General features: G+C 33.5%; 3 protein-coding genes and 3 long non-coding RNA genes across 21 annotated transcripts; 3 read left to right on the forward strand and 3 right to left on the reverse strand.

Annotated features, from left to right (window-relative positions):
• Positions 1-4,206: 4,206 nt before the first annotated feature.
• Positions 4,207-50,024, forward strand: LOC118483878. The gene is made up of 3 exons (XR_004872012.1): positions 4,207-4,385; positions 49,815-49,894; positions 49,969-50,024. It is a non-coding gene; the product is annotated as an uncharacterized LOC118483878 (long non-coding RNA).
• Positions 22,978-25,471, reverse strand: LOC110890935 (probable carbohydrate esterase At4g34215). The gene is made up of 2 exons (XM_022138578.2): positions 24,858-25,471; positions 22,978-23,310 (listed from the first exon to the last, which is right to left on the reverse strand). The coding sequence occupies exons 1-2, from the start codon at positions 25,434-25,436 to the stop codon at positions 23,083-23,085; spliced, it is 807 nt and encodes a 268-aa protein (XP_021994270.2). The 5' UTR covers positions 25,437-25,471; the 3' UTR covers positions 22,978-23,082.
• Positions 31,748-34,162, reverse strand: LOC110890936 (probable isoaspartyl peptidase/L-asparaginase 2). The gene is made up of 4 exons (XM_022138579.2): positions 33,909-34,162; positions 33,258-33,491; positions 33,087-33,173; positions 31,748-32,436 (listed from the first exon to the last, which is right to left on the reverse strand). The coding sequence occupies exons 1-4, from the start codon at positions 34,068-34,070 to the stop codon at positions 31,939-31,941; spliced, it is 981 nt and encodes a 326-aa protein (XP_021994271.1). The 5' UTR covers positions 34,071-34,162; the 3' UTR covers positions 31,748-31,938.
• On the forward strand, positions 41,315-44,539 carry LOC110889602. Of its 16 annotated transcripts, none has more exons than XR_004872011.1 (8): positions 41,315-41,874; positions 41,991-42,080; positions 42,157-42,215; positions 42,519-42,571; positions 43,619-43,678; positions 43,761-43,822; positions 43,994-44,049; positions 44,242-44,539. It is a non-coding gene; the product is annotated as an uncharacterized LOC110889602 (long non-coding RNA). The 16 variants fall into 16 exon arrangements; XR_002563722.2 differs by adding an exon at positions 43,389-43,454 and having other exon boundaries at positions 41,315-41,615; positions 41,991-42,215; positions 43,584-43,678; XR_002563728.2 differs by adding an exon at positions 43,389-43,454 and having other exon boundaries at positions 41,315-41,615; positions 41,991-42,215; positions 43,584-43,678; positions 43,764-43,822.
• Positions 50,025-56,865: 6,841 nt separating the features above from the next.
• Positions 56,866-58,857, reverse strand: LOC110891768. Its single transcript, XR_002565545.1, has 3 exons — positions 58,772-58,857; positions 57,187-57,357; positions 56,866-57,058 (listed from the first exon to the last, which is right to left on the reverse strand). It is a non-coding gene; the product is annotated as an uncharacterized LOC110891768 (long non-coding RNA).
• Positions 58,858-70,904: 12,047 nt separating this feature from the next.
• On the forward strand, positions 70,905-71,853 carry LOC110887765. The gene is made up of 3 exons (XM_022135337.1): positions 70,905-71,138; positions 71,455-71,556; positions 71,602-71,853. Exons 1-3 carry the CDS (start codon positions 70,905-70,907, stop codon positions 71,851-71,853), a joined length of 588 nt encoding a protein of 195 aa, XP_021991029.1.
• Positions 71,854-72,089: the final 236 nt, after the last annotated feature.

Here is a 72,089-nt window from a genome sequence, read left to right on the forward strand (position 1 = left end):
TGTCAAAATAGTGTCTAAGTTTAGCTCACTTTTCTCACTACAGTTTAAAAATAAAACTTTTTGTATTAGGGTTACTGAGTTTCATTTTTGTTGCAATTTCTATCCAAATCACTAACTCAGTTAAAATGTATTGTTAAGTCATAGACAATTTTGGCAATTCCCAAACCTTATGGACGATTTTGGTAATTTACCCATTTATTATTTTGTTTTTCCAATTTTCTTTTTTATCTTTAAATAAAAAACAAAAAAAATAATTCTAAATATAATATATATACGTACACACATTTGTATGTCTTTTCTGTATCTGTTGTGAGATTTTGTTCGGTTTTGTTTGTTTGACGGTAATTTTTGCTAGGCTTTCGAATAGTGCAAGGTTATAGCATCTGCAGATGCTGACCTAGAGCGACAACTTAATAAAATTTGGAAATCATTGGTAAATAAGTAATATTTTTAAAGTTGTTATTTTATTGAGAAGTAATTTTGTTTATTTTGGAAATTCGTTATTGTTTAACCGATTATTTATGCCTTATTTAAAAAAAATACGTCATATCTATTTACTATAAACACGACACAATATAAATGTTAGGTTTTATTATCAACATAAATCTATTTACATATTTGTATAAAAATATTAAAAGTAATATCACCAATAAACGCATAACCCAAATTATTGTGTTTTAATATTTAAAATTTAAAATATATATAACCGAATATTCAATAGAAATGAGTTTCGTATAATGTAAAATATATTTTTAAAATCAAAAGTTAGTAAAATAATAACTTAATTGGTCTTAAAGTTGCTAAGTTAGGATGTTAATAAATGATAATTCAAACTAAAAAATGATTGAAATTGGTTAAGAAATCTGCCAAAAATAAACACATTTCGAATTTCAAAAATACACATCTACTACTTCTAATAAAGCAAAACAAGCTTAAGCCACATGTCATTAGCTTAAGCCATTACTTGCCACGTGGCATTTGCTTAGACCATTTTTTTTGCTTTTTCCGCCAAAACCATCCTCCTTAGCTTCTTTAATACGCTTCACTTCACTCCAAAACTCTAATACCCATCTCCTGCATCCGGTTCTTCCTTCTTCATCGATTGATCTTCGAAAAACATAGGTATGTTATTTTTCTTTTCCCTCTTTGATTTTTCTTTGTCATTGTTAAACACTATCTATTTCTTCCTTAAACCCTAGATATCATCTATCGATCTTTAATATGTTATTTGCAATATCCTGAACCTTAGATTTCTTCATCTTCAATCGCGAGTGGAAGCAACCGTCCTTATTATGCGGCGTATAAGGTATGTATCCGTGTTTTCAATTTTCCTTTTGCGGCGTTGTTGGTGTCTGGAAGACCTAGCCGCCGCCTCTTCTTAGGGTTCAGTGATTTCTAACTTATGCATTCATCAATATCTATATTCATTTCTTGAGTGCTTCTGTGATATTTTTCAAGATTTGGTGCTTTTTGAAAGATGGGATCCATCACTGTCTTCTCCAAACGATTCAATAAATAGGTAACAATTCTTCAAATATCGATTCATGTTTGATAATGTCGCTTCCTGTTTGATGTTCTCTATCATATGTTCATCTTTAGGTTTTCCGATTAAATTCACGTATTGAAGTAGATTTTGAGCAATTGTCAGAGGTGACGTTGTTTGCTTACACTATTACAGTTCAACAATTGGGAGTGATGATTTGGCATACCAGAAAGGTTATAGTACAGATTACTGTTTAAGTTTAAGCAATGTTTCATCCATCATTCTCTATTTAAATCCTTAAAATTGTGATGTCTTTCTTGACAACAGGTCCTTTAGAGAGCTGATCATTCTTCCAATCAATTGCAAGCAGGTTCGTTTTCCATAGATTTGGTGTTATTTTGAGTCTTCTTTATCGTTTTTTAGGTAAATTGTTTTGACTGATTATTTCAAAATTTGAATTTTTGAAATTTATATCAATTATGGATACTTATCAAAGTTGTCTAAATTGTAACGTATTTCCAAATTTATCATGATAACTTATATTAAAGTTTTAATTGCTTCCAAATTTTGTGTTAATTTCCATAATTTTCGACAATCACATTAATTTTCAAGTTTCTCAGAATTTGTTCTTTTTCTTTTTTTGTAGATCATTTCACTTATTCTGCAGGTATGTGAACTAGATTAGATTGTTATGTATTTTAAATGTTTAATCGCACTTTTTTTAATCATTTTTCTGTATTTTTTGTGATTGATTTTTTTTTTCACAATCATTTAGATATTGATTATATTATGAATATATTAACCCCATTGGTTTTGAATTTAAGTTTGAATAATATTTAACTATTTAGGTAAATTGTTTTGACTGATTATTTCAAAATTTGAATTTTTGAAATTTATATCAATTATGGATACTTATTAAAGTTGTCTAAATTGTAACATATTTCCAAATTTATCAAGGTAACTTATATTAAAGTTTTAATTGCTTCCAAATTTTGTGTTAGTTTCCATAATTTTCGACAATCACATTAATTTTCAAGTTTCTCAGAATTTGTTCTTCTTCTTTTTTTGTAGATCATTCCACTTATTCTGCAGGTATGTAAACTAGATTAGATTGTTATGTATTTTAAATGCTTAATCGCACTTTTTTTTAATCATTCTTCTGTATTTTTGTGTTGCTGGTGATGATTTAAATTTTTCGAATCTAATCTTATTAATGGATCTCTTCTTGATGTCTTTGAAAGAGTGATGCTCTTACTGATTTTTTTATTTTATTTTTTGTTTTTTCATGATAAACCCAATTTTTTATGCAATTGCAGCAGTGTGAATCTTCTTCGAACACAAGAGGTAAGTTTAATGTTATCGTTTTTTTGGTGTTTTTTGATCCGATATAATGATAGTTTTCATCATTTATGCTAATCTCTATAATTTTTAAGTTATTATTATTATTATTTTTTTTGGCAAATCAAACTATGATATTTTTTGAAATTTGAAAATCTTTGTTTTTTTACTAATAAATTTTATATTGTATTAATATGTATTAATGATTCTTTTGCTTTGTTTTTTTTTTATTTTTTCATGGTTAACCCTAAATTTTATGCCATTGTCGGATTATTAAACTTCGTCGGACATGTTAATCAAAAATTTTAGTTTTATTGTTTTTTTCCCTATTTTTTATCTGGTATAATGTTTGGTTTCATACTTTATGCTCATTTAATTTTGGCTGTATTTTTTAGTTACTAATAAATTTGGTATTGTATTATTTTTTGGAAAATTTGTAGTGTTTATATATATAAATTCATTTACGTCTTTTGAAACCCCTCCTTTTGTTTGTTTTATATTTTTTCCCTCTCTTATGAGTTTGTTTCTATGTCCGTTGGTTTTGCTTGGCAAGGTTAGACTTTCCTAATAAGTTTGCTTGATTTACGGGATTGGATATTAGTGATTTGATTTTCAGATTTTAAATTTTAAATTTTGAAGTCAATCATTATTTTAGATTTAAATTTTGAAGTAAACCATTATTGTGTTTGATTTTAAATTTTCAATTTCGAAGTCAATTATTATTTTAAAATTAAATTTGAAAGTTTGCCATTAATGTGTTTGATTTTAAATTTCGAATCTGTAAATTGAATTTAAATTTGAAAAGTTAGACTTTCCTAATAAGTTTGCTTTATTTACGGGATTGGATATTAGTGACTTGATTTTCAGATTTTAAATTTTAAATTTTGAAGTCAATCATTATTTTAAATTTAAATTTTGAAGTAAACCATTGTTGTGTTTGATTTTAAATTTTGAACTCTTTGAAACCTTGATTTTTTTATGAGATGCTTTGACTATATTATTTGTAATTTTAGGGATGCTTCGAGTCTTCTTCGATTATTGTTTTTGTACTCGAGTTGCATATCTAATTCAAATTGTGTTTTGTAATTTTAGGTGATAAACTTCTTTCAGACTCCTTCCCCTACAAGGAACTTTTGAATGGGATCCTATGAGAAGTTGAAGGAAAGGTATATCTTGCACCGTTCTTTATCTATATCTATATATCTTAAATGGGATCCTATGTGAAATTGATCTCTATTCGATTCACTGATGTATATTCTTCTCCTCACCATTTTGTTCCATTAATCAACTCATGTGTGCTCTTATGTTTGATACCCAATCGTATTCCAATGATTAATATCCGTTTGAGTAACCCAATCTGAGTCTGATTTTTTTCGTTAACGATTCAGGTAAACTTTCCCGATTTGGGTTTTCTGCAAGGCTAATCATCTAAATTAATTTGTTATTTTTATGGTTTACATCCTAAACCCCAGTTTTACAGTATCTCATGATAATCTTTCTTCGTTTTTTAGAATCTGATCAAATTGGGCCATAATCTGAAGAAATGTGTTTAAGCTACGACAAGGTGTGTATAGCATTATGATTGATATTTTAAAAAAAATAACTATAACAGTTTCTCTTCCTGTAATTTTGTATAGCATTATTTATAAAATGATTACAGGTATGATAAAAAAATATAAAAGCTGCTCTTCCTGTCTTTTGTTTGCTTCACATATCTTCGCTAAATCAATATGTTGGAAGGTTTGTGTATGTAGAATTAGTCTGGATACACCCACGAAAAAAAATGCCGATTTATATTGTATTTCTCATGACAGTATGAAAGCTATGGTTAAGGATAAATGATAAGATCTTCAAAGGGATCGATGCTTTTCAAACTAAAGTAGTGCAAGACATTAAGGAGGCTACTCTCTGGTGGATGATTAACAGATCGATAGGCGTCAATCTCTCAATCTGGTCCACTTTCTCTGGTTTAGACTTTGGTTAGTGTATGTGTATAGATAATTTTTCTAAAGTGATTGGATGTGTAATGGGGTAAGAGTATTTTGGATGTATCTTAGTGTGTTTTTTTGAAGCTTAATTGTTGTTTGTATGCCTCTTTTGGTGATTAATAAAGTTTGGTTTACTGAAAAAAAAAAACGCAATTTCAACCGTTTTTACCAAACGGGTGATTTGCTTTATATTTATCTCTAATTGCTCAAGTAGGTAAACTTTGAAAAATTGTTTAAAGACGGACTTATGATTAGTTTGTTTGTATTTATTTTATGTATAGATGTCAAAAGATATTTAGAGGATAACCTGTGATTAATTCGATTAAAACAGGTTGTGATGAAATGAGTCTTTTTTTTTAAAATGGGTCTTTTCAAAATTGGTGAGGCTGTGGTATAAATGAAGATTTTCAAAATCATATTAGATATTACACACTCAGAATAATAATATTGAGGGTTGAATGTATGTGACCCTATAAATATAGAGGTGTACTTTACTTTAATTTTTTTCTATTATAGAAATTCCAATATGATGGTATTTTTGTTGTTTCCTCTATTATTTTCTCTATATAATATAGAATAGAGGTTCCAATGTAAATGCTCTAAATATAGACGTTTACTTTACATTCTTGCTTTTGTAAGTTTTTATGGCTCTTTATAACAAGAAAAAGTTTAAGAAACCAATTAAAAATTTATGATGGAGAAAAGGAAAAGATGATACTTTAGATGTTAAAGTGTTATTTTTATACTTTTATTTGTTATAAATTAAATTTTCCTACCCGGAAAATTTCTGGGTTATAACCTTATTTTTTTCTATAACAGTAAAAGGGATTTATAGCAAATCAAGTGTTGGAGGGTAGCCAACCAGTTGATATCTCTAAGAACCAGTTTGAGTTGTTCTTACACTTAAAATTAATTTCATGTATATAAAACAGTAATTAACTCTTTTGAGTTAATTACTGTTTCGTCCTGTGGTTTGTAAAAAATCACTATTTCAGTCCATTAATTTAAAAATTGCGATTTCAGTCCGTGTGGTTTCACTTTCGTGACCATTTTCAGTCCCTGTGGTTTCACTTTCGTAACCATTTCAATCCATTTATTCTGTAAGTACATGGAGTGAAATGGTTACGAGGTGGACTGAAATGGTTACGAAAGTGAAACCATAAGGACTGAAATCGCAATTTTTAAACTAATGGACTGAAATAGTGATTTTTGACAAACCACAGGGACAAAAACAGTAATTAACTCTTTTTAATAATCTAGCAATAGAGCTTTAAATTCTAAGTCGTCCTGATTGGAATTGATAATGTCAGAGGATGAATGTGATAGTGGAGTTAAAGAAGACATCATGAAAACATCATGAAGGTTTAGTTGACAAAAACTTAATTTGTAACGAACATTATGTAGATGTACTATTGGGACGTGCTCAACTGTCTCAAAATATTAGGCTTAACAAATCACACTTTAACGCTTCTACGTTTAAATTATTTTATGTGTTTAGTTGGTGTTTAGCCACCCGCGAAGCTCGCGGGGTCTTAGGCTAGTAACTTAATATTTAATAACAAATGAGTTTCATATAATATAGCATGTATGCTACAAAAATAAAAGTTAGTAAAATAATAACTTGATTGATCTTAATTTTCTCCATAATTATATTACCAAAATAATAAAATCTTTTAAGAAGTTAATAAATGATAATTAGGCTGCACGGTATGGAAGGTGAGGACGGTCCGTCCTCCAGCGGCGCCGGCGTCGACCCCATCCCCCCCATCCCGTCTTCAACGTCGAAGATCGGACGTTCACGAGGATCCTCCAGGTGGGCCCCCTTTGTTTCTTTCTTTGTTTGTTTGTGTTATTTGACTTGTACATTAGGCTTCAATACTTGTACATAGGCATAGAAATTTAAAAAATAAAAAAAAAGTGGTGGGGTAGGATCATCCTCCCATACCCTCTAGTGACCATCCTTGGGAGGACTATGACGCGGCGCCTACGTGGCGGATCATCCTCCAAGGATGGACCATCACCATACCGCATAGCCTTACAAATTAAAAAATAATTAAAATTGGTTTAGATATCTGCCATTAATAAACAAATTTCAAATTCAAATTTTCAAAAATATAACAACTGAATATACAATAAAAATGAGTTTCATATAATTATACATCTATGATGTAAAATAAAATTTTAGTAAAATACTAAATTGATTGGTCTTAATTTGCTCCATAATCATATTACCACCATAATAAAATATTTTATATTGGAGAATAAACAAATAAAATAACTTTAAATTATAAGGTTGTTAAGTTAGGAAGTTAATAGATGATAATTACAAATTAAAGAATGATTGAAATTGATTTAGAAATCGGCCGTAAATAAACATATTTCAAATTTTCAAAAATATACATAACTGAATATGATTATTATTTAGACAATACATTTAATATAGTCAAAAAAGAATTATTAACATTTACTCAATATAAATATTTAAACATGTAGAACTAACAAAATTCAGTTTATAAAGTTTCAAATATTTTTGGATCTGTCTAAACGTAACATAAGAACATTGAAAAAAATTCATTGAAAATCTAAAATCTAAAACATCTCATTAGTTAGAAAACTAAGGTTGATGAACTCGCTAGTCGTTAGTCGACCGGTGAGGTGGGGACTAGCGACTACTCGGGATTAATCGGGATTAACCAGATCGGGTTTTTTATATGTAATTTTCAGTTTTATGTATACATATACATATTTTTATAGGTAAATATTTTAAGTAGCTAGGTTTTAACTCTTACTCGACTCATTTTTTAAGTATACATGATTAATTGTTGGAATTCACATGGTTGATTGAAAAGTGGCCGAAATTTAGAGGTTTTGGCCTGAATATACAGGTTTTTTGCCAGAATCTAGCCGGGATTGCCGATTTTTGGCTGGCCGACTAGGTCCGACTAGGACCGACTAGGCCCGATTAGGTCCGACTAGCAATTAATGGACTGATCAACGAAAAATTACTCAGTTACTGGCAGACCAGCGATTAATCGTCGCCTAGTCGCGATTTGTACAACACTGAGAAAAACTATTTATTTACATACAGTTAACAAACTATTTAAAAATATAATAAAATGCTAGGTTATAGATATTATAAGAATAATCAAGTTTAATAAAAATCAATATAAAAAAGAATAATATAACATACCAAGTATAATGATTTGGATCATCGATAAATTTAAAGAATCTGTGATTCATCTTCTTTGGATTCATATTTGCAGAAAATTTGTTGTCATAAGTAAAAAAATGCATTATATAATAATAATAATAATAATAATAATAATAATAATAGTAATAATAATAATAACAATAATAATAATAATAATAATTTACTAACAATATTAAATACAAATCATGAAAAATGTAATTAGTGTCAATAAAGTGTATTTAGTGCAAAATCTCTAATTGAAACTATTTTCATACTTTAAAAAAAGCAATAATTGAAATGCAAAAACAATTTAATATAATTGCATATCATTTAGCAAAAATAACCGCACATTTATTGCATTTCAAAACATATATTTAAAAATCTAAAAAACTAAAAAACTAAAAATTGCAAAATTAACTTAAACTAATCTTTAAAAACCAAAGATGCAAATATGAAAGATCTAAAACATCAATGTTATAATTATTCTAAAAATACATGAATGTAAGTAATCATGAATGTCACACCCTGATTTCCTGATGGGCCCAGACTTGAGGTTTATGTGTGGCGATTGATATAAATATTCATATATAGCACAGCGGAAGTCTTGGGATTATAAAGTAATATTACAAGTACAAGTTTTCGAAATGTTCAAAATAATTATACAGACGGAAAGTGTACTAAAAGATCCACAGGAGGATTGAAAATGAACAAAATGAATCTTAAGACTACTAGGCTTTGCGTGGAGTCGTAAATTCCAATACGTATATACCGAGCAGCTCCATCCTATTCCGTACTTGCTAACCTGCGCTTAGTCTTTTGAAAATACGTCAGCTTTCACTGATAAATACAATTAACCAACACATTTTGAAAATCTTTTCAAAATCTTTTTTTTACCATTTGGTATATCATTTTCATAAATAACTTGGGACAAAGTGATATCTCTTGTTACCAGTATTACATGCATGTCGATACATATGGGGCCCAGAACTAATCTCCGATACATGATTAATCGACACGCCACATTTTCAATAAAAAATATGATATAGCATGATAGCGTCTGTCAGGTGTATGCCTGCACCCCGCGCTTAGGTCGTGGCCACTTGCAATTAAGTGATCCGAGGATATCCAGGACACAGTCGCATTAACCCCCAATGTTCAAATTCAAGAAAAAACGGATTAAAACGGGTTATTTAAATTTTAAGCATCATTCGCCCATGATTTAATACCCGACCAAGCGGCTAATGCCGTATTCCAAGCCCGTATAGCGAAAACAGGGTAAGAGTATTTACCTGAGCTTATCTTTACAAATCAAAGATGTTTAAGTGTAAGGACTCTCAAAAATGTCCCTAAACAACCCATAAATGTGAACCCGGACCCTAAAGCCCTACTGTGCATGAAAAATCAAGAAAATCAAGAAAACTGGGTTTCAGGCGGGCCGCGTAAGGATTAGCTTAGCCTTACGCGGGCCGCGTCAACTTATGTTTGACCGGATAAGTGTTCCGGATCCACGTGTCACCCACCTGGCACACCTACACGTGACCAATCAGACCTACGCGTAGACTGGGCGGCCACGCGGGCCGCGTAAGGGTCAAGCTAAGGTTCACGCGGGCCGCGTGAACCCCATTTTTCACCTATAAATAGATTCGACCATTGCCTGTTCACTGGTGTCGAAAATAACTTTCAAAAACGAATTCCCACTACATAAAATCGAAATTTACTTTCAAGGTAGCTAGGCGCTGCTACGATACCGGGTATTAACTCGATCGTTGCTACGATTCAATGTCCGATCGATTGAAACTATCCGATGAATGTTTAAGTGCTGCTCAAATTAGGGTTTATACTTTGTCATTCGTCGTGAATTCGATGGATGTTTAAGTATTGCACTTTGTCATTCGTCGTGAGAGTTTAATCTCGTGAGTTATCGTAAATGTTGTATTAGTTACTGACCTAGTTCGTGTGCATTGTTATTTAAATTAGGTTATCAGGCTAATCAGTAGGCTAAACTCTGCCCTTATAAATATGCAATGTGAGTCATTCTCTTTTTATCAACTATTTTACAATACCTCAAATTATTTTCATAGATTATAATTACAGGGATTAAGTCGTGGTTATCTTAATCACTGGCTAGTGGGGTACTGTGCACATTACTAATTTCTCACGGGTTAGGCTAATAAATCCTCACCGTGATAAACGTCACTACTTGGGGAAAGACCCAATAGTGGTATGACCATCGTCAGCAAGTGACAAAGTGCCAGATAAAAATAAGATAGAAGCCATTGTAATCGCTCTTATGCTGTAATTTATAACTACGTGTCATTTTATCAAAATGAATGATTCACTCAGTATTTCCCTGCTGACAAAAATATTTTTTAAAACATGTTTCAGGCGACCTGCTGTAAATCAAGGAAAACGTGCTATGGAGCACTAACAAGCTTGAAGAGGTGGCTCAGTTAAAATGAATAAACATGTTTTAAATAAATCAGGGAATTTCCTAGTAAAATTCCTCTATTGTAGATTACGGGGTTTATCCCGAATTATGAAATAAAATAATCGGGCATTTCAAGTTTTTAAAAGATCCTATTAAAATCTTCTGCTGTCGCATTAATTAAATACCATGGGTTCCTGTCCCGCGGCTCCTGACCGGGGCTGGGGCCGTGACAGGAAAAGGTGGTATCAGAGCCAAGTATTTAAGAAAATACTTAATTTTACTGATTGCCATTTTGTGATTACATGTTTTATTATTTGAATATTTATTTACAGTATGGTTAAGCAAAGACTTTCAGACATCTATCGTCAATTAGATAGTGCACCAAAAGATAAGGGATCTTCATCCTCAAAACACTCAGTAGATACTGAGGAAGGAATATTTGTCCGTAAGGCACAGTTTGAGAAGCCACTTTCTCCTAATAAAAGAAGTTTGATTATTAGGAAAAGTCAGGAGAAAAGAAAGAAATCACCACCAAAAGAAGTGAGGGTTAATCAGGAAACCCAGGAAATAGGCAATAACCCACCATGGGAAGACGAATTAGATGAAAAATGGGCAGATCTCTATATGTTAGCCACTGTGGCAGTAAATGCTAACCTTTAAACTGCCAATACCCTGACCCAGTATTAGCACCCATATAATCTACAATCCAGAAACTCTAAAGAAAATTTTACCAGTAAATAAATAAACCCTAGTATGTTTTAATTTTCAGTTGTCCTTTGTAGTCACACGGTATGCAATAATACTTGAATATTTATCTGTGAAATTTTATTATAAAATTTTAACTTAGCATTTTGTGTGCATTTTTGCATATATACTAAACAGCATGAATGAGTTATCTGAAGCCCTTCAGAATCTCAATCTCCATCCTGTAAAGGTGGAAGTTTCCAGCGACTTTACTGGTTACATCGTCGATGTGGAGGAACCTATGGAATTTCAAGCTCCACCTCCGGAGAAATCAAAGCCTAAGAAAAGGAGAAGATTTGTAGGATGGAGGCGAGTACGTAGGAGGAAACCAGCGACTAGGAAAGTTCCCAAAATAGAGAATCTCATGGATAAAGGAAAAAGGGATCGAGATGGGGGAAGGTTCTAGACTAACAGAAATAGAAATTGGGGAAAGTTCTAAGCAAACTGAAGAATTACCATTACAGGAAAAATTAGATCGCCTACTGGCAAGTTGTGATATCATTAGGCCTACCAACAATAACCTCTACCCTTATTCTGCTGAAACCCAACTTCCAATAAATTTTGAACCAACCATCCCAGAACCTTTGATCCACACTCAACCTTTAGGAGAAATGGACGAGTGGTGGACTAACGACTGGCAGTTTCAAAACCTCCTTAATAACCCTTATACATTTTCCCTCAGTTCGACCCAGAATCTATACCAAACCCACCGATGAGTAATGAAAACTTAGCTGAACTCTGCCATTTTGGCGAGGAGCTGGTGACTGCAGGGAATAGGATCCTTGAGGTGGGAGAACAAATCTCCTGGAAGTACGACGAGAGGGAACGTCGCTTCTAAAAAGCCAGCTGACAAGGGATAGTGTGGTTGGGAGGTTGTGTTTATATAATAACAATAGTAATAAAAATATAACTCTGTAAAATAACTAAAAAATAAAACTTTTGTAAAATAACAGTGTGTACGGATGCCTAATATAATCTATAAAAATGGAAGTCGAAAAATCGACAATTTTGGCTATACGTGTGTTGTAAAATTTTTGTGATTATGTGCAATTGTTTTGTTATATTTGGTTATTAATTATTGTATACTAATTATTTATATAAATTAATTATCAGATGGCAAATGCTAATAATGAACCAGTTAATGAAGTGAACCAATCCGAGCAAAATCAGGAAAATCAATTCATGACTAGGCAAGATATCGAAAATATCGTTGCTCAAGGAATAGCCAATGCTATTCCAGCAATCCTGGCTGCTGCCCAGAAACCTGTTGAACCTCAACAAATTATTCCTAGTAAACGTACTCAAGAAGATAACTTCAGTAATAGTGTAAACGGAGGCGGCAACCATACTAATCACGATAATGATCCACGGCAGGCCCCACTCCTTAAGAAAATGAAAGCTGCAACGCCTGGTTGCACTTACAAAGAATTTCTTGCTTGTAAACCAGCTGAATTTGCAGGCAATGAAGGGGCGACTGCGGCACTGCATTGGTTGGAGAAAACCGAAGCAGTAATTATGATAAGTAAATGTGCTGAAGAAGACAAGGTTATGTATGTGTCGCATCTTTTTAAAGAAGGGGCGCTAGAATGGTGGAATACGGTACTTCAAGCCAAAGGAAGAAATATGGTCTATGCCATGAATTGGGAAGAATTTAAGCAGCTAATGGAAAGAAAATTCTGTCCAGAATATGAAAAGGAACAAATGTCAAATAAATTCCTGAACCATCGGATGATAGGTGTAGACTGTCGAGGATATACTTCGACATTCTTCGAGTATGCGAGAGTGGTACCAACCTGGCTTCGCCAGAACCGGTGCTTATTTCCCGCTATATTTGGGGATTGATTGGTGAAATCCGTAATATCGTTAAAGCTGCGAGACCTCGCACTATTGACGATGCGGTAGAGTTAGCTAACACCTTAACTGACGAACTGGTACACACAAGTGAAGAAAATCGGAAAAAGGAAGTAGCCCAAAAGATTACCCAAGGATTCCGTGTGGGTAACCGTAATAATTTTCGGAAAAAGGGAATTTGGCAATCTTCCACTGTTCCATTTTGCAATGCCTGTAAAAGGAAGCATTTTGGAAGATGCAAGGGATATTGCAATTTCTGTAAAATTCCAGGGTATCAAGAAGAAGATTGCAGGAAGAAGAAAGCCATGGTCTGCTATAATTGTGGAGAGGCTGGACATCTTAGGCCAGACTGCCCAAAATTGGTCAAACCAGCAGACAACAAAGCCAAGACGGCCGACGGAGCTACTAAGAAGAATGCCAGAGCATTCCAGCTGACCACCCAAGAAGCAAAACTCATTCCAGATGTGATAGCTGGTACGTTCCTGGTGCACAACGTGTATGCAAAAGTATTATTTGACTCTGGTGCAAACCAAAGTTTTATCAATACTTCATTCTGCCAAGCTCTTAATTTACCTTTGACCAACCTTAGGCAGATTTTTACAGTAGAAACGGCAGATGGAAATTCTGTTAACATAGATAAGGTTTTGCGAGAAGGAAAGATAGAACTCTTAGGCCATAAATTTTCTGCAAACTTGTTACCTATGACTTTAGCCAGATTAGATGTAGTATTAGGAATGGATTGGTTAGTAGCCAACCATGCTCGAATTCTCTGTGATAAAAATTCCATAGAAATCCATACACCCACAGGAAAGGCAATTTCAATTACAGGAGATAAACCACGAAAGCCACTGAAATTCATTTCAGTAATGAAGTTGGCCAGTTATTCAAGAAAACAAGAAGTAGTGTATATGATTTCGGTAATCATTAACACGAAAGTAAGGAACTTAAAGAAATCCCAGTAGTCTCAGAATACCCCGATGTATTCCCAGAAGAACTACCTGGATTACCACCCGACAGGGAAGTAGAATTTAGGATTCATCTAATTCCTGGAACTACACCGATAGCTAAAGCACCTTACCGGTTAGCACCCACTGAAATGCTAGAATTGAAAAAGCAGTTAGATGAATTGCTAAGTAAAAGATTCATACAACCTAGTTCATCCCCGTGGGGAGCTCCAGTATTGTTTGTGAAAAAAAAAGATGGGTCAATGAGAATGTGTATTGATTATAGGGAATTGAATAAGGTTACAAGTAAGAATCGATACCCATTACCTAGGATTGATGATCTTTTTTATCAACTCCAAGGAGCTAGGTATTTTTCTAAGATAGACTTACGCTCCGGATACCATCAGTTGAAAGTACAAGAGGAAGACATACCTAAAACTGCTTTCAGAACTAGGTATGGTCATTATGAGTTTACAGTCATGCCCTTCGGATTAACAAATGCACCTGCAACATTCATGGACATGATGAATCGGATATGTAAACCGTATTTGGATAAATTTGTAATTGTCTTCATCGACGATATACTTATTTATTCCAAAAGTCAGGATGAACACTGTCAGCACTTGCATGCACTCTTAACTTTGTTAAGAAGGGAAAAGCTTTACGCCAAGTTCTCGAAGTGTGAATTTTGGCTACAGGAGGTGCAATTTTTGGGGCATATGGTAAATCCCGAAGGTGTTCACGTAGATCCCTAAAAAATAGAAGCAATTACCAAATGGAAGGTCCCGCAATCAGCTACGGAAATTAGAAGTTTTCTAGGGTTAGCCGGATATTATAGGCGATTCATTAAGTATTTTTCTAAGATAGTCGTGCCATTAACTAAGCTAACCTGTAAAGCAGTTAAGTTTGAATGGGGACCTAAGCAAGAAGAGGCTTTTAGAATTTTAAAGCAAAAGTTAACAAATGCTCCAGTTCTCGCCTTGCTAGAAAGGACTGAAGATTTTGAAGTATACTGTTATGCTTCAAAGCTAGGATTAGGATGTGTGCTAATGCAACGCAAGAAGGTAATTGCGTATGCCTCAAGGCAATTGAAAAAGCACGAGGAAAACTATACGACTCATGACTTAGAATTAGGAGCCATAATTTTTGCCTTTAAGATTTGGAGACATTATCTGTATGGAAGTAAGTTTACTGTCTATACGGATCATAAAAGTTTAAGGTACATATTTGGGCAACAAAAATTAAACATGAGACAAAGGAGATGGATGGAAATCCTAAGTGACTACGACTGTGATATTCAATATCACGAAGGAAAAGCAAATGTAGTTGCAGATGCTTTAAGTCGTAAGTATCATGAAAAGCAAAAGCGAGTTCGTGCTCTTAGATTAAATCTGCAGTTAGATTTAATGGAACAACTAAAGAAAGTTCAAGAAACAGCAATCGAAGACGATGCTGAAGGAATGAAAGGACGAATAAAAGAGTTAGGGCAAGGAAATGATGGAATTTGGAGATTCCATAAGAAAAGAATTTGGGTACCTAAGCAAGGAGAATTAAGAAATAAGATTTTAGAGGAAGCTCATAAATCTAGGTATACCATACATCCAGGAAACAATAAAATGTACCAAGATTTAAGAAATAATTTCTGGTGGATAGGAATGAAAAAGGACATAGCTAGATATGTATCTAAGTGTCTTACTTGTTCACAAGTAAAGGCAGAACATCAGAAACCTTCAGGTTTACTACAACAATTAGAAATGCCTGTATGGAAATGGGAACTCATAACAATGGATTTTGTTACTAAGTTACCCAAAACCAGAAAAGGTAATGATGCGATTTGGGTAATTGTGGATCGATTAACCAAATCAGCTCGTTTTCTACTCATAAAGGAAACCTTTAGCATGGAAAGGTTAGCCAAGTTGTATGTAGACGAAGTAGTATCCTTACATGGAGTTCCACTCTCCATTGTATCGGATAGGGATAGTCGTTTCACTTCCCATTTCTTGATAAGCTTCCAGAAAGCAATGGGAACCCGACTAAATTTAAGTACTGCATATCATCCTCAAACAGATGGACAAAGTGAAAGAACGATACAAACCCTGGAAGACATGCTTCGAGCATGTGTGATCGATTTCGGTGGAAACTGGGACGATCACCTACCTTTGATCGAATTCTCCTATAATAATAGTTATCATGCAAGCATCGAAGCTGCCCCATTCGAAGCACTATACGGACGCAAGTGCAGAACTCTAGTTTGTTGGGCAGAAATAGGAGAAAGTCAATTATCAGGTCCTGAAATTATGCAAGAGACTACCGACAAGATAACTCAAATCAAGGAAAGATTAAAGACAGCTCGAGATCGTCAAAAGAGCTATGCCGACAATCGACGTAAGCCACTAAAATTTCGAGTCGGAGATAGAATACTCTTGAAAGTTTCTCCTTGGAAAGGAATAGTAAGGTTCGGTAAGAAAGGAAAGCTGTGTCCAAGGTACGTAGGACCATTTCCTGTAATTCAACGAATAGGACCAGTTGCCTATCTGGACACGGGGCCGTGCCCGCTGAACACGGGGTCGTGTCCAGCCCGCTGTTTGCAGTTTCTTTAAAAATCTCATTGTTTCGTGCTAACTTTTGGTGTATTCTTTCAGATGGCAAAGTTCACAAGGTTCAATGCAAGTGAGCTCGATGCTAGGGCAAGATACGAAATACTTCAAACAAGACCCGAGGAGTACCCCAGGTGAGCATGCACGGACCTGTTAACCTTGGTAAACCAGCTGGACCGATTCAACAACATCGTTACGGGACCACTAGCAGTTGCATTGAACACTCGGCTTCGGTCGGTGCATCAATGCACCATGGAGTTCTACAGTACTTTCACCTTCACTTCAAGGTGTGACCCGTTCAACAATGAAGGGGTTGCATTTCGGTGTGGCGGGGCAAAGTACTCGATCTACTCTCTTAACCAACGTCACGACAGTAGTGGCGTTGTAGGGTTGAAAGATTTGGTTGTCCTTCACTGTATCCACAACCGGAAGCCTCTCGATGTTCCATATCTCCTGTTACGAAACATGCATCTCAACCGCCTTGCTCGCGCTCCAACACCTATCTTCTTCGGAGGGTGGGTGTACCGTCTTTTCAAGCATTTCACGCGAATTCCGAGGTCCTTTGAAAGAAACCCATGGTCGGGACGAGTTGACTACCACATTTGCCGAGCCATGAACTTACTTTATGAGGCGGAAGACGGGTCGGTGAGCTTCCAAAGGACGCAAGGCTATGCATGGAACCCGCAGGAGGCCCTAGTTCTTCACGCACCACCTCCCCACTACCAGTATCAACCCCATGGTGATCTGGGTCAATCCTCCTCACAAGGAGGCGGTTTTCCGAACTTTCAAAGCTTACATGATCTTTTGCAGGAAAACCTCATGTGTACCAGGAACGCCTACAACCTCGCCAATAACACATACCACCGGGTCGGAGCTATTGAACGCAACATCAACGATATATAAGATGATATCGGCAGCATCCGGGAGTATATGGCGGGGCATGGGGATGGAGGTGATGACAGCGATGAAGAGATGGAGTAGGGGGTTTGAAGGAGCAGGAGCGGGTTGATGGCGAGCCCACAGGTTTAAGTCCCTTTATCTATCGAACATTTTGTGGCCTGCGTGCCAAGTGTTGAACAATTTACTTTCCTTGACTACTTTTATTTTCCGTTTTATTTTTCTTTTACGTTATGCTTAGGACAATTAACTATGGTAATGTAGGATGTTTGTGATGCTTGGTGTGGTACTAAGTGATGAAACAGGTACAAACCGAGGCTTGGAGTGCTAAGCCTTAGCACTTATAGGGCCAGGATGGAAAAACCGGGGGAAGAAACCTGTTTTTCAGGCTTACAGACTGTCCACACGGGGACGTGTCCAGCCGACACGCCCCCGTGCTCACCTCCCAGACCTGCTATTTGGTTACTGTCCTGAAGATTTTTGTCAGACACGGGGCCGTGCCTAACCAACACACCACCGTGTTTGCCTTCTGTAAGTTTTCGTTACTGGCAGTTCGCCACGGGGTCGTGTCCAGCGGACACGGGGCCGTGTCCAGACTACCAGTAACATAAATCTTTGCTTTTAACACCATATTACACATCTAATCAACCTAAAATTTAATTTTGGGACACATTGAGGACAATGTGTAATTTAAGTGTGGGGGGGAAGCTAAAACCTTGAAATTTTTGCAAAGTCCTAATAACAAGCCTTACACAAAACTCTATTGGAACCGCTAAACACCCCAAATTTTTTTTCAAAAAAAAAAATTCTCATTTTTTTTTACTTGTCTAAAGTTTAAGTTAGAAATCCTAAGATTAATAAGGTTATATTTTTACAAATTTACAACCAAGAGCCTCGTGATAACAAGAACCAACATAAGAAAATTATGAAACGGCATGACAAGCTTAGTTAAAATTTGATTATATATACTTGATCACATAGAAAAACCCATTGCCACAAAAAGTGAGTTTTTGAGCCTTTATTGAGCATACAAATTTACATCTTTAGACTAAATGCTCATTTTTCGTTTCTTGTGTGAATAGCCGCTTGGTTCTTACGACTCTAGAACTTGCCACGACAATTCATTCCTGGTCCTTACCAACTTAAACCCAAGTAAGTAAATGATGGAGGCATTAGGACTAACCATTTTTCTTTGTACACCATTATTTTTCATTTTTTTACCACCTACCCAAAATCCTCCTAGTTAACCCCTTTGAACCTAAACCTTTCATTTCTTTACCCTAAAACCTTTTTACCCACCAAAAACCCTTTTTATTTTTACCCTTTATTTTAGTAACAAGCTCGGTTTTCGTGTGACTAAAAAAATGATGATGAAGTTAGAAATAAACAAACAAAGCTCTTAAAACAAAAGCTTGTTTGGAGAAATACTTCGAAATAAAAAGTCACTAAAACAAAGTGTTTTACGAAAACCGACGCTTTTTACGCTTTTCGCCCTTTTCTACTAACTCATTCACCCACCTTTAGCCCAAGCCTTTACCCAAAAAAGTCCTCTTGATATTTACAAAGGTAACAAGTTAAAAAGGAGGAGGATTGATTGCTTGGCAAGCTTATGGTAGGAATAAGTTTCATGCCGCTCTCGAGTGATTCACTAAAATACACCTTCGGCCGAGTGTGAGTGATTTCTCCCGTGAGGTATGTGAACTTGTATATAAATAGAATTTTAAAAAAAGGCATGTTATGCCCAAATAAGTAATTTCTCCTATGAAACGTTCTAAACAAATCATAACGAATAGGAATAAGTTTCATGCCGCTCTTGAGTGATTCACTAAAATACACCTTCGGCCGAGTGTGAGTGATTTCTCCCGTGAGGTATGTGAACTTGTATATAAATAGAATTTTAAAAAAAGGCATGTTATGCCCAAATAAGTAATTTCTCCTATGAAACGTTCTAAACAAATCATAACGAATAGGATTGTAAATAAATAAAAATAAAACCCAAAAAGATCTTGGATTCTCAACACTCTATGACAAGCCAAAACCTTCTCTTCTACCTATTCCATTTGGGAGTGTAAGCCACATGTTAAAGAGTTTTGCTTGAGGACAAGCAAAAGTTCAAGTGTGGGGGTATTTGATGTGTGTAAAATGCAACATATAAATTACATCAAATGAGGCATAAAACTAACCCTTTTTAAGTACTAATGTTGGAAAAATAATGTTTTTGTCTTCCTTTTGTATTTTCAGGATTAAATGAGCTCAAATTCATAAAAGAAGCAAAAAGACAACTAAATCTAACATAAATACAAGAAAAGGGATAAAAGAAGACTGCCCGAACCCTCAATGGCATCCTCCCAAGCAAAATAGAGAAAACAGAAGACTGAACACGCCCCGTGCTCAGCCAGCACGGGGCCGTGCCCAAGAAGCAGCAGAAAAGACAAACCTGTAGAAGCTTCTATTGCCCACCACGGGGCCGTGTCCAGTGAGCACGGGGGCGTGGCGAAAGTACAGCAGGCGCATTCATTGTAATTGCGAATTACAATTAATGAAGAGAGAGAGTGTCAGACAGGCACGGGGGCGTGTCCAGCGGACACGGGGCCGTGCCCAGCCTTCTGTTCAGCCTATAAATAGGAGTGCTTGGTTTCATTTCAACTCATCCCTTGGCACACCACCTCTCTCACACTTCATCCACCACCCACCACCATCACAACACCATCATCCACCACCATCATCCATTGTCCATCATAGAGTGTGTGAGTCGTCTCGGGATCTAAGATTGATCGTAAGAGTTCTTGACAATCAAGGCCATGTTTGCCTAAGTCTCTTACATCACTTGGTGAAGACAAGTGTTTAGTATAATACTTTTTATTTTTAATCTTTTGCACTTTTTATTTGGTTTTGTATTAATGACTTTAATAACTAGTTGCTTATGTTGAAGGTGATCTTTCCTTATCGTTTGTCCGTGGTGTCTTGGCATTATTTTACTGTCTATATAAAATAAAAGATTTTCACCATTCATATCTCCACGGTCTATATGGAGGTATGTTGGCTACCTGGTCGGGGTTTAAGGGAACGGTTTGGTAAGGGTCTTGCCCTTGTTCAGCGTTTAGAGGTCTTGCAAGGGACCTGGGTCAAATTTAGTAGGATCTCCTTCAATGCCCATAGGTATTGGATGGCGGGGATCCAAACTCTTTGACCCCCTCATAAGTTAACTACTATTAATACTATAACCCGGCTATTTAGGACTGTATCCCTGCTGACTCAGACTACTTAGCCAAGGGTAACGTCACCGCCAAAAGCGGGGCCTACCATAATTTGCATTAATAACTTAATTCATTATCTTCCAATAATCCAACCCTTTAGAATTGTATCCTTGCTGACTCAAACTACTGGGTTGAGGGTAACGTCGCCTTTAAAAGAGGGGCCTACTACAATAACTAAGATAATCTCTTAAACAAGTGCAAAAGTGCGAAAATAATCAAAGGTTATACTAATACACGAGTCGGATCCAAGTGATTCATCTTGTCTATCTGTTTTTATTTTTATTTTATTTTTCAGCATTTAGTTAGTTTTTATTTTCTTAGTTTAAAAACCTTTTCTAACTTTTTGATTTGATTAGACGTTGAGGATAAACCGGTACTAAAAGCTCTTGTGTCCTTGGACGACCTCGGTATCTTACCAACACTATACTACATCCACGATGGGTGCACTTGCCCATATGTGTGTTTAGTGTTAGTAAATATTGTGTTTTATAAATTTAAAACTTGGCTAAAAGTGTAAAAGGGCTTAAAATATACATCTAAATTATATTACACTACACACGCATCAGTGGGGAGGATGTAAGGACTCTCAAAAATGTCCCTAAACAACCCATAAATGTGAACTCGGACCCTGAAACCCTACTGTGCATGAAAAATCAAGAAAATCAAGAAAACTAGGTTTCAGGCGGGCCGCGTAAGGATTAGCTTAGCCTTACGCGGGCCGCGTCAACTTATGTTTGACCGGATAAGTGTTCCGGATCCACGTGTCACCCACCTGGCACATCTACTCGTGACCAATCAGACCTACGCGTAGACTGGGCGGCCACGCGGGCCGCGTAAGGGTCAAGCTAAGGTTCACGCGGGCCGCGTGAACCCCATTTTTCACCTACAAATAGATTCGACCATTGCCTGTTCACTGGTGTCGAAAACAACTTTCAAAAACGAATTCCCACTGCTCAAAATTGAAATTTACTTTCAAGGTAGCTAGGCGCTGCTACGATACCGGGTATTAACTCGATCGCTGCTACAATTAAATGTCCGATCGATTGAAACTATCCGATGAATGTTTAAGTGCTGCTCAAATTAGGGTTTATACTTTGTCATTCGTCGTAAATTTGATCAATGTTTAAGTATTGCACTTTGTCATTCGTCGTGAGGGTTTAATCTCGTGAGTTATCGTAAATGCTGTATTAGTTACTGACCTAGTTCGTGTGCATTGTTATTTAAATTAGGTTATCAGGCTAATCAGTAGGCTAAACTCTGCCCGTATAAATCTGCAATGTGAGTCATTCTCTTTTTATCAACTATTTTACAATACCTCAAATTATTTTCGAAGATTATAATTACAGGGATTAAGTCGTGGTTATCTTAATCACTGGCTAGTGGGGTATTGTGCACATTACTAATTTCTCACGGGTTAGGCTAATAAATCATCACCGTGATAAACGTCAGGGGAAAGCCCAAATAGTGGTATGACCATCGTCAGCAAGTGACAAAGTGCCAGATAAAAATAAGATAGAAGCCATTGTAATCGCTCTTATGCTGTAATTTATAACTATGTGTCATTTTATCAAAATGAATGATTCACTCAGTATTTCCCCGTTGACAAAAATATTTTTTAAAACATGTTTCAGGCGACCTGCTGTAAATCAAGGAAAATGTGCTACGGAGCACTAACAAGCTTAAAGAGGTGGCTCAGTTAAAATGAATAAACATGTTTTAAATAAATCAGGGAATTTCCTAGTAAAATTCCTCTATTGTAAATTATGGGGTTTATCCCGAATTATGAAATAAAATAATCAGGCATTTCAAGTTTTTAAAAGATCCTGTTAAAATCTTCCGCTGTCGCATTAATTAAATACCACGGGTTCCTGTCCCGCGGCTCCTGAACGGGTCAAACCGGGGCTGGGGCGGTGGTTTAGGGTGGCCTTGCGGCAACGACATCGCCGCTACTTGGCATGCTTTTACGCCCCCTGCTGCAACGCGTGCGGGTTACAACGTACAAGTAATTTCACTACTTTTGACACAATTTTACGCCCCCTTCTGCAATGCGCACGGGTCAAATTAATGTTGTAGCCTAGCCACCTAAAGCATCTTGCTTGAGAGAGTTTGGGTGTTGGTGATGTTTCGGCCTTCGTAACCTGCGACGCAACACGCGCGGGATAAATATCTAGTTTATTGTCATTCACAACTTTATTTTCATTATATATTGTATTTTATTTAAAATGTTTTGTTTGTATAGTGTTACTTACGGGGTCTCCTGTATAACTTAACCACAACTATTTTTATATTGTTATCATATTAAAACTTAAATGCTATTACACCATGTCATCAATGTAATGTCTTTAGATAGATCTTCACTATATCACTAGGGGCTTGAGGTATCCTTGCTTGGTGAGGCCGAATGTTCTTGCACGAGGAAGGCGTCGGCTAACTTCCGACCGAGGCGCACCTGAGCCGGGGTGCTAAGGTGCCGCTTATCTTTTAGCAACGGCAAGCCCTTGGCATCTACACACCTAACTTTCTGAAGCTTAAATCCCAATTGTGCTTTTCTAACGGTTTCCACGTAAGGTCCATTTCCGGAAGCTATAGCCACCTACACCATCAACATTCAACAACATTACAATTTACAACAACCCATTTCTATACAACTAACGCCCTATGAAAGAATATAGGTTTGTTTGAAATAACAAGAATACAAAAACTGTCATATTCCAATAATAACTTATTTTTCTTATTAAAAGGATTTATAATTTATAAAAAAGTCGTTTAACTAAACATTTTATCTATATAATTGGAAAGTGACTATGAATAGTTCATTAGCCAATAAGAATTTTTGTTTAATAGTGTTTTTTTTATTATACATACATACACATTATTATATTTACATATTAAAACAAAGTCTTTATGAATATTATTATTGTATATATTATTATCATTATTATTATTATTTTATACATTATTATTTATTTATTTACATATTTAAACAAAGTTTTCATGAATAGTGATTTTGATTTTTTAAATATTTGTTTCATTTTTTTTCTTTATGAATACTGATTTTGATTTTTTAAAAACTAAATTTCAATTATTTTAACAATATTTTTTTTATCATGTAATTTGACTATTTCTCTAAAAACTTGTGTTTTATGCTTATTTTTCAACACTGTGGTATAATTTTATTGAAAACTGATGGGTGTCGAATCCAGAAAATAAATTTATAATTGTGAACTTACTACGTTAAACACTAATATGGATAGTATGAGTGGAAGTAAAGTTCGTTTCCACAGGAAATGCGGATTAACAGTTTTATAGCCAAGGACAATTTAGAACGAGTATTCATAACAGGAGGGGGTGATTAATTAACTAATTAATAGTAATATAAATAATTGACGATTGATTAAGAAATAAAGCAATCAATGTAAGGAAATTAGATCTAGTTAATGTATAAAAAAGTAACAGATATGCACATGGCCGGGCGGAGGTATAGTGTTGTTAGGTGTAGCACGGGAGGACGGGCAGGGTGGGTGACCGCTCTTCACCGGTATTTTTTTTTTTTTTGAGTAAACTTCCGTTTTGCTCTCTGTGGTTTGTCACATTAACGGTTTTGCCCCAAACCTTTAAAAATAGCCATTTTACTCCTTGATGTTTTGGTTTTGTTGCCAGTTTGCTCCCTGCAGGGAGCAAAATGGAAAAACAAACAATTTGGATGGAGTTAGAGGCGGGGAGCAAACTGGCAAAAAAACCGAAACATCAGGGAGTAAAATGACTATTTTTAAAGGTTTGGAGCAAAACCGTTAAAGTGACCAAACCACAGGGAGCAAAACGGAAGTTTACTCTTTTTTTTTTGTATATATTTTCAGTTTTTTTTTCCAATATATTTTCTTATATAATTATATTTCAAGGGCCTATTTTTTCAATAGAGTGAATTGCACGTTTTATCCGTTATCTTTAAACCATTTTTCAAATGGTGTTCATTGCGTTTAAAATTGATGACTTTAATACTTAATGTTTTAAAATGCTGCATGTTAAATAACATGTAGCATTTTGAAACATTAAGTATTAAAGTCATCAATTTTTAAAAGAAAGAACATCACTTGAAAAATGGTATAAAAATAAATTATATATTTGAATTAAAAGCCTTACAAGAACAATTGGGAGTGATGGAGATCCAAGATCGGAACGAAGATTGTTGAATAAATTCAGCAGCCTTCTCTTGTACATTTTTGCATCCATTTCACTCACTGTGTCACTTTCCCCTTGATACCACAATAAACCTCGAATCGAACCACCCCCTACCCGAGACGCCTTAGCCCTCCTTACAAGCTGCTTGTACAGGAACGTCCCTCGTCCCCACTCGCTAATCTTAGTCCCGATTGGACCTCCAACCGCGCATGGAACCAAACCCAATGGACCCAAGCTAGGATCTCTTTGCAACATCCTATTAGCAAACACCATCCCGGGACCTACCCCACATGTTACCTGGAAATCAATGTCCTTGTGTAGAGGCTCACGAGCCTCGACCCAAGTGAGATTGGCGGTTAGACGAAGGATTGACCTATTGGGTTTGGATTGAAGAGGAACAACGCCGTCCCATGTGTTGTTTTGCACGCCACCTCGCCCCGACATGTTGCTTTGTCCGGCTAGTATGATTATGTTTTTCGCTTTGGATGCGGAACCATAGGCACTGACTAGATGCAAAACTAGGCACAAGAAGGCAAGCATTGTTTTTAATTGTTGGGAGTTTGGAGAGTTTGATACCATTTTGTAGGGTATTACAATCTTATATATTCCAAAATGTTGGAATATTTAATAAAACAATCATAGAAAAATGGAAAGTTGGTAATTAACTTTTTAAACAACTAGAATCAGACAACGGTTTATCTGTAGTAAAATGTATTTGAGAGACCACTTTGACATTAACGTGACGATTTAAATATATTTTCTGAGTTAATTAATCCGATAAAACTTATTGGTCAGTTCAGTTATAAAATTTATACCAAATCATTATATTGTATTTTTTTTTTTTTTGGACAGCAAACTTCACTTCATTATCACCAAATAATACTGCATTCTATTTCATCATTCAACCCGATATCAAAAGGATGCATAAAAAAAAAAAAAAAAAAAAATCCTTCCTCAAAACAAAATTAAACAAAAAAGAAACATATGGTGGTAGATTCCATGGCATAATCAAAGATTTTTTGCTATATTTGTTACACCCTCTTCCATTTTTTATTGTTTAGTGTCATCTCATCGTTATGTCATAACCCTCAGCCGCTCCCCTATCTTTCACCTCATCTTTCAACCATGCAAATACCAATGTATATTTCATTTTTTCGCCTTACCATGCGGTTTGTGAACTATCGTTGTGGGAAACTAGCTGGTATCTTTTAAGGCTGGCAAATCGTGTCTTATCGGGTTTAACAGGTCTCTGATAACGCTTATAACACAAGTATTAAATATGAATACAACTCGTTTAACTACTTGATATCTCATGTCTATAACACAGTTTTATGTTGTATGTAACAAGAAAAAGAAATGATGGATCCTAACCTCATAATTTTATTTATTTTTTAAAAAGTAAAAAAATCACATTGTGTACTTTTTTCGGTAAATAGGTCTAATCGTGTCGTATACAGATATCTATTGCCAGTCCTAGTATCTTTTAAAGGTAAACACCTTTACCATGAACCCACTAATTTGACCCAAAACCGACCCTTTTTAACTAAGCTGGTGTAGGAATCAGCTTTGCTAATTTAATTCTAATTTCTTGAATATGGGCTAAATGGAAGTCATTGGGCTGTGCTGTGCATTCACAAAACGAGAGGGGAAAACAAGAATTCTTTGTCTTGGGCTTTGGACCGCAATAACAAAAGAAATTTAGTGAAGCCCTATAATTCATTATTTAGGAATGGGTCTTGGGCCTTGATCTAGATGTTTGGGTTGCCCATAAATTAACCGAAGCACATAACTAAAAAGGGATATGCACAACATCAGGGGGCTTTGAAGGTGTCTAGGTTTTGCATGGAGAGGCTGTTTAGGGCTGTGATCGAAGAACGAAAAGTAGAGTTTTTATTCAAGGTTTAGAGCATTCACATTGGAGCCTTTATATTTATATATTTTATATAGTATAGAGAAAACAACAGAACACTATCATATTGGAGTCTCTGTAATAGAAAAAAATTACAGAAAACAAAGTAGAACTCTATATTTGGAAGCTCATATCAACCCTCTATATCTTTATTGTGAGTGTATAAGAAAGAAAAAAAATAATAAAATAAGTATTTGTGAGTATGATAAAGATAGAGATAGAGAGTTGCATGTGGAACGCTTTAAAAAACAAAATATAGAGGTAACTGCGTTTTCTAGTTGAATAATATAGATGTGGATGAAGATTCCAATGTGAATGCTCTTAGTTAATTAATTTTAGAGTAATCTTTCGACAACCCTACAAAACCTTTTGCCACTACGTACCCGTCCCGCCCTTTTCTCTGCAACTAACACTGCTAACTCAGACCACCCAACACCACCATACACCATCGTCCTCTACTCCCTTAGACCCTATCTTAATCCACACCTTCATTTAACTCTACCCCCATATGAACGCACAATACCTATTGTGGGTTTCAAGACCAAATCAACACTCCATGGAGCTATGTCGTTTATGCATCGGTGAAATCTCATAGATAACATTGTTATAAGGAAATACAAGGTCGATGATGAACAAGATAATGTAAAAAACTAATTGAGAATCAACGGAGGACCCAGAAAGAAGATGACTGTATGGATGGAATAGTTCCATTGTGCATAGATAATTTAGATTGAAATATTAATCAAACTGTTGTTGGGGGTTGTTTGTGACCTAAATTGGATTGTCTTGTATACTTTGGTGGTGGTTTTTTGGGGTTGTAGGTGATGTAGATAGTGTTGGTGCAGCGACGACGGTTGTGGTGGTGGGGAGAGGGGACTCACAGTGTAGTGAAAACCAAACCCCAGTGACACAGGTTTTTTTATTGGTGAAAATACGGTTTTGCTCCTAGTACAGTGTATTTCGTTAGGCACATAACGGAATATACTGACGGTAGTTGACCTTAGGGCTCTGATTGTAGCGAAAACCAAACCCCAGTGACTCAAGTATCCGTTTTATTAAAATAGGGACTAGGTTGATTCTGACAACATATCACAGGGACGCAAATTATAGTTTGCTCTTAGTTTTAAATGAAATTGATAGTGACAACATTTGATTTCTTTATGATTGTGATTGGCTAGTTTTTCCTTTTGTCAATCGAAGAAGTGGTAGGTCTTAGTTATTGAGTGTTCAAACAGGTTTTACTATTACATGGACATAATTTTGTTTGTGATGTTTGCAGTCTTTCAGTTTTCTATATCAATGATTGTTTTATGTATTTGTTTGGAGTTTTCAAGAGCGTCAAACGTGTGGAGTTTTGATTTAGAGGCAATTAGTTTGACATGTAGCTTTCGTGTATTTCTATTTGGTTAACAAACCATTAGGTCAATGTGGGCAGATTTCGTACCATGCAGTTATCCTTCAAAAAACTTCAAAACCTTTAGATGAATATGATTATGTCTATGTAATTTTCTAACTTGATAATTAACCAAGGTTATGCTTCTGGCTTCTGAAGTTGAACCTTAGGGGTGATTGTATTTTAATTATTTCTTACAAATAATTCAATTTTGAGTTTTCATTAGTATTTAATTAATAAAAATCTACCGAGTCAAAGATTAGTCTTAATTAAAATAACATTCATTGTAAATAATCAAATGAAATGTGTAGTATTGACCACATACTTCTTATGTATATGATACCCTACTTATCATATCTGGGTTAATTAGGTTTTTGCAGTTTTTGAACGACAATTATCATCATAGCGTCATTGTAGGAGAGCGAGTGCGCTTAGTCTTATATTGTCTTGTTTGATTTTGCTTTGACTGTTTGATTTAAACTTCATAAATTCAAAAGAAAATTGTTTTTGTTTATTATTTCATTTTTTTATTTTTATCATTGGTATTCAAGTTTGTTTATGAAGGCTCTTTCTTTGTAGACATAGTAAATTAGTACTTTGATCTTACATTGATGTTTGTGTGTAAAAGGCTATTGGCATCTGCATCAATTGTTCGTATTTATGGGCTGTTTGGTAGCCTCTTAATGACCATTCAGATGCTACCTCTTAATGGTTTAAAACCTCTGAATGAATAAGAGGTAACCTCAAGTCTGAATGGTTAAGAGGTAACCTCTGAATGGTAAATCTTCACATGTCACATTCTTCTATCTTCTCATTGGTAAAATTCTTAATGGTTCCATTAAAAGGTAGCCTATTAATGACCATTCAGAGGCTACCAAACAGCCCTTACTCATGTATCTTTAATTGTATTAATTAGCTATATCTATGTCAAATCAATAATCCTTTAAAGTAATTGCTTATTACTCATGTATCTTTATTTGTTTAGCTATATCTATGCTAAATCAATAATCCTTTAAAGTTAATTGCTTGTTTTTATTTTCTCATATATCTATGTCAAATCAAAATCAAAATCAAAAGGATGAATTTGGACATTTAAAAATGTTAATTAATTATATTTTGTTCACAAAGGGCCCAATTGCTTTATTTGTTTTTTTAGCCTCTAATTAAGTTGAGCCGACTCTGTATGTAGAATATTATTTTATTAATTTTTAGCGTTAATATAATACAATATAATATACACACCTACCAAAAAAAATCAATAACATGTTATTTTTTTCTTAATTGTAAAATATTTTAAGATCTTTAAAGTAATCTTTCCCATTGTTAAAAAAAAAAAAAAACTTCTTTTAAACAAAGTTATTTAGATCGTCTTTTTGTTTTTAATTATTTTACATTGCTTTCATTCTTTTTTTATATTTTTAAAAATATCTTCTTACTTTTAGAAAGGATTAAACTCATAAATGAATATAAATGCAAAATGTTTTATAACCGGATAAAAGACTTTATATTTTGTTTTTTTTAAAGTTTAAAATAATATTGTTTTCCAAATGGCATATAAGTGAATGAAAAACAAAAAAGAGTAAACTGCCATTTTAGTCCCTGAGGTTTGGTTACTTTTGCCACTTTAGTCTAAAACTCAAACCTTTTGCATCTGGGTCCCTGTGGTTTCAGTTTTATTGCCATTTTGGTCGAAAAATGAAATCAGGTCATACTTGTCTTATAAAATCCTGCAATTTTGTCATTTTCCTCAAAGGAAATCAGGTCATATTTGTCTTATAAAATATGGTATTTATTTATAAAAAAGAAATGATCATTTTGCCCCTGTGAAAAATGACAAAATAACAGGATTTTATAAGACAAATATGACCTGATTTCATTTTTGGACCAAAATGGCAATAAAACTGAAACCACAGGGACCCAGATACGAAAAGTTTAAGTTTTGGACTAAAATGGAAAAATTGACCAAACCACAGGGACCAAAATGGCAATTTGCTCAAAAAAAAAAAAAAGATAGACTTGGCTAAGAGTTAAACACGCTTTGTGTGTCCATATGGTGTTGGGTGATGAATCAATCAATCACATGAAAGTAGTTGCATAAGGGCCCTTATACTCCAATGTGCGTATTGGTACAAGACATGACATATAACAATAATTTCCTTGAAAAGATTATGGTCATATTTTTCCTTATTTTTTTGAGTTAATTACACAAATGGGTCCTGTGGTTTATACATAATTTCGCCTTTGGGTACTAACTTCTTTTTTTAACAGGTTTAGGTTCTATGGTTTCAATTTTGTAACACCTTTGTGTACTAACACCAAAATTAGTTAATTAATGACTAAAATACCCTTGCATTTTTTTAAGTTTATCAATGTAACACGTTTGGGTACTAACACCTAATTTTATTTAAGTTTAAATCAATTTTACAAAATCTATTTATTTTTTTATTTTCATTATTTTATTATATCTCTTAATTAACATAAACTCTATTTTTTTCATATTTTTATTAAATTTCTTATTTAACATAAAATCAACTTGTTACACCAGTATTTTTTTAAATAGATTTTTTAAATAAAATCTACTAGCTATATAGTTTTATGTAAATTAAATTTTCGTTTTCAATTTTGGATTGAAATGATTGATAATAATAAATATCTTTCATGTAAAAAATTTAAGCCTTTTTTTAACTCGTTTTTTTTGTTCATTTACATTTACTATTTTAGAAAGATATTTAATTTACATAAAACTATATAGCTAGGTATTTTAGATAAAACTATATAGCTAGGTATTTTAGATAAAACTAAAAAAATTTAAGCCTTTTTTTAACTCGTTTTTTTTTTTTGTAAAATAGATATTTAATTTACATAAAACTATATAGCTAGTAGATTTTACTGGTGCAACTAGTAGATTTTATGTAAATTAAATATCTTTCTAAAATAGTAAAATGTAAATGAACAAAAAACGAGTTAAAAATGGCTTAATTTTTTTACATGAAATATATTTATTATTATTATTATTATTATTATTATTATTATTATTATTATTATTATTATTATCAATCATATATATCCAAAATTCAAAACGAGTAAGGTTTACATTATTTAAAACTAGTAAGAAATTTAATTTACATAAAATTATATAGCTAGTAGATTTTATTTAAAAAAATACTGGTGTAACAAGTAGATTTTATGTTAAATAAGAAATTTAATAAAAATATGAAAATAAAAAAATAAATAGACTTTATGTTAATTAAGAGATATAATAAAAAGATGAAAATAAAAAAAATAAATAGATTTTGTAAAATTGATTTAAACTTAAATAAAATTAGGTGTTAGTACCCAAATGTGTTACATTGATAAACTTAAAAAAATGCAAGGGTCATTAATTTAACTAATTTTGGTGTTAGTACCCAAAGATGTTACAAAATTGAAACCATAGAACCTAAATCTGTTAAAATAAAAAGTTAGTACCCAAAGGCGAAATTAGGTATAAACCACAGGACCCATTTATGTAATTAACTCTATTTTTTTAGTAGATATTAACAAAGACTGTGAAATTAACATAAAAGAAAGAAAGAAAGAAAGAAAACAACATAAGCCAGTTTTGTAAAAACAAAAGTCCAACATAATTTGGCTACATTAAAAGAAAAATAAATGAACATAAAACAAGATAAAACTAAAGCTAGAGACCCTGCAACTTATTGAGACCAACACATACTATGTTGAGTGGGTGTGCTTGACAATCATTCCCATATACCAACCTCCATGAACCCATCTTCACTAGCACACCCTCTAAACATACCTACACAATTGAACCCATAAGCCACTTCACCCGTTTTCGACACCGCTATGAGCCCTGCTTGCCCTTCATCCAGCCTCTCTTTTATCACAAAATCCACTGCCTCTTGTAAACCCAACCCTTTGTACTCCATCACCGCGGCCACTTCTCGTGCAAGGGTTCCTCGGATAATGGCCTCGCCTTCACCTGTGCATGACACGCCACACGCATCACATGCGTATGTCCCTGCTCCGATAAGTGGGGAGTCTCCAATCCTGCCGGTCCTTTTGTTCATTAGCCCTCCTGTAGATGTTGCGGCTGCACAACGCCCTTGGCTATCAACGACCACACATCCCACTGTCTCTGGTGCGTAGACGCTTATTGGAAGACCGTTCATGCGTATTGGGCTCTCTACGCCGACTCCACATGACTCGTATCCGGTGGTTGGGATTCTATAATCAAACTATTGTTGCAAACCAAGAAAAATATTGTTTTATTTACAAAATGCAACTTTTAAACACACATTTTTTGGTCGTTAAGGTTTTGAAGGGTGTTTGTAGGTGGTTTATGTGTGTGTGTGTGTGTATGGGGGGGGGGGGGGGGGGGGCTTACAAGAGTAAACCTTATTAACTTCAAAATTTCCAAACAGACAAAAGCGCTTAGCCGACACTTTCACCAAAAGGGGGGCTAAGCAGGGTTTTTTCCCCAAAAAGTTCCAAAAGGCGGTTGTTTAGTCGAAGATTTTACCAAAGTTGACCGCTTAGCCAACGCTTTTGCCCAAAAACAAAGACTGAGAGCTAGCCGTCTCAGCCGACGGAGCTTACTTGGTGCAATCTGATTGGTCTGTTATTAGGATGTTTATTTTGGAAAACAAGTGTTTATAGGCAGTTTTCTAGGGGTATAGGCGGAATTTAAGTAAATATGACAAAGTGTAGCATGGGAACTTTCTCATACATAATTGATGTCCATCTGTACCACCAGACTACCTAGGACCACTTATATTCTCAACCCCCCTACAAACACTCCTCAAAATCCTAAAACACGTACATAAAGGACCAAAAAATCGTTGAACATAAAATATTTGCTAAAATAATTATTCTAGATGGTAGTTACCACAATGGAGTTGGCTTCCTTTGCTACTTTAAGCATCCCCACGTTGTCTTCAGTGATAAAATAGTCATTTTCTTCTCTTTCCACACCCTTCAATAGCACAAATCATAGCATGTTTAATTGGCACAACTTATGGTGACAAATACAAGTGTACAAGAAAAATAAAGTGGTTACCATTTGTTTGGCGAAATCTTCTGCGCCCGAAAAGGCCAGATACGAGTGTGGGGATTTGTCCATAACAAGACGAGCGAGCGAAACTGGATTCTTCACGGTGGTGAGACCAGACACCGCCCCACATCGCCTGCCAGGCCCATCCATGATGCTCGCTTCCATCTCCACCGTTCCCTTCTCTGTCAGCGCAGATCCACGCCCCGAGTTGAATATTGGGTCCGTTTCCAATTCACGAACCTGCACCATTTTCCATAATAATCACTAATATTAACCTTATACATGAAGTTCACCGTTTCAAAAAAAAATGGCATGAAAACCCTAACTTGCATCTCTAGAAAAGAAACGCAAAACGAGTATACACACACAATAGAGCAGGGTTCATTTAACAAACCGTATAATACACTTGTACGTTTTACTTTAAATATGATACATAAGTCGGTAACAAAACCTCATACGGTCATACCCCACTGTTTTTTTTTATTAAAGTATGACGTGAATAAATGCTTTATTCAGTTTTTTTTTTAATGGCTCAAATATTGTAAAACTAGCGAAATACGCTAGGCAAACAAGAAGTTATTTATTCAGTTCATTGGTTCTGAAAAAAACGTGTCCTCATGTCCAACACAAAAAGACAAGTGATACATAAAATCATACCACAAGTTCCACGACATCTATGGCGGCAGCGGACGATTGAAGAGCCGATATACCGAGATTCAGGCAACGAGTGAGTAGTAGTTTGGCCTGTTCTTGACGTTCGGTTGGGAGGTTAGGGTCGACACCGGCACCACCGTGCACAGCTATAGCCCACCCAACCATTTTTAAGGCTCTAGAACACACACAAACACTGGCTAGGTTTAAGGTTTGTGTGTGTTTTTAAGGAATGAGATGAGTGGGCGATGATTAAGGTGGCTGAAGGGTGTTATTTATAGGGCGGATACGGATTCCAAAAATTAGATTCAATTGAATTTTTATATAAAAGAAAGTATAGTATTTAGTCAAAGTTGGTCTTGGCTGCTAAAAAACTAAAAAATAAAAGTTTAGTAAGTGGGTAGCTCCAGACACGTGGGAAGAGTCACGTGTCTGTTTGATAGAGGTGGGTTTGGTTTTCATTTTGAAGTTTGTGTTACGATTCTCATGAACTATGGGCCCGACACGAGATTCTTTCCAAGATTCATGATTCTTCATGTGGAATTAATATATATTTCTGCCTACTAAAGAAGTTACAATTTGTTTTTTCCTACACCTACTGCATTGGCTAGTATTGCTATCTATTATCTTGGATATTTTAGTATAATCCGGATTAACTTAACTTGGTGACTAAACTAAATTATAATATATATCGAAAAAGTTAGAAGGTGTGAGAGTGCATGTTTGTTCGAGTTGTTATAATTCTAAGGGGGCAACGGACCTCTTGGTCTCGGGGGCAGCGCCTCGGGAGCAGGGTCCAAGGGGTAAAGCCCCTGGCTGGGGTTGAGCCCCTGGTTCATTCACATTTACTGGTTCCAGCCTTTGATCCCCAAATTCGAAATTAGGGTTCTTGGTTACATTTACTGGTTGATTCACAAATTTGCAATACACGCATATTAAGTTCTGTTCTCGAAATCAGAGTTGTATCCAATTAAATTATTTGGGAGAACCACCAAAATAATTTGACTTGAGAGTGATTAGACTCCTCTCTGATTATCCGTGTTTACAAAATTCCCCAACATATTATACTATATTATACATGTAACTAGTGGAATTTCTTACTCTAGCGAGAATTTGTTCGATATCAGTTTCGTTTGTTAGGGTGGATATACTGTCAGGCCATACGGTGTAGCAATTAAAAGAAAAAAAAATCAAGAAATAAAGTCCTAATATGCCTAGATATCGACACGTGTTTTATATCGATCAAAAACCATCAAAATGAATACCATTAACTATTCTGATAACATCAACACCAATTCTGATAATTCCGATACTCTTAGCAATGTTGGTCAGTTGGAATTGATTTGTTCGTCACGCCACTGGTCCTGACACTTGTTATAGGTTACTATGCCAAAAAACAATATATATTGAATACAACTCCGGTTTTAGAAAAAAATTATGCCGGAATGTGACGATTTTTTAAACACGGTAACACATTCAATGGGTTAAACACATATATTGCTTATATTATATTACAACAACATATCTAGCACAACATTCGACAACAACTTCCAAGGGAGAATCTTTTAGTGCATTTTAGCTTGTTTGTTGTTGTAGCAATTAGGGTAGTCGTGTGCACTGAATAAGTGATTGTAAGGAAATGATCAGGCTAATCATTTACATTTGTTTAGAGTGCGCGACTTGATCATTTAAAGCCACATTATAATAGCCTGATCATTTGCATTGTTTGATAGCCTTAGGTTCATAACCGTTGATTGTTAGACCTTTTCTGGCGAGAGAGTGTGTGTAGATGTGAGGGGGGATCATATATAAGAGATGATCTCTCGGGGTGTGTGTGTGTGTGATGTAAACTCTTTAAGTATAATCAATCTGTGTTGGTTCATTTGTTTAACATTTATTTACTAAATTTGGTCGTTTATCTACCATGTTCAATCCAAAACGTGCACTTTCAATTGGTATCAGAGTAGGTTCTAGATCTAATCAATCTAATAGTCGATTAAATCAATGAGCTCTTGATTTTGTGTATATTTTGGATCAAAAACGTATTTGATTGTTAAAATCTGATCGGCTAGGGTTAGTATTCATTAAAATTTGAGTCGTTTAATCCATTTTGGTGTTGATCTTGATAAGTTTTTGAAGAAACTATGGTTTTAATATGTCGCAACTAATTTTGGTTTGAAATTGATCCAAAACATGTTTATTTGTCAAAATTGACCGGTTAGGGTTATTATGTTTGCGTTTCTGAGTATATTGATCCGTTCATCATCGAATTTCATTAAGATTTGATAGTTTTAGCGATTTTCCGGCAAAGATCTTACCGAAAAAGATGATATGAGGTCGGGTAACCATCACCGAAATGTTAATACATTCATATCGTTTACCATATTGTTAGCGATCATGTCTTCATGTTTATGTTTCTCTTAGGGATTTTCCAAATCGTTTATAATTTTAGCTAGTTCGTTTGAATTCTAGGTGGCGGTCTGGGTAGATCATTTGAATTTAGGTGTAGCGATCAAGGAATATTATTTGTATGTGGTTTAACGATGCGCTGATCATTTACTGAACTGTCAAGTTCGTTTAGAATTCTTATTTAGCGAGTTGCAAATGATCTCGTGATATCATTTAAGAATATCTTATACGATTTGTGATCCTATAGTGAACAAGACTTGTTCGTTTAAGGTATCTTAGTGATCAAGGTCCTTTCCAAACGATCTTGTAGAATGTTTAATATTTTTCAAATGATCAAGGACATTCTAAACAATCTAGGGCAATTTCAAATGATCAAGGGTATTTTTAAATGATCAAGTTGATTGTTTGTACAGTTTCTAATCGTTTGAGCAGGTTGTTATGGTTTTCAAGATGATCCGTTTCGAGATGTTTACTCGTGCTATTCCGAAGACGCAATCATCGTCCAAAAACAAAGTATTTTTGAAAAATTTTCTTAAATAAAAACTTTCTTGAAAATACTAAACAATGGGATGATAATTGTGGAAAATTTTGGCAGCATATTTTCAGGGCGTTACGCGTTCAGTTTTTAGCGTCAGAAACGAGTTTTCGGGAGCACATTGGATCAGTCGGTGATCAGTTTGTGATGACAGAGACGTGAGTTAATAAATATTGTAGGGTAGTCACGAATACCGGTACATATGTCAAATTTGATGATGTGACTATTATGGGCCAAAACGACGCATTTTGGCTAAAGCGTCAATTTATCCGCATTTAAAGCTAGACCATCTAATTTTACGCATGTTGAGTTTAAAGAAATGTGAATTTACCGAGAATGAGTGGGAATAATATTTTTAGAAATTGTTTAACTCTTAAACAATTCGGGTGATATTTGCAACAATATTCGAATGGTTTGACATAGAGATCTAATAAAGGTTTGCATAGTGTCAGGATAACCGTTTTGTTAATCAACAGTTGATTATTAATGAGCTAAGAGTTTTGTAAACAAAAAGAGATTTTAGATTTTTGTGCTATTTGACTTATTTGATGTGGATCAGTGTAGTGTTCGAAGTTTCTATCAATCGTCCGTTGGGTTTTGAAAATCAAAGGATCGAAGCAATGGTGAAGTTGTGTTAAACCAAACACAGATGGGATTATCATTGAGATGAAGAAACTATATTGCTTGGTTTCGAGTTTGATAATTCATGTGAAGATTGGAGTGTGTTAACCGGAGGATCATGTCATTACCGTGTAGATGAATTCTTATTGTGTTTGAGTTTTCGAGACAAAATTGATGAATTGTTGCAAACAATTGAAAGACCGAGCCTTTATCATTTGCCGATCAGCAAAAATGTTTGATCATGCGTAAATCTAGCCTAAGAGGAGGTGATGGTAGTCGATCAAGTTTGATTTTCTGGCTAATTAGATATGCGTACTTTGAGGGGGGGGGGTCTGATAGAGAAGCTTTAAGGATTTGGTTTTGCTCAACAACTCGAGTCAAAGTTTTTGGAAACCTAAAGCATCAGTCAAGAGGGAGTCTTTTGACGTATTTGAGATGACATCCATAGATACATGACTAAAGTTGCAACATATTCAACACAACATTTGACAACAACGTCCAAGGGGAATCTGTTAGTGCATTATAGTTTGTTCGTTGTTGTACGAATAGGCTTAGTGTAGTCGTGTATGCTGAATAGGTTATTGTAAGCAAATGATCAGGCTGATCATTTACATTTGTAAACGATCAAGCTGAATGTTTAGAGTGTGCATATTGATCATTTAAAGCCACACTATAAATAGCCAGATTATTTGCATTGTTTCATAACCTTAGGTTCATAACCTTTGAATGTTTAGAGTGGCCTTCCTCATTTGTTCTTGATCGTTTCAATTGTTGTGAATCGTCACCCATTAAAGCAATACCAGCCCAACACAGGCTATGGCAGACAACTTCCCACGCCGTCATATGTGGAAAGCCACTTTTCTTAACTTGACTCATGTAATCTTCCATCGTCTTGCTAGGTAGTTGTTCCTCGTCCTCGCCACTTTGTCTTGCTAAACCGACCCGATTTTGAGAAATTTCTCCTCGGTTTGGGGGGGGGGGGTGTTCCAACCCGTGAACGGACTCCCCAGCTCCTGTCAGTGGCCGACTTTGTGTGTCCTTAAAATACTAAAAAGATTTAAAAAATGTTGCCCCGCCGTTAAATTAAAGGGAACGGTGTACCTTTAGTGAATGTAATAGGATGTGAATAAATGTAATCAATCATACATGTTCATAGATGAAGCCAAATCACATTTTAATGACGGTATTCATATGCAGGGTTGGGATTTAGAGAAAACGGTAGAAAGTGTGAGAACGGTGAGAACGCTTATCGATCGTCTGATCAAAACAATCTAGGGACTAGATTGGCACGGTGGCGTTTTCGTAAATATAATCAATTTTATTACGTGGACGCGCTTCATTAAGGGTAAAAGGGTCTTTTGACTTCTCCACACAAAACGCCATCTCATGAAATAAAACGCCAAAAACAAAAATCACAGACCATTCTATGTAAAAACGCCATTAGATATAAAACGCCAAACTTAATTATAGTAAATCCCGCCTAAAAAACGGCCAAAAAATCCTATATATACAACATCTCAAACCTTCAATTAAAAACACACACAAAAACCCAAACGCCATATTTGATATATCCCATTCGCCTTAGAACGCCAAAAACCCCAAACATCAAATATCTTCTAACCCAAAACGTTTTTTTGAAATCCAGTTTGGTTGTGTGTAAGATTTCGCTCAATGAAATGGACAAAATCCTTAAGTGAGGATATTGTCCATTTCATTGAGTAAAATCTTATTGACTTATCCTCAACTTCCATCCAATTTATAACGCCAAAACATACAAAAACATTATTGAGGTTTGCTGTCAATAAAGTTTAGCCGTATGGGGTGGACAACATTGTCAGTTATCTTTCTTAACCGAGGTTTAAGGTGCTCTTATTTCGTGGCGTTCTTTTTATTGATTTTAGCATGATCAAATTTTGAGGTTTAAGGTGCTCTTATTTCGTGGCCTTCTTTTTATTGGTAAAACGCCAAAAAAGTTAAAAAATCAAACATCGTTCATAGTGAAATTCAAGATTGTTGGCTGAAGGGTCTAAACTCAATAACATTTTGCTGCATGAGATGGGCAAATCTTCAAGAAAAAGATGTTGATGTCAGACTGTGTGCTTCCAAACAGCCACGCAAAAAACTACTTGAAAAACAAAAAAACAAAATGAATCATACGAAAGTCGAACCAGCCAGTTAACATGATTCAAAAAAGAAGAAAGAGATTGGTGACAGTGAAGATTTGGAAGATCAATTGTTTATGTATTCTTTTTTTTTTATTTTGCTTTTCAGTTGATTGTTATATAATAAAAACGTCATATATAATAAAAACGCCAAAACAGCCAAAATGCTTGTTTAAACGATATCATCCCGTTAAACACCCCCAAAAACTCCCAAACTATAATAAAATTACTTTGAAAAAGTATTATAAAAAACCCAAAAAAAATAAATAAAAAATAAAAAGCAAACTTGAAAATGTAACTAGAAACAGTAAATACAAATCAGTAATACTGAAGATAGGGAAAATTTATTATATTAGAATCTAAAACGCCAAACTTGAAAGATGGGACGTGTTACAGACTTAAGAGATAAAGCTTATCAAAAACAATAATTACAATCAGTAACTGAAAAGACGAATACTTTATTATAATAATGCACCACCTAACTTAGGCGCCAAAAAGACATCCTATAAAATGATACGTCTCAGCAACTTCCATTTGATCAAACAAAAAAAAAACAAACGCCAATACTACTAAATACCACTCACTGTAAAACGCCAAAAAATAAAAAAAAAATCAAAGATGACTAATATGCTTTATTGGATATTCAGAATTGTTCTTCATAAAGTTTCACTAAATGAATTGTTATTGGAGGGAAGTAACTCAGAAAGATTTTGCTGTGCATGAGATGGACAAAAATTCAAGAAAAAGATACTTATGCCAGTCATATGGCATTTTGTATTTTTTGTTCTTGAAGAAGGTTGAATAAGGAGAAGAGATCAATGGCACTGAAGAGTGGGTTGATTATAAAGATGAAGATCAAGATAAATAAAAAGCGAAAAACCTACTCACACGTCATAGATCTATGTCCCCAAACATCCACAAAAAAAAGTTAGTTCAACAGACGAGCAGGCAAAATAATCAAACCGATGGGTTTGTTAAGTTTTACATAAAACGCCATATATTTGGTGACAGTTCTTGTACTATTAAATAAGAGAGAGACTGAACCTTTTAGAAGCAACTTTTTTTTAAATGAGTTGCATTTGACTCTAATGCAACTTAGTTGAAAACAAAAGTTGCATAAAAAGATCTAATGTAACCCTTTTCATAAAAAGTTGCATAATTATATTGAATTTGCAACTTTTTTTATTTAAAGTTGCATATTTTACTATAAATTGCAACTTTTTTTATTAAAAGGTTGCAACTTTTGTTAGAGATATTCTATTGAGAAAATTATACGAGATATATTCCATAAAACAAGTTGTAACTCTTATTATAAAAAATTGCATTGTTAAAATTACATTTTCTTTCTTTTAAGTCTAGCATGTCTCAAGTTTCACATCTGATTAATTACATTTTTCACGATTTTTTTTATGTATTTCTGTTTATTAAGGTGCATCATGCAATTTTAATACTTTATATGTGTATATTTATATTTATATTTATATCAGTAACCATTTGAAAATGAACATAAATAATTAACTTTTATAACGTAACTAAACTATTTATTTATTATTAATTTATATACTTATATATTTTATATGCTTAATCAAAATCAAATTAAACTATTTATTAGTTAAATAACATGTAGTTTTGTAAAAATATTTAAGTTTCCCTCCAACTATGACTTTTCACAAAAGAAAAATTTATTTCCCTCCCTGAGAAAATTCAATTTGCTTCCTCCCTCCCATTTTAGCCTAAAACGGTTGAGGTCCTCTCTCCTCTGACCTAAATCGACCATAACCCTCCACTCAAATGGCCTCCACGATTATGCCCTATGACAATCGCACATTTCTAGCAGAGCCCCGTAGCAGCCCTATGACATGTTGATTTTGCCCGCTGAAACCCATCTGTAATTCTTCATCGCAGTTGTTTGTCGTCGTTCTACCTTAGAAATTGACCCCGACGAATTACCTCTACTACAACCATCGGCCTCAATCGAAATCTCTTGTAAGTTTGTTAAAGTAAAATGTCCGAAGATGCATACCAACTGCTCGATGCAATGCTTTAACCAAAACGATTTCTTTTTCACATGCTTTTTTACTAGATTATGGAACTTTGATAATATATTTCTGTTGATACTTGAAATTCGTAAATTCTTACATGCAACCCTAAAAAGGAGAAGTCATGAATCTGTGTTGTTGGCGGTGATATGAACAGAAATACGCTGCAACCTGTTGAAAGTTGTGGTTATTATGTTTTCTCCCATGTAAGATTATTAGTAAAATATAAGAACTTCGATGAGAGATTGTATTTCATTTTTTCACCCATGAATGATATGTTTTTGTTGTTTTGCTGTACTGTGAACCGTCATTTCTAAAACAGGCTTTTTGGGACACTTTTAAACAAATGAAGTTTCAAAGCAACGGGATTACATCTTATAGAGGATATGATTGTTTTGTTTCAGTTTTTAAGGTAAATTTCACAGCTCTGAGCTCTTAAAAGTATGATGAAACTCAGCAAAACATCATTTGGTTCTTGAAAGTAACAGGAGAACTGGTTTAGTTTTTGATGTAAATAAGCAGCTGGCATGAAGAATCTCTCAAACAGGTAAATGAAATCCCTAGCATGATCTAACTCCACTTAGTATAGTTTATTTTTCCACTTGTTAACTAGTATATTTAATTAACTGATGGTGGCTAATTAGCTTATTAAATTTTGGAAAAGCTAATAAACTTAGTTCCAACAACTTCTTAGCTTATCAACTTAATTAAGCTTATAGGCTTAATATAAACTCATGAGCTGTTAACAATACACCTCACTGTTATTGTCTACTGTTACTTAAGGTGTTTATCCATAAACCGTTTTTTAATGATAGGTTACATAATGTTTTGATGCTTTATTTTGGTTTAGGTATGATGGAGTTACTTATATGAAGTATTTGGATTCACTGAGAGTTTCTGAAGGTACTTTTTTAGCCTGTCATCGGCGTATTAAACAAATCCGAGCTATACTATATAAAATTTAGGAGTTTATAAAATCATTAGTCTGTTTTGACGATATCGTGCTAATGTTTACTTAGTTGAAAGGTTACATACTTACATCTCTTGACTAGCTCTCTTTTCACTCTACTCTTTGCTTTTTAATTTTTTTTCTTTTTTGTGATTGCTAGCTTATATCCAGTGATTAAAACTTAATGTGCTTTATTTGTGTGTGAATTTTGAAAAGTTGAACTCGATTAAGTTGTAGAAATTTTAATTTGAGAGTAACTACAATACAAGTTTTAAAAATTTGATTGAGTTAAATTTTAGTCCTCTGGTTGGGCCATTTTGTCAGTTTAGTCCAAAGGTTTCATTTTTCGCATTTGGGTCCAAAAATGTTTCATCATTGCCATTTTAGTCCATTGGGTTAACTCAATCCTTTTTTTTGTTAACGAGAAGCGCAATTCGGTCATTTTATATGTAATTCTGTGAACTAAAAGGGCAATTTGGAAATTACCTTGCTTTTCTCGTTAACATAAATAATGGATGAAGTTAACCCAGTGGACTAAAATGGCAACGGTGGACCTTTTTGGAACCACATGTAAAAAATGAAACCTTTGGATTAAACTGGCAAAATGGCCCAATCCACTTGGACTAAAATGGCATTTAACTCAATTTGATTGGTTTGACTGCATACCAAGACGAAGAGTTGAAAATCTCATGAAAGTAGGTTTGTAGTTGTGATTGAGATGTAACTACTAAAACTTAGATGAACTATAATATTCTTGATTCGTGTATGTAGTTTGAAATGCAATTTGCAGCCTCACATCCACTCCATTTGAGGATGCAGTGTATCGAAGATGACAATGTATGGCTGTATTTGAGTTTATGTGATGTTCCTATCTTAAATGTTTAAATAGATTCTATTCAAAAAATGCTTTAGCAGTTCCGGTTTTAAACTGTTAGAATTGAACTTTTTATCATTCTTTTGTTGAAGGTTTAAGTTGTGAACTTTGGATTTGTTTGGTACAGCTACTTATAAATTTACCTATGAGCGACACCATTAAGAAGTATTTATTAATCAACTAAATGGTAAGGTTATAAGCTATTTATTCTCAAGATAAAACCAACAAGGATAAATCCTGTATTGATAAGTTTCTATTTTGATATGAAGCAGTGGAGGCAGAGGCACAAGTCGCTTGAGTGTAAGATATTCTTTCTACAGAACTTGAAAAGGTTCATTACTACAAGAACTTATTAGTATCTTTTACTATTGATAACTTGTGCCAACAAACACTTAATTGTATAATTTAGGTTATATCTTGTACAATGCCTTCTTTGTTGCTATGTTGTTCGTTTCTAGTTTCTAGACTTTCTATTTGTTTGACTGTGATTTTTATGTTGCAGGCACAGAAGGAATATTACGCTACTGACATAATGACGTTTCACAAGAACCTCAGAAAGTATCATTTCATATGCCCTTCGACTCTTATATACATATTTGTTTTTAAATAGTGGATGTATCAGCTGGCTTACTATTATATTCTCTGTTACATTATAAATATAAGTAAATTGAAAGCTTTTTGTTTCTTTTTTCAATTTTTCTTTTAGTTAAGTTGAAGTGTGAATTAGGTTTTCAATGTTTTATTTGATAGTTAGCCGATATGTCATACTCTGCACGTTATAGGCTGCAGCTTCTCCGTTTGCATTTTTGAAGATCATGAAAGGAAAAAAGTCGAGCTCGAAGTTATGCAAAAAGATATTTGCAGCTAGTGAAATATTTTGGAAGCTATGATGCGAAAGGTTATAAAACAATTACCGGTTGAAGATCTAGAGTAGAATGTTTCCATTTCTCTTCTTGTTATTGACACTTTTTTGTTGACTATATCGATTTGAGTTTAATTTACATGTAAAGTACACTATTTGATTATCAATGATGTTTGTGTTTTTATTTTTTTTGGTGTAATTGTTATTAGATGCATATTAATTACTAGCAATTGAATTATGTTACAATGTTGCATTTGGGTGTAGAAAAGGTTGCATTTGAATATATAAAAAGTTGCGTTTAAGTCTATAAAAGGTTGCATTTTCGTAGCTAAATATACTAAAAGTTGCATTTTAAAGTAAAAAAAGTGGCATTAGATTGTTAAAAGGTTGGATGTAAAAAAGGTTGCATTTACTATTTAAATGCAACACTTTCAAAAATGGTTGCATTAGACTTTGAAAAGGTTGCATTAGATCTAATGCAACTTCGCCTAATGCAGCTTTTGATAAAAGGTTGCATTAGGTCTAATGCAACCTTTTTATAGCCTAATGCAACATTTTATTGGGGTTGCAATAGCTTCATTTTCTTGTAGTGGAGATCCGATTAGGATTTTTAATTTATTTTCTTCGCTTGTATTTTTTTTTCCTGTGGTTGAAATATAATCTAACAATAGTAAAATGTCAAGATACCACAAACGCCAAAATATTTATAACAATGGGCCATCTTGTTTAAAACGCCTTGAAAAACGTCATTCAAATATATTTCCTGACCCCCTGGGTTCCAATGGCATACGATTTGAATAAACGCCATAAACGCCAAAATGTTAATACGATGAAACCGTTAAATGTTATTAATTATTGAATTTGGTTAACGCCAAAAATCTTAAAAACCAAAAATTAAAACAATATTGGGAAAAGCGGAACTGTAAAAGCAGAAGATGAAATGACAAAAAAAGCCCCTCCGCCCTTTTCTAAGCGGCGTAACACGTGTTGGGCCAGCAAGTTTTCTCACCGTTCTCACACTTTTAAGCGTTTTCTCCTGATCTCGTTTCTTCATATCCATATACATGTACATAAATTATTTATCTGTACAGTACATGTACACACATTATGGTGAGGGCTATTTTCGTCAGTCTAGGTACACACGGTTTGGGAGCAATATACATAAGTTGGACAAACTACTCTAATAGGCTAGACGCTCAACTGCATTTGGGAAGGTTCCTGCGTAATGAAAATCATTACATTAGTTAGTGATAGTTTGGTACTTTGGTACACCGTTATAATGGGTTACACACATAATTACACAATAGTTTGTGATAGTTTGGTACACCGTCATCGAAACTTTTTAGACGCACCATTAGCAAACTCCTAATAGTGTTATTAGTTTGGAGAAGAAAATATAACAAGACCATTATTATATTAGAAGAAGAAAATATAACAAGACAATTATTAAATTAGAAAAAGTAAAATTATGAATTTTATCTACTACTTCTAATAAAGCAAAACAAGCTTAAGCCACATGGCATTAGCTTAAGTCATTACTTGCCACGTGGCATTTGCTTAGACCATTTTTTTTTGCTTTTTCCGCTAAAACCGTCCTCCTTAGCTTCTTTAATACGCTTCACTTCACTCCAAAACCCTAATACCCATCTCCTGCATCCGGTTCTTCCTTCTTCATCGATTGATCTTCGAAATACATAGGTATGTTATTTTTCTTTTCCCTTTTTGATTTTTCTTTGTCATTGTTAAACACTATCTATTTCTTCCTTAAACCCTAGATATCATCTATCGATCTTTAATATGTTATTTGCAATCTCCTGAACCCTAGATTTCTTCATCTTCAATCGCGAGTGGAAGCAACCGGTCCTTATTATGCGGCGTATAAGGTATGTATCCGTGTTTTCAATTTTCTTTTTGCGGTGTTGTTGGTGTCTGGAAGACCTAGCCGCCGCCTCTTCTTAGGGTTTTAGTGATTTCTAACTTATGCATTCATCAATACCTATATTCATTTCTTGAGTGCTTCTGTAATATTTTTCAAGATTTGGTGCTTTTTGAAAGATGGGATCCATCACTGTCTTCTCCAAACGATTCAACAAATAGGTAACAATTCTTCAAATATCGATTCATGTTTGATAATGGCGCTTCCTGTTTGATGTTCTCTATCATATGTTCATCTTTAGGTTTTCCGATTAAATTCACGTATTGAAGTAGATTTTGAGTAATTGTCAGAGGTGACATTGTTTGCTGACACTATTACAGTTCAACAATTGGGAGTGATGATTTGGCATACCAGAAAGGTTATAGTACAGATTGTTTTTTAAGCTTAAGCAATGTTTCATCCATCATTCTCTATTTAAATCCTTAAAATTGTGATGTCTTTCTTGACAACAGGTCCTTTAGAGAGCTGATCATTCTTCCAATCGATTGCAAGCAGGTTCGTTTTCCATAGATTTAGTGTTATTTTGAGTCTTCTTTATCGTTCTTTAGGTAAATTGTTTTGAATGATTATTTCAAAATTTGAATTTTTGAAATTTATATCAATTATCGATACTTATCAAAGTTGTCTAAATTGTAACGTATTTCCAAATCTATCAAGATAACTTATATTAAAGTTTTAATTGCTTCCAAATTTTGTGTTAGTTTCCATAATTTTCAACAATCACATTAATTTTCAAGTTTCTCATAATTTGTTGTTCTTCTTTTTTTGTAAATCATTCCACTTATTCTGCAGGTATGTAAACTAGATTAGATTGTTATGTATTTTAAATGCTTAATCGCACTTTTTTTAATCATTTTTCTGTATTTTTTGTGATTGATTTTTTTTCACAATCATTTAGATATTGATTATATTATGAATATATTAACCTTCTTGGTTTTGAATTTTAGTTTGAATAATATTTAACTATTTAGGTAAATTGTTTTGACTGATTATTTCAAAATTTGAATTTTTGAAATTTATATCAATTATGGATACTTATCAAAGTTGTCTAAATTGTAATGTACTTCCAAATTTATCAAGATAACTTATATGAAAGTTTTAATTGCTTCCAAATTTTGTGTTAGTTTCCATAATTTTCGACAATCACATTAATTTTCAAGTTTCTCATAATTTGTTCTTCTTCTTTTTTTATAGATCATTCCACTTATTCTGCAGGTATGTAAACTAGATTAGATTGTTATGTATTTTAAATGCTTAATCGCACTTTTTTTAATCATTTTTCTGTATTTTTTGTGATTGATTTTTTTTCACAATCATTTAGATATTGATTATATTATGAATTTATTAACCTTCTTGGTTTTGAATTTAAGTTTAAATAATATTTAACTATTTAGGTAAATTGTTTTGACTGATTATTTCAAAATTTGAATTTTTGAAATTTATATCAATTATGGATACTTATTAAAGTTGTCTAAATTGTAACGTATTTCCAAATTTATCAAGATATCTTATATTAAAATTTTAATTGCTTCCAAATTTTGTGTTAGTTTCCATAATTTTCGACAATCACATTAATTTTCAAGTTTCTCAGAATTTGTTCTTCTTCTTTTTTTCTAGATCATTCCACTTATTCTGCAGGTATGTAAACTAGATTAGATTGTTATGTATTTTAAATGCTTAATCGCACTTTTTTTTATCATTTTTCTGTATTTTGTGTTGCTGATGATGATTTAAATTTTTCGAATCTAATCTTATTAATGGATCTATTCTTGATGTCTTTGAAAGAGTGATGCTCTTACTGATTTTTTTATTTTATTTTTTGTTTTTTCATGATAAACCCTAATTTTTATGCAATTGCAGGAGTCTGAATCTTCTTCGAACACAAGAGGTAAGTTTAATGTTAGCGTTTTTTGGTGTTTTTTGATCCGGTATAATGATAGTTTTCATCATTTATGCTAATCTCTATAATTTTTAAGTTATTTTGTTTTTTTTTTTGCCAAATCAAACTATGATATTTTTTGAAATTTGAAAATCTTTGTTTTTTTACTAATAAATTTTGTATTGTATTAATATGTATTAATGATTCTTTTGTTTTGTTTTTTTTTTATTTTTTCATGGTTAACCCTAAATTTTATGCCATTGCCGGACTATTAAACTTCGTCGGACATGTTAATCAAAAATTTTAGTTTTATTGTTTTTTTCCTATTTTTTATCCGGTATAATGTTTGGTTTCATACTTTATGCTCATTTAATTTTGGCTGTATTTTTTAGTTACTAATAAATTTGGTATTGTATTAATTTCCGGAAAATTTATATGTTTCTATAAATAAATTCATTTACGCTTTTTGGAACCCCTCCTTTTGTTTGTTTTATATTTTTTTCCCTCCCTTATGAGTTTGTTTCTATGTCGGTTGGTTTTGCTTGGCAAAGTTAGACTTTCCTAATAAGTTTGCTTGATTTACGGGATTGGATATTAGTGATTTGATTTTCAGATTTTAAATTTTAAATTTTGAAGTCAATCATTATTTTAAATTTAAATTTGAAGTAAACCATTATTGTGTTTGATTTTAAATTTTCAATTTCGAAGTCAATTATTATTTTAAATTTAAATTTGAAAGTTTGCCATTAATGTGTTTGATTTTAAATTTCGAATCTGTAAATTGAATTTAAATTTGAAAAGTTAGACTTTCCTAATAAGTTTGCTTGATTTACGGGATTGGATATTAGTGATTTGATTTTCAAATTTTAAACTTTGAAGTCAATCATTATTTTAAATTTAAATTTTGAAATAAACCATTATTGTGTTTGATTTTAAATTTTGAACGCTTTGAAATCTTGATGTTTTTTTATGAGATGCTTTGACTATATTATTTGTAATTTTAGGAATGCTTCGAGTCTTCTTATACTATTGTTTTTGTACTCGAGTTGCATATCTAATTCAAATTATGTTTTGTAATTTTAGGTGATGAGCTTCTTTCAGACTCATTCCCCTACAAGGAACTCTTGAATGGGATCCTATGAGAAGCTGAAGGAAAGGTATATCTTGCACCGTTCTTTATCTATATCTATATATCTTAAATGGGATCCTATGGGAAATTGATCTCTATTCGATTCACTGATGTATATTCTTCTCCTCACCATTTTGTTCCATTAATCAACTCATGTGTGCTCTTATGTTTGATACCCGATCTTATTCCAGTGATTAATATCCGCTTGAGTAACCCAATCTGAGTCTGATTTTTTTCGTTAACGATTCAGGTAAACTTTCCCGATTTGGGTTTTCTGCAAGGCTAATCATCTAAATTAATTTGTTATTTGGTTTACATCCTAAACCCCAGTTTTACAGTATCTCATGATAATCTTTCTTCGTTTTTTAGAATCTGATCAAATTGGGCCATAATCTGAAGAAATGTGTTTAAGCTACGATAAGGTGTGTATAGCATTATGATTGATATTATAAAAAAATAACTATAACAGTTTCTCTTCCTGTAATTTTGTATAGCATTATTTATAAAATGATTACAGGTATGATAAAAAAATATAAAAGCTGCTCTTCCTGTCTTTTGTTCGCTTCACGTATCTTCGCTAAATCAATATGTTGGAAGGTTTGTGTATGTAGAATTAGTATGGATACGCCCACGAAAAAAAATGCCGATTTATATTGTATTTCTCATGACAGTATGAAGGCTATGGTTAAGGATAAATGATAAGATCTTCAAAGGGGTCGATGCTTTTCAAACTAAAATAGTGCAAGACATTAAGGAGGCCACTCTCTGGTGGATGATTAACAGATCGATAGGCGTCAATCTCTCAATCTGGTCCATTTTCTCTGGTTTAGACTTTGGTTAGTGTATGTGTATAGATAATTTTTTTAAAGTGATTGGATGTGTAATGGGGTAAGAGTATTTTGGATGTATCTTAGGGTGTTTTTTTGGAAGCTTAATTGTTGTTTGTATGCCTCTTTTGGTGATTAATAAAGTTTGGTTTACTGAAAAAAAAAAACTCAATTTCAACCGTTTTTACCTAACAGGTGATTTGCTTTATATTTATCTCTAATTGCTCAAGTAGGTAAACTTTGAAAAATTGTTTAAAGACGGACTTATGATTAGTTTGTTTGTATTTATTTTATGTATAGATGTCAAAAGATATTTAGAGGATAACCTGTGATTAACTCGATTAAAACAGGTTGTGATGAAATGAGTCTTTTTTTAAAAATGGGTCTTTTCAAAATTGGTGAGGCTGTGGTACAAATGAAGATTTCCAAAAACATATTAGATATTACACACTCAGAATAATAATATTGAGGGTTGAATGTATGTGACCCTATAAATATAGAGGTGTACTTTATTTTAATTTTTTTTCTATTATAGAAATTCCAATGTGATGGTATTTTTGTTGTTTCCTTTATTATTTTCTCTATATAATATAGAATAGAGGTTCCAATGTAAATGCTCTAAATATAGATGTTTACTTTACATTCTTGATTTTGTATGTTTTTATGGCTCTTTACAACAAGAGAAAGTATAAGAAACCAATTAAAAATTTATGATGGAGAAAAGGAAAAAAGGATACTTTAGATGTTAAAGTGTTATTTTTATACTTTTATTTGTTATAAATCAAATTTTCCTACCCGGAAAATTTCCGGGTTATAACCTTATTTTTTTCTGTAACAGTAAAAGGGATTTATAGCAAATCAAGTGTTGGAGGGTAGCCAACCAGTTGATATCTCTAAGAACCCGTTTGAGTTGTTCTTACACTTAAGTAAGAATCTATTTTTTCAAATTAATTTCATGTATATAAAACAGTAATTAACTCTTTTGAGTTAATTACTGTTTCGTCCTGTGGTTTGTTAAAAATCACTATTTCAGTCCATTAGTTTAAAAATTGCGATTTCAGTCCGTGTGGTTTCATATTCGTGACCATTATCAGTCCTTGTGGCTTCACTTTCGTAACCATTTCAATCCATTTATTCTGTAAGTACAGGGACTAAAATGGTTACGAGGTGGACTGAAATGGTTACGAAAGTGAAACCACAAGGACTGAAATCGCAATTTTTAAACTAATGGACTGAAATAGTGATTTTTGACAAACCACTGGGACGAAAACAGTAATTAACTCTTTTTAATAATCTAGCAATAGAGCTTTAAATTCTAAGTCGTCCTGATTGGAATTGATAATGTCAGAGGATGAATGCGATAGTGGAGTTAAAGAAGACATCATGAAAACATCATGAAGGTTTAGTTGACAAAAACTTAATTTGTAACGAACATTATGTAGATGTACTACTGGGACGTGCTCAACCGTCTCAAAATATTAGGCTTAACAAATCACACTTTAACGCTTCTACGTTTAAATTATTTTATGTGTTTTGTTGGTGTTTAGCCACCCGCAAAGCTCGCAGGGTCTTAGGCTAGTCTCAAATATATAAAAGTTAATTGTGATTATTAAAAAAGTTAATTGTGATTATTAAAAAGTTGATAAAATTATATTTGAATGAAAAGGTGAGAAGGGGCATGTTTTTAATCTTGTACGTTAGGGTGTAAGAGCATTCACATCCATTTCACCATTTTTTTCACCCTAAATTACACTAAAATACACTATATTTTCTCTCTCCTTTTCAATTAAATAATATATTTTTATACCTTTATCATTATCTTTTCTCTCTCTTTCACTCACAACCACTTTCAAAATATATTAAAAAATTATAGGGTGTGAACAGTGTCTTTTCAAATATACAGATGAACAGTAACATTTTCTCTCTCCTCTACTCACAACCACTTTTTATACTCTTCATATTATAAAAACCCCACTCACACAATTTAGTGGAATGGATGTGAATGCTCTAAGGAGTGGTTAAACACTTGAGAGTGGCAAATTAAAAAATCAACCAATCAGAGTGCACCACGTCAATTAGTGAAAAGTGTTTAAACTTTGGTGAAAAATGTTGGCAATGGTTTAGACATTTGGTGAAGTGGTAAACTTTTTTTAAAAAAAAGGAAAAATATGTGATTGGTTGAGATTGGAATGGACCCCACCCCACAATACCCTCTCTCTCACCTTCCTCTCTTCCCCGATTCGGCAAGCTGTGTCCCCGATCATGTTGCCTTGCGGCGTCGGCATCGGGTCGGCAGCGGTGTTTGCCGATCGGCAAACCCGTTTGCCGCCCTTTGCCAACTACCACACCGTATACCCTTAGAACTCTTTTAGGCATATTAAGTTTATACTAATTACATTTTTAATCAACCTTACTTATTAATTTGATTAGATAATACTCAAAAAATCCCAAAAGTGATATACTGAGTGTATTTTATAACTAAAAGATTTAGAGTTTAAATCTTGTAAAAACGTAAGACTATGGGGAGTGGGGCGTCTCCCCCTACCCAAGCCGTCCCAAGATGCCCAACACACAGCCCTCCATCGGCGTTCCCCTCCTTGGCGTCTTCCACAGAACGCCCAACCCTTTTCTTTTCCTCAACATCCCTCCTTTCAATCAATGCCACGTGTATATCTTTTATAAAAAAATAGGACATTTGCTCCAGCCAGCCAAGTTGCTCCACTCCCCTTTTTTTGCCCAAAATCTTCTAATCTGACGTGGCGCCACGTGTCGGAAGACGCCCCTCAAAAGAATGCCCCACTCTCTTTAGTATGAATTTATTCTGAAAAATCTGAAAATTGTTGTTTTAAAAGTAATGCTCGGAAATAATTATATACGAAGATGAAGACAAATATATCTTATGACAATCTTGGAATGCGTAATTTTTTAATCTATGTGATGAGCATATAATTATATTTTTCGCTTACCCGCCTCGAGCTAACAAAACAATATAATAGGACTCTGTTTTAAACTTAAAATAGGTTATCATAATTATTTTAAAAATATTTTACTAAAAGACGATTATTTTTTATATAAAAGAGTGACACAATTCAATATTGTTTTCTTCTACTAGTGTCAATTTCATGTAGGAACCGATCCTGTAATTTAAATAAAATAAAACAAATTTATTCATTGATTACAATACAAAAAAATAAAAAAAGCAAAAAGATTAAAGTACTATTACAACTGAAATAAACAAATATAAAAAATAGAGTAGAAGCAGAAAAACAAAGACTAAGGCACGTGTTTAACACGGTTCTTTAAAAACAAATTCCGAGTCTCCCAGGAGTACTCGTTTTGTTTCCCAGGGTACAACAGCCGAAGCAGCGTACTGCCGGAATTGGCACAGAAACCCGATGTCTACCTTGAAAGCTGCAAGAAAAAGATCAGAAGAATGTAGGGAGAAAGTTGCATGTACTCTTGAGTTGATGGTGTCTTTCTGCAGTGACTATGAGGCTGTATTTATAGATCCTCTGATTCGAAACAGTCAAAAGGAATTAAAGGAGAGGTTTAAATTGCATTAAACGTCTTCAATGCAATTTAATACGTCATTTAATTCTCAGTCAAAACCGTTGACTCGTCAGTTTTGAATGCTAAACTGAAACTGCTTCGTCATTAGATGCTGGAATCTTCTGCGCGCGCGCAAGACACACTGGTGCGCGCGCAGGTCTGCACGCTCATGCGCGTGTGCGCCACACTGACTCAGGTCCATATGCGCGTGCGTCATGTCACCTGTGAGCCTATATGATCACGCCACCCAGTCGCGCCATATTGGCTCACTCTGGTGCGCCGCGCACGTCACATCAGGGCCCATGCACCATGCGTGCAACCACGCGCCTTCATGCCACGTGTACTCGCGCGCGGACTGCTACGTCACGCGCCTCGAACCCGCACGCCACTTCAACCACTTGGTCCTTTCAGCCCCTGTGATTCACCACGCGCACGTGATCAAAAATACAAAGGCGGCTCTCAAGTGCGCCATCAAAGCGCCACATTGCGCCTCATCGCCCCCACCACGCGCGCGTGTGTGCGAGTGCGAGTTAGGGTGCTCCGCACCCTTCGCGAGTATACTTAATGTGTGCTTCCATGAAACAATAAGGATGGAGAGTTCCCACTTAAATACCCATTTAAGCTCCATCTCTCTTCCTATGTGGGACAAGGTGCCACTTCCTCTTTTGTTTCAGCATTCAATGTTTCAAACACCAAACTTTGAGCATCGATATCTCATTCATCTTAGCTCCGTTTTGGACGTGGTTTAGTTCGTTACGAAGCTCTTCCAACCTATAACACAAACCCATAAATAAATATATAAAGAAACCTCTATTTCTTATATTTATTTCTAGTCCAAAATAAGAAAAAACCATTTTCCTATATTTGTAAAAAATGTTATTTTCACCAAATTTCCAACATTTCAGACACTGAAATGTGAACATAATACAAGTGACACATTCATAACAAGTTTTGTGTTTGCACAAAACATGTCTTAAAAAGGTCGACACATTTAGGACACGATAAAATTCATGTCTAAAAAGGTAAAAAACTTGTTAACTTGTTAGCGACTTATTTATATTTGTAATGGATGTTATTATATGACGTTTGTGAATTTTTTGCTTTAAACTTGCTAAGGATTAACATATTAAGGATTGTTATGTTAAAATTATATGTTTATTAAGAATTTTATGAACTTTTGGCAATTTTATTTCACTAAATAGGTCGGTTCCTAAATGTGTGATATTTATTGTGCCCTTAAACAAGTTTATTATTAATAGGTCGTTTTGTGCTGATCTGTTTCTAAACAGGCCATGTCCATGTTTGGAAAAAGTGACACTAAGTTATCGTTTTGTTTCGTGTCTAGCATCTCGAGCCATCGCGTATTATCATGTCGTGTTTGGCCTATTATGTCTGCCATAGTTTTCTCTAAAATTTGACCTTCACACAACTATAGTTATTTATTGACGATTTTGTTGTTTTGCCATGTTGATGTGGCAAGTGATTAGTACTTGGTATGGAATCCCAGCCATCTATATTTTCTCGGTTCGGGATTTGATAAACCTTCATAAAACTTCAAGGATGAGCCATAGGAGAGTAAGATTATTAAAGCTATCCCGTTTCTAAAACGGTGGAAGATATTAAATCATTGAGTTATCTTTAGATTAAGAATAAGTCGTCATATAAAAGTTTGAGGTGAGAGATTTGTTTAAGTTTTTTTGTAAGTAAAACAATTACATAAAAGTGGCTTAACGATAAACATAAAGTTCCTAGTTACAAAATGACGTTATGAGCATTAGCGTTGAACTTTATGTAGGTGGAGATTTATTTTCCTTTGTAAGTTCTTAATCAGTACGTAGACAAACTAAAGAACATACGATCTTGGTAAAACATTGTTGTGTATTGGTTAGAAAGTGTTTTTACATGGAAAACCTGATGCATGTTGACACGATTCGGTTTTGAGTAAAGTTTATATCGAACCGTAGATAGAAATAAGAATGTCACAACAACATATTGGGAAATTTTGTTGCCATTTATCTATACACACACACACACACACACACACACACACACACATATATATATATATATATATATATATATATATATATATATATATATATATATATATATATATATATATATATATATATATATATCGTGCTAGGTGGCAGGGGACACACCGATTTTGAACACAATTTAAGTAGAAATGTAGACAAGACAGTAAAAATAACACTAATAGAAAAACCTAAAACAAAAAATTTACAAAAATCAAAAAAGGAAAACAGAATATATTATAGTTTCCCCCAATCCCAGTCGTTTCTAGAAGGTTCGGTTTATTTTTGGCCCATCCCGGTTTCTAGCCCAAACCGATTTGGCTAAAATCGGTTCTAATCCTTCTTAAAAAACCTGAACCGGTTTCGAACCCAAACTCCCGAACTGGTTAGAGAAAAAAATCTGGCGGGATTCTCATGTTATAAAAAAACATTTGAACGTATGGGATTACTATTTTAACTTAAAGAAGTAATATGTACATTTCTATTTAACAAACTCAAAGTCAGTAAAGTATTTTCATGGCAACCTTTTGATAAAAACATAACCTTGAACTTGATTTTGAGAAATTCATGGAGTTGCTTATGATCTTTTATAAAAAAACTTATATAAAAAAATTGTAAATACTACTTATGAACTTTTATTAAAAATTGTAATTCATGGATTACATGTTCGCGCTAGCGGCAACACTAATGTTTCACTCGCCTTTAGTAAGTATATCTTACTTAAAGTCATTAACACACACACACACATACACACACCCCTCTTGTTGATCCATAGCTTGTTTTAGTTAACTCTCCATTAAGGGGTTTGTTTCCCCAAACACCCACAAGATCTTTAGCCAAGAATGGCCTTGGAAATAGTTTTCATTCAAGCTGAAAGGATTTTATTAATCATCAGATGATTGACTACAGTTAATGATTGTTCTTATCTTTTCCTAATGCTTACAATGATTAAAGAAAGTGAGTAGAAGAAGAGTGTGTTGTGGAGAAAAGAATAGAATTCAGCTAGTGAAAATGAAGGCCAAGGCTACTATTTATAATGCTAGGGGCGCTGTCTTAACCGGATCAATAGTTGGGACCCAAGAACGGGGCGTGTATCCTAGACACGACCCGTGGTCTACTTTGTGGGGCTCACTAGATCTTCAAAAATCTTCCTAGATTTTTTTTTTGTCATATTGTGGCTAAGGTACAGGGCGTGTCTAATTTCTTTCTTGGCTAGAATTTGGAAACGATCTTCAGTAGATGCAGTTGTATTTTCTGATGGGGCACGGGGCATGCTAGGATAGTTTTTCAGCAGATCTTCTGATTTTTCCTAGAATTGCTTCGGCTATTCGATTTGGGTTCGTTTCATCCTGAAAATAACCAAATTAAGTCTATTTCAAATGTATTTCCAACAAAACCAATAGGAAGTGGGTTTAATTTGATATGAAAAACATGCATATTTATATGCGTATCAACAATGCAGCCATGCTAGAAATACCTTAGTATTCTGCATCTTGGTGGGGTATTCGATTTGAACGGTCATGTGCTTGGGTTGCCAATAGGTATCGATAACTTCTCTTCATTTTTAATTTTGTTGTATCTTTTCATACGATGTATCTTGACAATTGTGATTCCTATGTAGAGGTTGTGATGATGTACATTTTGTGTGCTGCAAAACAAATTGAGATAAATTTGACTGACAACCTGTTATTGTATTCTTCTTTTTTAGCTTCATCATTGTTACCATTCCGTGCTATAATAATTATGTTCCTTATAAAATGGAATTTGGAAATTCTTGGACCTATGTAGAGGCTATGATAGTGTGCATATTGTATGCTAGAAAACAAACTAAGATGGTCATTGGACTGGCAACCTGCTATTGTTTTGTTCTTTCTGAGCTTCATCGTTGTTACCAATCGGTGTTATTATTATTGTGCTTCCTATCTTAATGTTGCGATCATAAGGATATCGCATGCTACAATACAAACTGAAACTCAAAACTACTCTTGTGTCTTACTTTTAATGTAACTATTCGTACGTGTTTTGAAGACTTGGTTACAATGTGTTGTAGTGTTATCTTTTAGCTATGCAGCCATAGCGGAAATACCTTAGTATTTTGCATCTTGGCGGGTGTCAACACCCATTTCTCGTTAGGGGGCCCGGACGTGGGGCGTTAGCATGACGATTGTATATCAGTTTCACAACGCAACGGAAATAGGGAGTTACAAAATAAAGTACTAGTATTTAAAAATAACCAAAATATATTAAAAGCTTTAAGTATTAAGATCCGATACAATGTATCCCATAAGTGGATCGAAATAAAGTTTTAAAATGGACTTTGAGACATCATGGGTCTTTGCCATTGAAGTCGCAAATTCCAAAGCTATAGACCGGACCCTATCCAGCATACTATCTAGGTTCGCCACCTATAAGTCAATCTTTAAAAATACATCAGCTTTCGGTGGTGAATACAGTTAACAAACTCATTTTTAAAACATTTATTAATCATGGGACAAGTATCTTGATTTACAAGTTTTACATGCTTGTCACATTCGGGAACTAGTACAGAGCTAGTTTTTGATCAATATACACACCATATTTTGTGAATGATCAAGTGTATGCCTACACCCCGCAATTATGGCCATTACAATAAATGAATCGGGGAAACCAGATGCGTAAATACGGGTTCGGACGGGAAAACGGGTTCGTGACAAGCTAAACATGATAAAATATGTTTTTGTTATGTTTTACAAACGGTTCTGATTTCTAAAATATCACATTACATGTGTTTACAAATTGGTAAATATATATTGTTAAACAAAGTTGAGTTTGACATTTACAAAATTCAGGTTTGACTTGTCAGTTTGAACCACTTAGACATGATGATCACAAGATGTAAATGAAGGGTTTTATTCCCTACAAAATGAAGACCATTTGGGTAAATTTCATTTGAAAACGGTTGACCAAGTGACCGGAACTTGATGGTTAAACAGAATGGTCAAAGTGTTTGAAATTAATTACACTCGAATGGATTAAGCTACGAAACTAATTGCAAATGAAAGGGTTTATGAAAAGGGACTTACCAACTTCAGAAGATGACCTCAAAAGACTAGAGGAGAAGCTTGCAAAGCAGGAACAAGAAACTCACACAAGACTTTAGAGTGAACTGTTTTTGAGTTTGGGATGAGATTTATGGAGCTCATGGGTGCTATTTATAGAAACGGAGGATGCATGGGGAGTGGACAAGTGTCCAAGGGTGCTTAGATGAGTGATTCGTGTCACCTTAGGTGTCATAACCAGAAGAAGAAAGGTGGCAAAATTCGAGCTAGGTGGCCAAAAATGGTGAAATGCTTGCTGCCAGCGATTTTACTACTTTCAGACATCCCTCACCATACGGTTTGCAAGCGTTTAGCGAGACAAAAAAATGGTTTTTGACATTTCAAGGCCGTAAACTTTCTATTATGATGCTTTGTTAATTCTAACCCCTTAATTCAACTTAGTTAGTTATGAGGATGGTTTCAAGACACGTGTCACCTAGAATTTCATCGATAATAACCGGGTGTTATAGTGGGGAATTCGATTTGAACGGTCATTGTGCTTGGGCTACCAATAAGTATTGATTTGCAACTTCACTTTGTTTTTTAACGTTACTATAGGTATTTATGTGATGGTAACTATGGTTCTTATGTAGAGATCATGATGATGAACATTTTGTGTGCTGCAAAAAAAAAAATAAATAAATAAAGAAACTAAGATGATTATTTGATTGACAACCTGTTATCTTTTTTTTTTTTGTGTGGGCACAATCGATGTTACCATTCAGTGTTATTATTATTATTATTATTATTATTATTATTATTGTGTTACCTATAGAATGGATACCGACAATTTTAGACCCTATTTAGAGTCTATGATGATGTGCATTTTGTATGATAGAAAACAAACTGAAACAATTATTTGATTGGCAACATGTTATGTTTTGTTCTTTTGAGCTTCATCGTATTGTGCTTCCTATCTTGATGTTGTGATCATAAAGATATTGTGTACTACAAAACACACTGAAATTGGAAACTACTCTTCATGTCTTACTTTTAATGTAGCCACTCTTACAAGGTTTGAAGCCTTTGTTACAATGTGTAGTTATAGTGTTTTCTTTTACCTGGCATGTGTTCTCTACTTAAGGGCCCTACACACATGCCTTTACTTATTTTCCTATTGCCTTGAAGTTATGATAATGTGCATTTTGCATGGCTACAAAAGAATATGAGAGGGTTATTTGATTGGTAATCGGTAATTGTTTCATGCTACTATCTTTGTGGTCCCTATCATGCCATTACTTATGCAACCATGGAATAAACACCTTAGTATCCTGCATCTCGGTGGGGCATTGGATTTGAACTTATAATTATAAACACTTTGTATGCTGCAAAAGGAGCTGAAACGATCATAGGCTTGGGTTGCCAGTAACTACTCTGATCCATAACTTCTCTTAGTCTTTCATTATTAACGTAGCAATTGATACAACGGATCTTGGCCATTGTGGTCCCTATGTAGAGGCTATGATGAGGTGTATTTTATATGCTACAAAACAAACTGAGACGTTCATTTGATTGGCAATGGATTATTGTTTTCGTTTTTCTAAGCCTCATCGTTGTTACCATTCAGTGTTATTATTATTGTAGTTCCTATCTTGATGTTGCGATCATAAGGATTTTGTGTGCTACAAAACAAACTCAAATGTTTACATGATTGCCAACTGATGATTGTTTTTTGCTTTTCTTGGCTTTTTCGTTTTATCTTTTCTAAGCTTTATCGTTGCAACGTTTTCTATTTGGTGTGTGAAGCCATGGCATATACAATGGATCTTGTCCATTGTTGTCCTTAGGTAAAGACCATGATGATGTGGTTGGAAACTAGTTATTGTTTTGGTTTTTCTAAGCCTTCTCGTTGTTACCATTCAATGATATTATTTTTCCATAGGCCATTATTTTGGATTACTCATTATCTTACCAATCAAAATAAGTTGGTGTTTGCCTTTTCTTTGCTTCCTAGGCCGCGATGATTTTCCAAGCCATTTTACTTAACGTTTATTAACTTATTGAGTTAATTGTCAAAATCGTCCCTGAGGTTTGAACAGGTTTGCCATTGTCGTCCAAAATGACACTTTTGTACCAAATTGCCTCCAACGTTTGTAACTTTTTGCCATTTTCATCCAAGCCACTAACTTAGTTTATTTTTTCTGTTAAGTTGAGGATATTTAGATGAAACTGGCAAATATAAAACCACATGGACGATTTTGGCAATTTACTCAAATTCTTTTAAATTTCTTTTATTTAATTATTTTTGTTACATATATAATAAAAAAGAATATACATGCAATTTTTATATGAAAAAAAATAATAGCTTTGTCACATAATTTTTATAAATTTTCATCCAACCACTAAGTTAATTTTTCTATTAGGGCGAAGTATGTTTATAAACTAAGACATAAATTAATTTCTAATTTTTTTATCTAGATCAGTTTTATAAAAATAAAATCTACTTAAACCTCTAAATTTTATAAAACTAAAATGCTGGTGACCTTATTGAAAAATGTCAAATAAAAAAATCTTATCATATGTACCAAGTTTGTAATTCAACTGGGCTACTCTTTTAAATTCGCTCCTAAGAAAAAAAACAGAAGCCAGTGCCCCCCCCCACCCCAATCAAACAACGCATCGTTACCAAACTTAAAATTACCCACCAAATTATAATTATAATGCTATGAAGCAAAAGTTCCTTTACTAAGGCCACTCAGAATAAGTATTAGTTAGTTACCCTTATAATCTTAATTAAATAAATATTTTATTTCTACCAACATATTTCCTAGGTGCTCAACACATTTAAAAAATATGCAACGTTTTACAATTTTTTTTTTCTATCTTTACAATTGATAAATACTAAGAGTTGCAATCGATTGTTATGTGTTGCACACCAATGACGTTTTCTCTTTATAAAACTGATTTATATAAAGAAGCTGTAAATTAATTTCTGTCTTAATTTATAAAATTTAAAACATTCTTCACCTTAACAGAAAAAGTAAATTGAGTTAGTGATTTAGATGAAAATTTATAAAAATTATATGACAAAACTATTAATTTTTTTTTTCTAAAAACTCCATATGTATTCTTTTTTATTATATATGTAACAAAAATAATTAAATAAAATAAATTAAAAAGGGTTTGAGTAAATTGCCAAAATCGTCCCTGTGGTTTTATATTTGTCAGTTTCATCCAAATATCCTCAATTTAACAGAAAAATAAACTAAGTTAGTGATTTGGATGAAAATGGCAAAAAGTTACAAACGTTGGGGGCAATTTGGTACAAAAGTGTCATTTTGGACGAAAATGGCAAACCTGCCCAAACCTCAGGGACGATTTTAGCAATTAACTCTAACTTATTTGATACTACTATTAGGGGTGTTCAAAACCGGATATCCGAAGTTTCGGATATCCAAAAGTCGGATATCCGAACATTTCGGATAGTAGATTTCACTATCCGAATCCGTATCCGAAATTTCGGATATCCGACTTTCGGATATCCGAAATTTCGGATACGGATACGGATAATGAAACGGATATCCGAAATTCTAAAACAAAAAAAAATTCAACGAATTTATGAATAGATCTATGGAGCAAATTCACTGTTGGAACAAATCAAAATAACTAATAAATCTGCTGTTAATAAATCTGTAACAAAACCATAAGAAACAAAGTACAAGTTCGATGTTTATTAAACAAACAAATCATATATAAACAGCTTCGAATATTATAAACTGATGAACAAAACAGCTTCGAATATTATAAACAGCTTCGAATATTATACAAACAAATCATATATAAACAACTTCATATACAAATCTGTAACAAAACTATAACAAACAAAGTACAAGTTTGATGTTCGTATATAAGTATAACGAGAAGGAGCCTTTTTGATGTTCGTATATTATGAACAAATCAGATTTGAGAATCAATATATGGAAACAAACCTTGAATCTTCGACTTTCAGATCTCGATCTTTAATATTCGTATCTTGATTCTTCAGATCTCGATCTTGGATGCTCAGTTCGATTCGGATGGAGGCGTGGGGTGTGAGAGCGGCTGGAGTGGAGAATGGATTAGGGTTAGGTTTTAACTTTTAAATGATATTTATATATATTATAAAAATATATTTAAAAAATGTTTCGGACATCGGATATCCGAAATATCCGAAATTTTCTGAAATCACTATCCGAATCCGAAAATTCGGATATCCGAATTTTCGGATAATTCGGATTCGGATAGGATAATTCGGATCCGGATTCGGATGATTTTGAACACCCCTAACTACTATGATGGTGGTAAGCCCTTCATTTGGCAATGGAAAGGGCAACATGTGTTACATACGGTATGTTTTTTTTTTTTTTTTGTTTTTTTCTTATTGTATAAGCATTTATAAATTTGTTTGTGGTGTAATTATACGAGTAATGTAGATTCACGTATGGTTTTGGTATTGTTATTACTAGCTTTTTATCAATGTTTAATGTTGAAGTTCTCAGGGCTATGATGGAGTTATATATATATATTTTGCACCTAATAAAGTATATTATTTTAATATTATTAACATTTCTTAGGTTTTTTCTAATATAGTTTTACAAGCATCATAGCTTTATATATGCCTTTTGATTTTACTTTAGGCAGCTTTAAACAATTGTGGCATATTAAAGTTGACCTTCACAGTAGATTTATTATTTGATTTTATTAACTAACTAGCTTACAATTCCGTGTATTACACGGGTTAAATGACAAAAAAATGTAAATTATAAACTTGTATGTAATCCTTATTAATGAAATGACTTATTTAGATAAAATAGTAAAACAAAACTACAGTTATATTTTCACTATTTAAAATAGTTTTCTAAGTTTTCACTTCTCTTTTGAGATACAACAACCCATTTTATTTTATGTCTTAAAAAGAAGTAACACTAAAAATTAAAAATAAAATTAATAATGATCATAAAATTCTAAGTATTTTTAAAAATAATTATAAGTTATGAGATTATGGTAAATGATTTGTAATTAGATTCTACTATGTATATTACTGACATAAAAAATTCTTTGATATAAATACTATTTTTAGATATATGGATCATGAGACAAGATACGAATATCATCATTGTATAGAAAATATTACGTTTAAAAAAATCATACTAAAAATAAAGTACACGTTAAAAAAAAAAATAGGACTAAAGTTTTTTAAACTATAAATTTGAGCGTCTACAATAACTTTTTTAATTAGTAGTCGACATTTAAATATTCAAATTAAAATTTTTATAATATTATATAATGTCTTTATTTAGCATGATGATAATGTTTTTAGTTGCGTAATATGATTGAAACTAAGTTTAATATTTAAAACTCAACTAGTATTAAGTATCACCCGCGTTGCGGCCGGGGCGAGCACTAATGTCACACTACTACTAGCGACCACCGAAACTGAAGTTGCGGTGTGTTAATGCGAAGAAATTAAACCGAAACGTAAAATATAGAATAAAATAACTAAGTTCATCTAGCACTCGCGCGTTACGATGAACCCGCGTCTATTTTTTCCCGTTTGACAGGTTCATTGTAATCTATATATAATATATATCATTATCACTATAAAAACCATAATGCATACATTACAACAACCATCGCATCAATATGTTGCAAATTATATTTATACAAGATTTTGGCTAAATTAATTAGATTATTATAAATAATAATAATTTACAAATAAAACAACACAACTTTGAATGGATCAAACTGATTGAATATGGTAAGATAATGAAACCATTATTTGATTAGGGTACAACCACTTAAGCACAATTTACAACCATACATGCATACAAAACAGATTGAATTTGGTAAGGTAATGAAACCATTATTTGATTAAGGTACAACCACTTAAGCACAATTTACAACCAAACATACATACAAATATTCCAAAGTAATAGTATATAAATTTATAAATAATGTACAAAGAGTTAATTGCCAAAATCACCCCTGAGGCTTGGGCACATGTGCCATTTTCGTCCAAAATGACACTTTTGTACCCTTTTGCCCCCCACGTTTGTAACTTTTTGCCATTTTCATCCAAACCATTAACTTAGTTTATTTTTTCTGTTAAGTTAAAGGATATTTGGATAAAAATGGCAAATATAAACCACAGGGACGAAAATGGCAAATATGCTCAAACTCTTTTTAATTTCTTTTATTTAGTTAATTTTGTCACATATATAATAAAAAAGAATATACATGCAATTTTTATACGAAAAAAATAATAGTTTTGTCACATATTTTTTTTATAAATTTTCATCCATCCACTAAGTTAATTTTTTTCTATTAAGGAGAAAGATGTTTTAAATTTTATAAATTAATTTTTTGTATCAAGGTTATTATATGTTGTCTTTTGTTCAATAGAACTTTGTTTTCTTTTTCTAAGTAACATGAATATTTCGATTATGTTTTTGAGAGTTTAACAAGAAAATAGCTCGTCGTGAAAAGTGTTTATCACAAAATATTAGATGGCATTATAATTACTATTTGGTGGGTAATTTGAAGGTTTGGTAACGGTACGTTGTTTGATGGGGGCACTGACTTTTGTTTTTCGTTAGGAGCGAATTTAAAAGAGTAGAAGATGAATTAAAAACTTGGTACATATGATAATATTTGTTTATTTTACATTTTTCTATAAGGTCACAAGCATTTTAGTTTTATAAAAATTAGAGGTTTAAGTAGATTTATTTTTATAAAATTGATCTATATAAACAATTGGAAATAGATTTCTGTATTAATTTATAAAATTTAAAACATCCTTCGTCTTAATAGAAAAAAATTAACTTAGTTAGTGGTTGGATGAAAATTTATAAAAAATATGTGAGAAAACTATTATTTTTTTCATATAAAAATTGCATATATATTCTTTTTTATTATATATGTGACAAAATTAACTAAATAAAAGAAATTAAAAAGAGTTTGAGCACATTTGCCATTTTCGTCCCTGTGGTTTATAGTTGCCATTTTCATCCAAATATCATTCAACTTAACAGAAAAAATAAACTAAGTTAGTTGTTTGGATGAAAATGGCAAAAAGTTACAAACGTGGGGGGCAAAATGGTACAAAAGTGTCATTTTGGACGAAAATGACAAATGTGCTCAAACCTCAAGGGCGATTTTGGCAATTAACTCATGTACAAATAACCAAAAAAGGGTACAACTAAAGATAGCATAAACCACAACTAAAGTCACACAACTCCACATTGCACTAACATGTTGCAAAATAATAGTATATAAATGTTATTAGGAAGTTGGACCATTTTTTAAGATGAAAACATATTGATATTAACATAAATTTAAAATTGGAAGAAAATATTGAACACGTGTATTACACGGCTTAAGTAAATATAATGTTATATACTTAATAGAAAAAAAAATGTCTTTTAAAAACCATTTAGTGCTCGCTTTAAAGATAATTTGGTACTTTATTTAGATAATCCGCTTGTAATTTTAGTCTTCTAAGTTATATACTATAAGTACTTGTACATGTGATTTGATACTTTATTAGTAATTATTGTTTATATCCAAATAATATATTTTATCTTAACAAATATATATGGTTAGGGTAAAATGAAAATTTCTACAAGTTGTGAGAACTTAAAGAACTCGACCTTAGAAAAAGTTTTTTGATTTTTTTTACAGGGGTTATGAATAAGCGGTTAGAGACTCAGGGCGTTTAACTTTTTGATTTTGCATTCAAGTGGTTAAAACCACTAAAATATAGAGACTCAAAAAGTAATTTACTATTAATTAAATTTGAAATTATACGTTTGATCTCTAACTTTATTAAATAGCATTATACTTATTATATTATTTGATACATTTATATTTGTTATAGATAATTATTAATTAAATTTGAATTTATACGTTTATCTCTAACTATATTAATTAATATTATATTATATTTTGTGTATAAAAATTAATATGTAATATTATTATTAAAAGGGAGGAGGCACCAGAGAGTGACACGTGTACAAAAAGATTTTTGTTTATTAGTATAGGAAGATTAGGTGTATTAAATTTTCCCACCACACAATGTATTTAGGGTTTAGATATTGTTGTTTATCTTTTGTTTTACGTTTAAACTGTCTAATACGTCAATAATAAAATTGTTGTTTGTTTGCTATAAGATTATCTGTCTTTCCGATTGTATTCAAAACTATGTTATGTAGAAAACGTATTTCGCACTAATGCGCTACAAATACTAGTTATAATGAACCAAAACATTAAATTCACCATTTTAAAAATTATTTAACTAAATGATTAAAAAAATAGCTAAATATTAAGTGAATATAATAAACAAGAAACCTAAGTTTAAAACAAAAAACTTTAAGTTAAACAATTAAAAATATTTGTTATAAAATAAAAAGAAACAAAACGTTAGAAAAGTTATATAGTTAAATTTGAGTTAAATAATAAAAGAATAAAAGAAACTAGAATATACACACACATATGTACAGATGTATACTGTTCATAGCGACCGCCAATTTTAATAGTTTATACTATGTTAAAACCGTGTCTTAAACGTGTTCAATAAATAAAATGTTAAATTGTTAGTAATTATACATATTATATTTCTTATTTTAATATTTTTTAGTAAGAGATAGAATACAAAGTAATGAAATGAGAGAAGCGCAAAAAAAGGAATATCAAACTCACAGAACACGTGACACAATTAATTATTTTCTATTATGTATAGATTTTCTTTAATTTTGTATATGTTTCATTTTATGATAATAAAAGGATCTGGGGTTGGGGTCTAGTGGTAAGAAGGGTGTACCATGAGGGCCGGCTCAAGCATAAGGCAATTAAAGCCATTGCTTTAGCCCCCACTCTTTAAGGGCCAACATCTTTTATATTTTAGTGATATATTAATTTGGCCCAATTTCTAATTCATTATGTTTGATGACCACAACCTAGAACAACAAAAACAGTTGGAAATATGAAGCCACTTTGGGTGAAATTCGAAACGTCAAACTATCTAAATATGTAATGACATAATTGTGTCGAAAATCCAACAATGAAAGGGATGATCTGTTGAAAGTCGAACAATGAAATGATAGAATTCATCGTTTGATCGTTTCTCCTAAATCCTAACGAAAGACCCTGCCCTTCGTAAAATTCAAAGTCCAAGGTTTCTTCTCCTAAAATAGAAAATCAAAATCCTTGTAATTGGTTTTGAGTTCAGGAACTTCAACATGTTGTGTTTAATTCAAGTGAAATGGAAATGGGATGTTAATAATTCTTCTCGAAGGGTAAAAGGGTAACTCTGATGGTGTGATGTTAATAACTTTGCTGAATGTGATAAAGTAAAATGAACTAATTTTTTTTACATGAGTTAACTAAACCATTATATTTTTGGGTTATTGGATTTTATCACTTATAACTATTGGCTATTAGCCGCTGCCACCCCCAACTATCACTTTGACGCCCACCACCCCCAACTTAACACTTAGTTTGTTCTGTCACCAGGTCGTTAACTGATCACTAACTTTTGAGCTTGTTACTATATTTTTCGGGGTGTCCAAAGATCCTTAAAACCTTCCTAAGATCCCTATGACACCCCTAAAAGTATAAAAACAAGATCAAAAGTTAATGATCAGTTAACGACGTGGTGACAGAACATACTAAGTGTTAAGTTTTGGATGACGGACGTCAAAGTGATAGTTAAGGGTTTCAATCGGTAACAACATGAGCCTTGCTAGCTAATATGTGCTTGGATATTTATGATAAACTAGGTGGTCATTTACAAGATTGTAGAGATGTCCAAATCATGTTAGTGATAATGTCCGAAAATAATTAGCACTGGTAAGTGGTAACTTCTTGTTTATATAAAACCGTACTAAAAGTTATTGTTTTTATTATTTTTTTTGGAAAAAAGCCCTGGATTTTTAGTTGGCTTTAGGTCCTTAAAATAGTTGAGCCGGCTGTGAGTATCACAACCAACATGGTTGTGAGTTTAAACATTACCCAAGAGGAAAAGAGGAAAAAAATGGTCTGAAAAAAAGGTTATAAATAAAAAAAAAGGTCATATATATATAAAAAAGATTTTTAAATTACCCTAATGCAAAAAGATTGTCAAAACAAATCAGTCAAAATCATGGAAGCCGATGCAAACAGCACTCTAGATACTTTTGTTTGATTCCGGATTTGTTGGAAGATTTCCAATCAATACTTTCCTAAAGCGTCATTATTATGTAACATGAACATACTACGGTATTAGAAACCACGAAAATTAGCTATTTGTTCTTTTTTTTTAACAACCAATATAATCAATCCCAAGCACTTTTGAGACACCCACCAGACCAAACGGAGTACTCTAAGAGTAATTCGAGTCCAACACCAATTTCGGGGAAAACACAGTAACCCACCCGCCCGTAGGCACAACAGTGAAATTACCGGTAAAACTCGTTTGGCTCAAGGATCAAACCCATGTTTCTTTGGGTCTCCTATCATTGTCCACCGGTGTCTTACTCTTCACCAAATGAGAGTTGAACCTAAAAGAAATCCAATCTTTCCATCACTTGATCTAGAGATCATTGGTAGCTACTTGTTCTTTAGATTACTGTCTACTTTTATCTTTATCTGAGACCCACAAATATTCCATTTGAATATTGACAACATAATCATGATGAGTGAATCAATTCCATTTGAACATTGACAACATAATCATGATGAGTGAATCGGTTATGAGTGAGTGGTTGAATGGTTGCCAGGTCGGCTCAAACATTTTGGAGGACTAAAGTAAAATGTGAAAATGGGCCCTTCCGTTGAAAAGTTATACAATAGGGAAAATAACTTGAGATCATTATTAGAGCATGTGTATAAAGTACCCTATGATTATTGATACATTGATACCATAAGTATGCAATGCTAATACATTAGATAACTTTTGTAGTTCTGGTAATGCTAGTTCGCTGTCAATAACAAAGAAAAGCCTACATATTGGTTTCGAGAAGGACCTAAAGAGTTTATTTTTTTACAGAAAACATAACCATCATTTTTTTACTTTTCAGCCAAGTGATGCTCAAACGCAGCGGCGCAGCTTTGAAGGGGCCGGGGGGACCCCTCTAACTTTTTGCTCGATAGTGTTATGTATGTACGTTTCGTATAGAATTTTTTAGGTATATACGTTTTCGACCCCCGGTTTTATAAAAAAATTTACTTATATAGCCCAAATAAAATATTTATATAGCTCAAATAATTCTATTTGGGCCAAAAAATTGTATTTGTAAACATGTTTGGAAGAATGTATTGTTTATAACCCAATTGCCCAAATAACTATAGCCCAAATAGAAAGCCCACCTTATTAAAAAAAAACCCAAATTCGCTTAGTGGGTATACGACCAGGCACAGGGAACTGAGAACAGAAGGGGAAAAAAATCCCTGCTGCTGGATATTCGACCAAACGCAGGGGCTGCGCTGCTTGTTCGACTTCGAGTGATTCTTCTTCAATCTTCATAAGGTATGCGTTTTTAGTCTTTAGGTTTAATTAGGGCTGCAATATATGTGATTTGGTTTGAAATTATGGGTGAAATTGGGGCCGAATTTTTGCCCTAAACTTGTTGAATCTTTCTGTAATTATGTCTATTTTTATTTGTAAATTTGTGGAATATACTTTTGCATTACAATGTCGATGTTAGTAAAATCCATGGTCAAGGCTATCATGGTGCTAGCAATATGAGAGGAGAATGGAACGGATTACAAGCACTTGTTTGGGAATATAGCCCTTATGCATATTATGTTCACTGCTTCGCTCACAGGTTAATTACTTGTTCTTTCTTCGGTTTAACTAAATACACTTATGGTTATTACATTTTTGTTTTTTGCTTACAGGTTACAACTTACCTTGGTTTGTGTCTCAAGGGATGTTACTCCAGTACACCAATTCTTCTCATACTTAGTTTTTATAATTAATGTGGTTTGTGCTTCTAGTAAGCGCCATGATGAGTTACAAATGGCGAAGGCAGTTGAGATTTAAAAGTTACTAGAACTCGGTGAAATCAAAACGAGAAAAGGATAAAATCAGGTTGGGACATTAAGAAGGGCTGGTGATACACGTTGGGGTTCCCATTTTAAATCCGTTTGTAGTTTGGTTAACATGTTTGATGTCACCCATGCTGTTCTCAAGGAAATAATTGAAGACACGTCTCATGCTACTGGTTTTCAATGTGGAGATGCTAATATAGCTTATGGTTACTTGCAATCATTTGAGTTTGTGCTTGTTCTTCACTTGATGAAAGAAGTAATGGGAAGAACTGATACACTTTGTCAAGCATTACAAAAGAAATCCCAAGACATCCTTAATGCAATGGAGTTAGTTTTTACAACAAAGGTTAGTCTAACTAATTTTAGAAACAATGGATAGGATTCTTTATTTGAAAAAGTTCGTTTTTTTTTGTGAAAGGCATGAAATAGGTATGCCTGATATGAGTGCTCCATATACTTCTACTCGGTATCGGCCTTGTAAAAAAAATCTTCATGTTACATTTGAACACTATTATCGGGTAGATTTGTTTACAGAGGCATTGGACAAACAACTACATGAGCTGGATACTAGATTCAATGAGCAAGCGATAGAGTTGGTATCTCTTAGCGTGACTTTATGTTCAAAAAAGATTAATATTGATCATATTGTTCTTCTTATTCAGAAATATTATCCTAAAGATTTTACAGAGCAAGAGAGGAATCAATGTAGTGGTCAATTGGAGATTTTTAAAGTTGAAAGGATAAATAATGCCAAGCTAAGTGGGGTATCAACACTTTCTGATCTTTGAAAAGCTCTTGTGGAATGCCAGGAAAATAACATGTACAAATTGGTTGAAAGAGTGTGTCGGCTAATCTTGACACTTCCAGTTTCGACTGCAACAACTGAAAGAGGATTTTCAGCAATGAAAATATTTAAGAATCGTTTTCGCAATAAGATGTTAGATCAGTATCTAGTAAACAGTATTGTGATTTACATAGAAAAGGAAATTGATGTGAACTTTGATTCGGAGTCTATAATTGAAGAATTCAAAAATCTTAAAGGAAGACGGGCAGAACTATAATTCTTTATCCAGTTGAACCGGGTACCCACCTTCCTCTACTTTTTAATGTTTTGATGTCTTTGTTCAGTTGTTTGTTAAACAATGTTAACTTTTTAATGTTTGACCCAACCCGACCCGACCCGACCCGAATCACCGACGTCCGATCCGAACATATCACCTCGAAACAAAGCGATAGAATTTTTTTTAGGTCCGATTACTTCCGACCCCCAGGTAGAAATTTTCAAGCTTTGCCACTG

This window comes from Helianthus annuus, chromosome 11 (genome assembly GCF_002127325.2).
Source record: "Helianthus annuus cultivar XRQ/B chromosome 11, HanXRQr2.0-SUNRISE, whole genome shotgun sequence".
In the NCBI taxonomy this organism is placed as follows: Eukaryota; Viridiplantae; Streptophyta; class Magnoliopsida; order Asterales; family Asteraceae; genus Helianthus; species Helianthus annuus.

Coding starts and splice junctions, on each gene's coding strand:
- LOC110890935 (XM_022138578.2), bottom strand. CDS start 25,436: ATGCTTGCCTTCTTGTGCCTAGTTTTGCATCTAGTCAGTGCCTATGGT. Junction 23,311..24,857: donor CATCACTCCCAATTGTTCTT/GTAAGGCTTTTA, acceptor TTGATGGTGTAG/GTGGCTATAGCTTCCGGAAA.
- LOC110890936 (XM_022138579.2), bottom strand. CDS start 34,070: ATGGTTGGGTGGGCTATAGCTGTGCACGGTGGTGCCGGTGTCGACCCT. Junction 33,174..33,257: donor AAGATTTCGCCAAACAAATG/GTAACCACTTTA, acceptor GTGCTATTGAAG/GGTGTGGAAAGAGAAGAAAA. Junction 32,437..33,086: donor AGGAAGCCAACTCCATTGTG/GTAACTACCATC, acceptor TTGCAACAATAG/TTTGATTATAGAATCCCAAC.
- LOC110887765 (XM_022135337.1), top strand. CDS start 70,905: ATGTTTGATGTCACCCATGCTGTTCTCAAGGAAATAATTGAAGACACG. Junction 71,139..71,454: donor AGTTAGTTTTTACAACAAAG/GTTAGTCTAACT, acceptor CTTCTTATTCAG/AAATATTATCCTAAAGATTT. Junction 71,557..71,601: donor ATAATGCCAAGCTAAGTGGG/GTATCAACACTT, acceptor GTGGAATGCCAG/GAAAATAACATGTACAAATT.